This window comes from Tiliqua scincoides, chromosome 4, assembly GCF_035046505.1.
Source record: "Tiliqua scincoides isolate rTilSci1 chromosome 4, rTilSci1.hap2, whole genome shotgun sequence".
In the NCBI taxonomy this organism is placed as follows: domain Eukaryota; kingdom Metazoa; phylum Chordata; class Lepidosauria; order Squamata; family Scincidae; genus Tiliqua; species Tiliqua scincoides.
In genome coordinates, this window is record NC_089824.1 from 212,171,918 (window position 1) to 212,242,591 (window position 70,674).

General features: G+C 43.1%; 4 protein-coding genes across 7 annotated transcripts; 1 reads left to right on the plus strand and 3 right to left on the minus strand.

Moving 5' to 3' along the window:
- The first annotated feature begins 287 nt into the window (after positions 1-287).
- TUBB1 (tubulin beta 1 class VI) lies at positions 288-11,154 on the plus strand. Of its 2 annotated transcripts, XR_010794277.1 has the most exons (5): positions 288-443; positions 4,681-4,789; positions 6,840-6,950; positions 9,019-10,659; positions 10,785-11,154. XR_010794277.1 is itself a non-coding variant. In XM_066622813.1 (4 exons), the coding sequence occupies exons 1-4, from the start codon at positions 387-389 to the stop codon at positions 10,095-10,097; spliced, it is 1,356 nt and encodes a 451-aa protein (XP_066478910.1). In that variant the 5' UTR covers positions 288-386; the 3' UTR covers positions 10,098-11,154. The 2 variants fall into 2 exon arrangements, 1 of the variants encoding a protein (XP_066478910.1); XM_066622813.1 differs by having other exon boundaries at positions 9,019-11,154.
- A 3,511-nt stretch (positions 11,155-14,665) lies between these two features.
- Positions 14,666-20,969, minus strand: ATP5F1E (ATP synthase F1 subunit epsilon). The gene is made up of 3 exons (XM_066622814.1): positions 20,836-20,969; positions 15,524-15,654; positions 14,666-14,790 (listed from the first exon to the last, which is right to left on the minus strand). The coding sequence occupies exons 1-2, from the start codon at positions 20,865-20,867 to the stop codon at positions 15,531-15,533; spliced, it is 156 nt and encodes a 51-aa protein (XP_066478911.1). The 5' UTR covers positions 20,868-20,969; the 3' UTR covers positions 14,666-14,790; positions 15,524-15,530.
- A 6,328-nt stretch (positions 20,970-27,297) lies between these two features.
- PRELID3B (PRELI domain containing 3B) lies at positions 27,298-47,467 on the minus strand. 3 transcript variants are annotated; one of them, XM_066624857.1, is made up of 7 exons: positions 47,033-47,179; positions 43,826-43,994; positions 43,049-43,138; positions 42,391-42,461; positions 37,187-37,289; positions 35,144-35,288; positions 27,298-27,378 (listed from the first exon to the last, which is right to left on the minus strand). In XM_066624857.1, the coding sequence occupies exons 1-6, from the start codon at positions 47,086-47,088 to the stop codon at positions 35,169-35,171; spliced, it is 609 nt and encodes a 202-aa protein (XP_066480954.1). In that variant the 5' UTR covers positions 47,089-47,179; the 3' UTR covers positions 27,298-27,378; positions 35,144-35,168. The 3 variants fall into 3 exon arrangements, with proteins under 3 accessions (XP_066480954.1, XP_066480955.1, XP_066480953.1); XM_066624858.1 differs by lacking the exons at positions 27,298-27,378; positions 47,033-47,179 and adding an exon at positions 47,433-47,467 and having other exon boundaries at positions 33,282-35,288; XM_066624856.1 differs by lacking the exon at positions 27,298-27,378 and having other exon boundaries at positions 33,282-35,288.
- A 2,147-nt stretch (positions 47,468-49,614) lies between these two features.
- LOC136648595 (aurora kinase C-like) lies at positions 49,615-62,779 on the minus strand. Its single transcript, XM_066624715.1, has 8 exons — positions 62,729-62,779; positions 60,634-60,751; positions 59,049-59,106; positions 56,694-56,885; positions 54,719-54,857; positions 51,485-51,633; positions 50,572-50,746; positions 49,615-49,788 (listed from the first exon to the last, which is right to left on the minus strand). The coding sequence occupies exons 1-8, from the start codon at positions 62,777-62,779 to the stop codon at positions 49,615-49,617; spliced, it is 1,056 nt and encodes a 351-aa protein (XP_066480812.1).
- Between the last annotated feature and the right edge of the window lie 7,895 nt (positions 62,780-70,674).

Here is a 70,674-nt window from a genome sequence, read left to right on the forward strand (position 1 = left end):
AACAAGACGACAATGGAATAACATGGAGTAGGAGGGCAGAGTCATTGTGTGAATATGGGGTTCCAATCTGTCTGCTTGAAATAGGGCTTGATGTTCTTAAAAGAAGACTTCAAACTGCATTTTGCCTTAGGGAGACTTTTGACAGTTCTAGAGTGGTTTCCCTGTTTGGGAGTTTCTGCAGCTATGATATCAGTTCTTGCTCGTCAGCAGGATGGGAGGTGGCAGCCACTGGTTTTTTTGAGTGACATTGGCCAGCTATAGAAGACAGAATTTGGAAATGATAAGCATGAGTGACTCTAGCCAGCACTGTAGGAGTGAGCACTGGTTCCAGAAAGTGCACTTGGAAAAACCGGCGTGGACACCCTCACAGCTGAACCCTTTGCAAAATGCGTGAAATTGTCCACATTCAGATTGGCCAGTGTGGAAACCAAATTGGGGCGAAGGTAAGAGTTGCTGCTAATAACTCTTCTCAAAGCTAATTTGGTGCACTTCTGAATAACTGACTTTAACGGAAAATTGGGTTTGTCCAATTTGTCCCATGTTCAGAATAAAATAAAACTAAACATCTAGCATTGTGCAGCAAATTGCACTGGAAAAATGGTAAAAGGAGAGTGAGATGAGGACTAATTAGGAGATGTATGTACTGCTTTTCATCAAAGCCAAGCTTCATAAAGCAGTTTACAGCAAAAAGAGAGAGAGAGAATAAGGACACTTACTTCTCCCTATTTATAACTGGCACTTTAAAGGTGCGTCCTTACCCAGTTAGCAGGGTAAGATCTTAACCAATGAGAACATTCATTGCACAAATAGGAAGACAAAGAATAAAGCATTAGAGCTAACAGCAATCATAACATACATCAAAAATAACTTTTGCATTCTAAATTGAATGTTTGTCACAAAGCAGAGCTATGAATCCTTTCTGCAGATCACTAAATCATGTGCAGGCTTTGAAATAAATCAGCCTTGCAAAATTACCATCAATGACTCTCTGACCTGGCTGACAGGTGACATTCTGACGTTGTTGAAATGCCGTCTCATGGTGTTAATAGGACTGGTCCATGCTCTGGATGAGAAATTTTGTTTTGTAGAAGTAGGCACTACAAGTCTTCATCTAGATGGGGCTGAGTGAGTTCAAATAAGAAACGTGGGCTTTGATGACGGAAACACAAGAGGAATGGTCTGCAAGCTTTATGTGTGTTTCCCACAAATAGTGCTGCCTGGGAACAGGGCACCTTAAGGGCAAAGAGGACAGCAGGACAAGCAGTCCAAGGGTCTGTCTGATGCTGGTATCTTTTCACACAGCCCACCCTTAGGAACTTTATTCTTAATATGGCTGGCAGAACATGGCAAAGTAGAAATGCATATTGGAGCTGCAATCCTGGGCATACTTAAAAGGGGAGTAAATAGAGGTTTATGGGGAGATTTGTCAGTGCCGAGTATTTATAACAGGCCAATGGAGCCTCCATGTCCAAAGACAGTACAGGCGTGCACCGCTTAATGACCGTCTGCTTAACAACAGACTGCATATACTAAGGTGGTCAAAGTACAACAAAGAGGCTCTTAATGAGGCAGTCAGGTCTCCCATAGACTGCAGCAGAGTGTGTGTTAATACAACAAAGGCTCTTATTGCAAAGAAGAGGCAAACTATCTCCAGTAAAAGCCTATGTAGCCAGCTAGCATCTGGTATGGAGTATCTGTTTACACAAGAAGGAACTAAATTGGGCTGAATGGTTGCTTAATGACCTAATCACATAATAATGAGGATCGAAGAAAGTATCCCCCTTGTTAAGAGGCACACACCTGTATACCCCAGAGTACCAGATGTTGGAGACAAGCAGGATAACTCTCACCTGCATGACTGACTTGTAATGGCATGTGGGATGTGAATAACTGCTGCTGGAGACATGATCTGAACTAGTTAGGCAATTTCTCATGGTCTTAGGTTTAGGATTGCATGGGGTAGGTGCAAAAGTAAATAGAAACATTTTATCAATGCAGTTTCCAAATTGGGAACTAAAGAACAACACACTTCTAATATTGAAAACCTGATGACTGTAGGAGGAGGGTGTGGCTTCCCTGACCCAGCAGCCAGCCCAGATAAGGAGGCTGCAGGGCTGGGTAGCATAGTGGGGAGGCAAGATAGATGCCCTGTTCTTTTGAGTTCATAACAAGAATCCAGCCCTGCATTTTGTTTTGCGATCTGTATCGCCATTTATTTTCAGTGAAAAGTCTGCCTAGGTACTGCCATGCCCTTGGCTCAGGGTTTGTGTGCTTATGTGCTGATGTAGGAAAACCTACACCAGATGTGCGTAGTTCTCTTCCTCAAGAAAAATATATAAATTAACACAGAAAAAGATATTGTAGAGATGGAAAAGTTGCAGAAATCCTGCACAATTAGGGGATGGTGGAAGAGGAAAAGCTGTAAGATTTGGGGCCAAAGATTCTGGGACTGGAGACAGACAATTGTTTTAAAGAGAGTTAAATGCAGGGCTTTTTTTGTAATGGAACGCACCGGAACAGTGTTCAGGCACCTTTTTTCCCCCTCCTCTCTGCCCTCACCTTTTCCCCCCCCTGCCTGCACCACCCCGCCCCCTTTTTTCCCCTCCTCCTTGCCCCCACCTTTTTTCCCCTACCTGCACCACCCCGCTCTGCACTGCTGGCTAGGGAGGGATTTGAACCTCCAACCTTGTGCTCTATAGCCCAGCACTCTCTCCATTGGGCTATAGGAAAGCCTATTGTCAAAGTGTTCAGAACTAATATATAAGGTCTTCAGCCCAGCTGGTGGCTCTCAGTGCCTCAAGTATTAGTTCCAAACACTTTGAGCCTAAGAGCTCTGGTGGCTCAGTGGTTAAACTGTAGGTCTGTGGAGGCTGGGGCTCAAATCCCACTGAAGAATAATTTTTTTTTTTTAAGGTGGGAAGGTGCTCCATGGCTGCAAAATATAAAGGTTGGTTGCTAGTTGCCAAAAGGGGGGCCAGTTGAGGCTGCAAAACTCCTCAAAGTTCAGTCCCAGGCAGGCTCTTTTTTGACCTTTTTTTTAGGACTTAACCCACAGTTAAGCTCCTGGAGTGAGCCCCCTGCTGGAGGCTGTGGGTTAAGTCCTACCTGGGACTTAAAAAAAAAAAAAGTTCAAAAAAGAGCCTGCCTGGGACTGAACTTTGAGGAGTTTTGCAGCCTCAACTGGCCCCCCTTTTGGCAACTAGCAACCAACCTTTATATTTTGCAGCCATGGAGCACCTTCCCACCTAAAAAAAAAAAATTTATTCCTCAGTGGGATTTGAACCCCAAGCCTCTGGCTTCATAGATCTACAGTTTAGCCACTGAGCCATCAGAGCTCTTAAGCTCAAAGTGTTTGGAACTAACACTTGAGGCACTGATGGCCACCAGCTGGGCTGAAGACCTTATATATTTGTTCTGAACACTTTAACTACTGTATAGGCTTTCCTATAGCCCAATGGAGAGAGTTTCCTATAGCCCAATGGAGCACCTCCCCACCTAAAAAAAATGGGGTGTTTCACTCCAGTTGTGGCACACACTCCAGGGAGCTCACACGGGATGGATGTGTGTGTGTGTGTGTGTGTGCGCGCGCGTGCGCGCATGTATAAAAATGGTTTAAAAATAAATAAATAAATAAAAAAAAAGTTGTGAGTTCCTGCACCTATTTTTTTACAAAAAAAGCACTGGTTAAATGCGATTTGAAAAAAGCATCGTTTTCCTTGGTGTAGTAGACACGATGTTTTTGGTCCTCCATCATCTCTGGTAATAAAGTTTTTGAAACAAAACAAAAAATGCAATCCTGTTTACCAGAGGTAAAGTGGAATGAGTGTAGACCTCATAAAGCAGCTCTCTCTCTCTCTCAAACTCCTTTCAGCTCTCTGCAAGGAAGGCAAAACCAAAACCCTTTCGTTTCTCTCCAATCTTACTGTAAAGGTTGTGGCTGGAACCTGCCACCCTCAGACCAAAGCTGCTGAAGACTCCAGTAAACAGGCTGCAAGCAGCAAATCACCCATGTGCTGCTCCTCCATATTATTTGTAATGGAATTTCACAGGGACTTGCAAGCAAAGAGCCATTCCATGTTTCTCAAACAAGTGCCTTCTAGAAAAAAACAACACACCAGGGCTACTGCTATTTTGAGGAGGAAAGCTGATAATTTGTGCCAAGCAATAAATTTATAATTTCAGAAATAGGCACATGTTGATCCATTTGTATTCTTTTATCCTTTTCCCCCCTTTTGTATTAATTTCCAGGAGATCTCGATTCAAATCCCTGCTCAGCTGTGAACGTGGTGGGAGGCTTTGGACAAGTAAATTGCTCTAGGACTCAGTGGTCCATCTGTAAAATGGGAATAATAATGACCTACCTCACAGTGTTGCTGAGAGAATGCAAGAGATTAGGAAAGTGCCTTGGCCCTTAAATAAAATGCATTGTTTATAATAGCTGTTGTACTGATTTGTCTGACTGTTCCCAATTAATACTTGCTTAGAAATGGAAAGCAGGGTACCCCTTAACTAAAAGTCTCAGAGCATGGTCTTGAGGCAGATGAAGCAACCAACTTGCTGAAGCTAAACATGTCTAGAGGCTAGAAGTGAGACTGACAGTTCTATGTCACAAATAACCCTCCTTCCCCCACAAAAAAAGATCAGAAGTACATTATATAATGATTTTTTTTTCTCTTGCAGTTCTGGGAAGTCATAAGTGATGAGCATGGAATTGACACCACTGGAAACTATCGTGGTGACTCATCACTGCAGCAGGAAAGAATTAATGTGTATTTCAATGAAGCGTATTGTAAGTACAGAGGGTTAGTGGCTACTGGGAGGGGAAATTAGGTTACATGTACATCAGAGGAAGATTAAAATAAAAAAAACTTGTCATTTTCCCTTCCTGTAACATCTGTACAATTTTTAAAAACTGTTTCAAAGGGCTGTTGGATGGATTTGCAATGTCAGTCTTGGAAATAGATACGGTGCAAAGGAGGTCAGGTAATGCTTCTACTGGACTAAGTTGGCAAGATAGCAAGCTATCAAGCTGAACAGGTCTTTTCAACAAACAGCAGATGCCAATGCAACCTGAAGCCTTGCTATCCCAACACTACAGCTGGTCCTGTGAGAGACAGAACATGAGACATTCAGGATTCCAAATAGCTTTCTCTACCCCAGCAGTTTCCAAAGTGGAGACCGCTGTGCAGTGAGAATGACTTCCCCAGCATGATTGGTGCTTACCGTTCTGGCATACTGTTGGTCTCCATGTCCCCTGATTGGGACAACAGTCATGCCCATGGTGCAATGCCCCAGCGGTCATTGTGCCCAGATTTCTGGACAGATGCAACTGCCCAGAGCATCATGTTGTCCTGATCAGGGAACATGGAGATCCATGATACACTAGAATGGTGAGCTCTGCTCACGGAATGGATGGCTTCTTCCAAACCTCAGAGCTGGCCCCCAGGGCCAGGGTTTGAAGGAGCCTGCTGTACCCTAAGATCAGCATTGTCAAACTGAAAAGTCTTCAGTAAATGTTAATCTAAACCAAGTTTGACATTCTTTCATAGACAACAGCTTAAACCAGCACATTTTAAAATTCAGCAGTGGAGTAAAATTCTGATTGTGTAATGATACATAGAACTACCCTAATGATTGGAAATGTGCAAGCAGTGGAACACAGCAGTCCTAATAACTCATGCGGAAAAGACCAGTACTTAAGACTTAGGATGGTAAAGGAGGCACAGAAACACAGTTTAGCTGTGGTCTGTCACTAGCTCCTGGTCCGGCCTAGGACTATTCAGACTCTGAGAGCATCATATAGGCCCTGACTATTTACACGGACTTCTACTGCAAAACTGAGAATATTTCCGCGCTTCTCTCACATGGCCTTCTCACCCTGAGGCCTTCTGGGCATGTCTTTTAATAAGTATTACACAATAGTAATATCCCATTCAGTCACTGGGCAACTAGATTTTAAACACACTGAACATTATTCAGCGAAGGCTGGAGAGAAACTGCAGGGGAACTAGTGGTTTTCTATGACCCATGATAACAAAACATTTCCTGCACATTTGTGGTACTTCTCTGTCTCATAGCCAAGAATAAATAGTGTGCTTTGCTCTTAGCTGAATTATTTGGAAACATGTTCATTAAACATTTCTATGCCCATGTTATGCTTCTTGAACCTCTAAGGTGGGTTAAAAATAAAATATGTATGAACACCATAATAAGAATCATAGGTTGAAAAATAACACCAGCCTTATGTGCTGCCAGATGCATGGCAGAATTAGTATGCTTTTGCAACTTGATGGAACTCATTAGTAAAGAAACAAGGTGAAACTTCCTCTGGATGATATTCCACAAATGGAACCGGTCCTGTGACCCAGTCCCTTGTGTCCACCTTAGTGGGGGGGGGGGGGAAGACACACAGCAAAGCCCCAGTTGTTTATCTAAGTGCATGGACAGGTTTCTATGAGCAGAGGCAGTCCTTCTTATACCCAGGTCCCAAACCATTCAGGGCTTTTAAAGCCAAAACTAGCATAGAAGAGCATATTCCCACAGTGAATAGGGTTAGCAGCTGAGCTTTTTCTGAATGTCTACTGAAGGCTTGTGGAGCTTGTACCTAAACTGTTGTACCTAAATCCTGATCGTCGGTTATGCGGACCATCTTAAACTGCAGGCTCTCTGTACACACACCAGTTAATCAAGTCACACTTTTTCTACTGTCCTTTAGATGGCTTCTCCATGTAGTAGCATGATAACTGAACTAAGGAAGTGGATTGTTAAGGGGAGGCCTGTGTGTCTGAGACACTTTTTGCTCTAATCATCTGGCTCTCGTCGGCTTCTTTTTGTTGCAGCGCACAAGTATGTTCCTCGTGCTGTCCTGGTGGATCTGGAGCCTGGAACCATGGACAGTGTACGATCCAGCAAAATAGGTCCACTCTTTCGCCCTGACAACTTTATCCATGGTATGTGTAAGATGTGAATAGAATATAATAGGCAAGCATTCTCACAATAAGTGTGTATTAGTTGTGGCACGGATATTCTTATATGCTAGTTTAGCATTTTACAAACAGTGGGTTGTGAGCCTGCTGAGGCCAGAAAGCTGCAGAACAAAAAGGTGCATGTCCCAGAAGTTGCTCCTGGGGTGCAGCTCTGCATTCTCAACATCACTGCCTCCGTTGCATTGTGTTTTCCAAACATCACGACATACAGTTTGGGAAATACAGTGTGACATGGCCAATAACATGGGGGGCATACAGACATAAGAACAGCCCCAACTGGATCAGGCCATAGGCCCATCTAGTCCAGCTTCCTGTATCTCACAGCGGCCCACCAAATGCCCCAGGGAGCACACCAGATAACAAGAGACCTCATCCTGGTGCCCTCCTTTGCATCTGGTCTTCTGACATAGCCCATTTCTAAAATCAGGAGGTTGCGCATGCACATCTTGGCTTGTACCCCATAATGGATTTTTCCTCCAGAAACTTGTCCAATCCCCTTTTAAAGGCGTCCAGGCCAGATGCCGTCACCACATCCTGTGGCAAGGAGTTCCACAGACCAACCACACACTGAGTAAAGAAATATTTTCTCTTGTCTGTTCTAACTCTCCCAACACTCAATTTAAGCGAATGTCCCCTGGTTCTGGTGTTATGTGAGAGTGCAAAGAGTATCTCCCTATTGACTCTGTCCATCCCCTACATAATTTTGTATGTCTCAATCATGTCCCCCCTCAGGCGTCTCTTTTCTAGGCTGAAGAGGCCCAAACGCCGTAGCCCAAACTTCCTCGTAAGGAAGGTGCCCCAGCCCCGTAATCATCTTAGTCGCTCTCTTTTGCACCTTTTCCATTATGCACCATTTCGTACTGCAGCTTCCTGGCCTTGGTGGACCTTGGAACCCCACAGCGGATGATGCAGTGGGTTGTAAAGGTATGAGTTTGGGAACCCTTGTGTTAGTTGCTCCAGGTATTGCTTCACACCAGTGAGAATCAGATCTTTCTGAAGAACAAATCTTTCTAGTACTCATGTTAACTAAGAGGAAGGTTTTGCTAAAACATTTGAAGACAGAAGAGTGAAGGTTTTCTAGTGTCCCAGAGGAAATGTTATCACTCATCACAAGATCCAGTTCCCAACTGTTTTTCCTTTTCTGTCACCAAGTTCCATCCCAATTACTTCCTTCACGCTTTGTGACAGGTTCCTCTAATTTCTAGAAAATAATTTGAAGCCTTGCTCCAGTCAAAGAATGCGAGCTTTCTGAATGTAGATTTTGAAAATTCTAGTGTAGATTCCCAAACCCAAAACTGGTGAGTTACAGATTGCGAGCTTAGAAATAATCTTCCTGAAAATTTCTTATCACACATGCTACACAGGAAAAGGTTTCTAAACTTAGAATATATAGCAGTGGTTTATGCCATTAAAGGTTGTTGAGTTGAGTTGAGTTATAGCAGTGGTTCCCAAATTGTAGGTTGAGACCCACTGATGGGTCGCAACCTAATTTTTGGTGGGTGGTCAAAGGGTGAAGAAAAGATCAGATAACTAATTGCCTCATGCCCTAAGCGTATTCAAAAACCAGATAGTTGCAGCTGCTAATTACCCTGCAAAGAGCTCAGCTCCTGCAGTTTGCAAGCATGTGTAAATGTAGGGAGATAAATGTTTTGAGGGTCTTTTTCTGGTTATTATTATTTATAAATAAAATATTATTTCTTTCTAGATCTCCTTTTTTAAAAAGTCTGGTAAACCCAGGTGGGTCCTGATAGAGTGTCATTTTAAAAAGTGGGTACTGTTGCTAAACTGTTTGGGAACCACTGATATATAGTATTAACCAGAGTTTGTGTTCAAGTACTTAACAGATGCTGACACAAATTGCTCCTAGGTCAATTTAGCTTTTTTTTTTTTTTTAAAGATAATCTATTCTAATTTCTTTTAGCATTAAGTGTAGTTTTGTACGTTTTCACACAAATTATTGTTTTACTTACTTGCTTAGCATTGCAGGAAAACTGTTTCTGACATGTAGCCTTTATCTTGCAAATGTTTACAGGAAATTCAGGTGCTGGTAACAACTGGGCGAAAGGGCATTATACTGAAGGGGCCGAGTTGATTGAAAATGTGATGGATGTAGTGAGGAACGAGTGTGAGGGCTGTGACTGCCTGCAAGGCTTTCAGCTCATCCATTCCCTGGGTGGCGGAACAGGGTCTGGAATGGGCACTCTTCTGATCAATAAGATCAGGGAGGAATACCCAGACAGAATCATGAACACTTTCAGCATAGTACCATCACCAAAAGTCTCAGACACTGTTGTTGAACCATACAATGCCATTTTGTCCATCCATCAGCTGATAGAGAACACAGACGAAACCTTCTGCTTTGATAATGAAGCTTTGTACGACATATGTTTTAGAACCCTGAAGCTCCCCACTCCTACCTATGGGGACCTCAACCATTTGGTGTCCCTCACTATGAGTGGCGTCACCACCTCCCTCCGTTTTCCTGGCCAGCTCAATGCAGACCTGAGGAAACTGGCCGTCAATATGGTGCCTTTCCCCCGGCTTCACTTCTTCATGCCGGGCTTTGCTCCACTCACAGCTCGAGGCAGTCAACAGTACAGAGCCCTCTCAGTTCCAGAGCTTACCCAACAGATGTTTGATGCACGGAACATGATGGCAGCCTGTGATCCACGCCATGGGCGGTATTTGACTGTGGCATGCATCTTCAGAGGCCAAATGTCTACCAGGGAGGTGGATGAACAGCTGTTGTCTATACAGACTAAGAACAGCAGCCACTTTGTGGAATGGATCCCCAACAACGTCAAGGTGGCTGTGTGCGACATCCCACCTCGTGGGCTGAAGATGGCTGCCACCTTCATAGGGAACAACACAGCCATACAACAGCTCTTCAGCAGGGTCTCTGAGCAGTTCTCAGCCATGTTCAAAAGGAAAGCATTTCTTCACTGGTACACTGGTGAAGGGATGGACGTGATGGAGTTTTCTGAAGCAGAAGGTAACACTAATGACTTGGTGTCCGAGTACCAGCAATATCAGGATGCCAAAGCAGATGTAGAAGAATATGAGGAGGTAGAACTGGATGCTAGCCAAGAAGATGAAAAGGAAAGCCCTTAAAAGTAATAGTGCTGTTGGAACATTACCCTTAAAAGCAAACTAATTATACCTCCACTGTGATGGCTGGACACATCTGTGTTTCTGGAATAACATTAAATATAATATTGAATGTAGAAGCAACCATTTTTGACTTAAATGAACAATTCCAAAAATATGCATACCAAAACAAATTCTCCTACTTACTGCTTTGCTTGAATGAACTGCCTCCAATAGATCAAAGCAGTTACTGCCACTTCTGAATTACTAACTGCTAATAAGACAATTTGAACGTGAAAAAGTATAAACAGATCAGTATGCTAGACTGAAAAAAGATACACCCAAAAGCTTCAGGACAAAGTGCTCAAGTTAACTGGTCTGATCACAGGAGACCTTATGAAGACACAGACAGCAGCAAAGCAAATAGATGTCAAGACCTCAGATCAACTCTTGTCTGCATACAACCATTGGTGGAAACCTGCACCTCCATCCACATCAAAAGTCATATCCAACCTGTTCAGCAGGGCCCAGATCAACCTGAGGTGGATGCAGATGACCTGCACATAGATCATCTTGCTGGATAAGGGTAATTATCTAGGAAAGAAAGTTGTCTAAGCATACCCCTAGAAAGATAAGTCAAGAGAGATTTTTGAGCTGCTCCCATCATGCTTCAGGTCAAACTATGCTCTTTTTGGACATTTTCCTTCACAGATTAACTTTTAGTACAGTACCCTTCCTGCGCATTTATTATGACTGGAGTTCTACGACAAGCAATCAAATGCATAGCTCCTATACGGGCCCAGCTCAGAATTAACAGGACTTTTTTCCTCCACTGAAGTCAAGTTCTCCATTACTTCCTTGAAGTCAGGACTGCCCTTGGTAAGCTACAACCCTAAAGCCACGTACTCTATTTAGAGTGCGTCAAAGTGTTTTAATAGTTCTACTGGGACTAGTAGCATGAAGTGGTTTGAAAACTGCAGTAGTCTGCATCTATTTTAATAGCACTTAAATATTTATATGCATCACTGTAATTTTAAGTAATTGTACATTTACTTCATAAATACAGACTGTCTTTTAACAATCAAGAGCCTTATTGCACATTAAAGTTTAACACATTTCTTTGCCAGATGCATAAAATGGAAACTGGGGATTTAAATCCTATGTATCTACTTAGGAATAAGCATCATGGATCAGTATTAATTTGAAATCCAATGCACTTATTTATGAGTAAGCATGGTGAAGAAAAGTTTTAGCAGCAGGTCCAAAACACCATGAAATGCAAGGGATACAGCAGTCAATAAATTGCTTGTTCATGCAAAACCCAAGCCTAGGATATACCTGACATTCTCAAACAGTGCCTAGGCTGACCAATAGCATAGTAAAGCAGACCATATTAATACCTAAAGACTGAAAAATCATCTTTTAAAAGGGGAATAAATGTTGATTCTACAATAAATTAGTCTTTAAGGTGCTCCAGTACTCTTGTGGGGTTTGCTACTCCTTCAGAATAGTTTATAGCAGAGAACCTGCATTTCTTTAGAAAGATCTATGCCAAAACAGCAGCACTAGATGAAGCTTTGCCAGAGCTTACAAGTTATTCTCCCCAACCTCCAACACTCAAAGGGCACCAATTAGGAACACAACCTTCCCCCCCCCCCCCAAGTTGTGGAGAATATACGTTTCTTATAATACAATTTGATTGGCTATGCAAAGTTCTCTTGAATGTTTATATGAAGTATGATATTATCTTTATTTTTAAATTATTTTTGCTCACAGAAAAATCCCTTAAATACAAGCATTACCTCCCTGTGTGAAAAGTAGGATATCAGTAATTCTGTGTGAAAAGCAAGATGTCAGTAATTCTTAGAGTTGCCATTTACTTTGCTCATATAATCATCACTTTATTTAAGCATTCAGGCAACTATTCCACAATTCTCTATTCCTAAGAGCCCAATCCTATGCTGGCCTCTACCAGCAGGCAGCATGGGCACTCACACTGTTGCAAACATGCCATAAGGTATGTTGTGGCAGTGCAGAGGACCCTGGCACTAGTAGAAAGGCCTACATCAGCCTGCTTGTGCCACTCAGAGGCCAGTACCAGCCAGAACAAATAGGTGCTCTGCTGGCCAGTGGGGGTGGGGTGGGGTGGGGGGGCAATAAGGACAGATCAGTCCCGGGGGGGGCACAGCAGAGGCCTCCCTTGTATCCTGTTTCCCCTCCCAAGGCTTCTCCCCCCCCCCCGCCACAACATGGGGTGGCTTGGATTTGCACCAGTGAAATCGCTGGTGGAGATCCACTTAGCCCCCACAGAGGCTGCTCAGGCTTTACCTAGGGCAGGGGTGCTCAATAGGCGGATCGCAATCTACCGGTAGATCGCGAGGCAAAATGAGTAGATCACAGAGTGCCGACCCCCACCCTTCAGGTGCCTCTGGGAGGAAACGCTGGGAGTAAGGCCCATTGTACTCATACATTGTACACATAAATGTTATATGTTATGATGGCGTGAACATTGTAAAAAAAACTCTGGTAGATCTCCGGGCCTTGCTGGGTTTCAAAGTAGCTCTCGAGCCAAAAAAGTGTGAGCACCCCTGACCTAGGGTAAGGGAATGAACATCCCCATACCATGAGGAGACCACTAACTCCTCCCCATGGAGAGACCTCCTCTAGTCCTACACTAGATGTAGTGGTATCTGTATCACCCACATGGGATTGCAGCATGGGACTTAGTATTGGACTGTTACTGTGTTTGGCTTTACAAGGTTTATGAACAGTCACTGATGTGGGCACTTAGAAAAGCTTGTATAAATTGGCAGCTTCTTTTTATACTATCCTCTTTCCAAGAGGAAAGGTCTTTCCAAGACTCTTTCCAAGGGTGGCTGACACCCTCCTCCCCCCACCATTTTACCATCACAGCAAACCTTCAAGGTCAGCTAGTCTCTCAAAGTCAAGCAGCAACCACCAAGGTTGAAGAGTGATTTGAACACTACTTCTATTAGCAGAAGTAGCTAAGGCTGCTTTTGAAAAACAAGTAAAACTTGTAAACAGGTAAAACCTACACTTGTTGCAATAAGCTAGCTCATTTAAAGATACAACAATACTTTGTTCATTGTCCTGTTTTAAATGCCACTTTATTTTAGTCACATTAAAATAATGTTCAGAGGCTGTTCTTTATTTATAAAGGATATGACACAGCCAATGTAGGTCCCCTTGAGGGGTGGAAAGATGGGGTAAAATTCCTTAAATACATAATAAATAAAGGTTAAGCAATTTTAAGTCTCATAGATTTCAGTGACATATGTCAACATATGCTTAACTCTCCCATTTAAGCTCAGTTGATTTCAAGTCCTTAATTTATGCTTGCTGAACATACCTGGTACACTATGTTTTAGTTAAGAAGTTCAGGCTGCCACTACATCCTGGGGCTAGGGGTCGGTAGCAGAGTCTCAGCTGTAGGTGCAGAAGATGCTGGGTTTAGTCCCCGACATACAGGTAGGGCTAGAAGAGACCACTATCCAAGACTCATTTTCAACCACTGTGCCATGGCACACTGGTGTGCTGTGAGTGGTCCACAGGTGTGCCACAGGAATTTGGGATGTCATTTTTAGTAGCACCAATGGGGGATGTGAGCCCCACACTGACAGAATGGCGTACCTTGAAAATTTTAGTGCCTTGTCAGTGTGCTGTGAGATGAAAAAGGCTGAAAATTGCTGCCCTGGAGAGTCAATGCCAATTAGATAGGCAACACTGGACTAGATCAACCAATGGTGGGACATGTAAGGCAGCTTCCCTACATCGTCTTTTATGAGAAAGACTTTTTAACTAGCTTAATAAATGAAGAACATGTTTTATTTCAAGTGCTCCTGATGCAGTAACTGAGAGATGTTCAGACAGATTGAGGGCGCAATCCTAAGCCCTTATGTCAGTGCTTTCTAGCACTGGCACAGCGGTGCCAATGGGATGTGTGCTGCATCCTGCAGTTGGGTGTCACTCATGGAGGCCTCCTCAAAGTAAGGGAATGCTTGTTCCCTTACCTCAGAGCTGCATTGTCCTTAAGTCAGTGCTGGAAAGCACTGACATAAGGGGTTAGGATTGCGCCCTTAGTTACACAGCATATTTTCATATTTATTTTTAGCTGTTATTTTAATCTTGTTTTTTGTTACTGGAAGAACAACTAATTCACATATTCCCTGCAACGCTTAAGATCTCATCATTTGTTATGTAGGTTGTTAAAAACCAAATCCCCTGCTAACTAGGCAAAGAGGCATCTTTTACAGGGATGGTTCTCTTATATTGGATTTATCAGGGAGAGTCCCTATTCATCCCAGCACATTGTCCCCCCTCACCCTCATGACTATTTGTTGATGTCTTCCTTGTTTTGCAGATTATAAGCCTCTTTGGGAAAGGGAATCATTTCTCATTCTTTTGCTATGTAAACTTTGGAACTTTTGATGAATTAATTTACATCTAAAATAGTTCAAGATAAAAGCAGAAATAAAAAAAATATTAAAACCTGATATGAGATGCAAATGCTGTTCAGTGTCCCAAACTGTTGTATTGTTGTTGCTCAATAAAAGAATATTTGCTATTAACACTTTCAAGAAGTTTCATTTATTGTCATGTTGCTTTACACTTTGCAAAGATTCTACAGGGCAGGAAACAGTTACATCATACAGAAGCAATCCCAGGAGGCTTCATATTTCCTGTTATAGCACAGGTTCTGCAAGACAATTAAGAAAGGCAATAAGTGTTATCTTACAACACAGAACTACTAAAATCAACAATCCAAGCATTTATCTCAGTGTTATTCATCATATTTTGGGGGACTACATTTCATTAGATTTATTTATTCCAATGAGTCAGCGGTCCCGTAATGAGAACAGAAGGCACAAGCAGCAGCTTCACACGCTCCCCTTTCTCTTTCCATACCTGAAGTTTAATCTCAGATAGCTCTGCTGATAAGGAGCTCAGGAACCAGGACTGGAAAAGATCAGAGATTTTGGAAAGCTGCTGCCACTCAGAACACTGGGCTAGCCAGCTTAATATGCTGCACTTACTCAGTTTTACCATTTGAACAGGTAAAGTGCCAACTCCTGTCAAAACCACATCTGCAGCCAGAATTCTGCCGATTACACCAAAAAGAACAGTTCCCAATACTGAAGAGGTAAGCCTCTTTTAAAAACTGAACCTAAGAATAAGAATCGCCAAAAACAGCAAATCTCTTGCCTGAGTTTGCAAAGAATCTTAATAGCTTAGCAAAATAATTTTCTACCCTTGAAATAGATTAATCCAAGGAGTTTGCTAAAAGTTTTATCATTAAATTCTCCCAAGTTTTCTTTTTGCAGACTGTAGAAGTAACCTGCAACACTGAACCCCAGAGGTAGCAAGATACGTTGGTGCTATATGAGCAGGTATGGGGCAAGAATATAGATGCCAAGACCTTCCTCACTTACTTGAATGTCAGTCCTTTTTAGGTTTCAGTATTTTTACATTGGCTACTGCCATTTTCTCTGCTTCTGCTTTATATTGTGGTTTTAGTGCTGCTCTTACTGCCTGGGCGCAGATCTGGGAATACCGGATATAGCTGAAAGGAAGAAAAAGAGAAATGCAGGTCACAGGAATAGCAAGTGATCTTTTGGAGTCTACCTCTGTTTCATTCGAACAACATAAGACTTGGGCCCAGACCAGATTTGCAGAAATCAATGTGGGAATGAGCAATTCCTACAAAATAATCCCACAAGTTTTATCTTATCCATTTCCCACAGAATAAGCCAAGTACCCTTTTCACTTTTTGTTCTGGAAGTTCCAAATCTTCTACTGGGGCTTTGAAAATATGGTCAAAAAACTCACAAGGTTCTTCATACCATGAGTTGGAGTCCTCAGAAGAGGTGAGCCAGCACCCTAGAATGGCTGCTGGTGAAGCCCTCCTTTGTCACAGCTCTTCGTTTCAACTTTAGAAGACAGCTCCCTCTATCTCCTTCTTGCAGCAAGTAGGAAAAGGGGGTTTTGCTTGCCATTTTGCTCTGTGGGTAGGGGAGCTCCAACGACCAGCAGAGCCCTCTCACCAGCAGTTAGATCCTCTTCCAACTGGAAGAAGGGTGTTGCTGTTTATCACCATATGCATGCCTACTCAGAAGTAAGTCCCACTGTGTTCAGCAGTCCCAACTGTGTATAACAGTGGTTCTCACACTTTTAGCACCAGGACCCACTTTTTAGAATGAGAATCTGTCAGGACCCACTGGAGATGGTGTCATGACTGGAAGTGACCTCAAGAAGGAAAAATTTTAACAATCCTAGGCTGTAATCCTACCTGCATTTACCCAGGAGTAAGTCCCATTGACCATCATTGTTAAAAGCATATACATAGTAGCCTGATAAAAGTACAAAACTGCAACATTTCCCCAAATGCGGTCACATACCATGGCAGCATCAAGTTGGTTCACGTTCCACCTAGTGGGTCCCGACCCACAATTTGAGAAACACTGGTGTATAGGCTTGCAGCCCAAATTGTGGGAAAGGAGACTCACAATTTTTCTTCACAAACTACAGCTTCTCCATTTGCATCGGCCTCCTTGCTCAAAGGGCTTGCATTAAACATTGAGAGACTTCCTTCCATTAAGCAAGTTTTTTCCTTCCCCCACTTGCTTAATGGAGGGATTGTTTTTCAAAACACAGCTAAAGACAAAGCAGTGATTTGGTTTCAACTAGAGCTTCAGTCTATGTTTGGGGTGGGGGCTTGGTCAAGAGAGACAGGGACAAAGGCAGGGAAAGACAGGGACAGGCCTGCCCCATTGCTTCTTGTCTCAAGGAGCTGCTCAGGATAGATGGGGAAAATAAGTGAATGGAGAGAAAAGCCAGCCCAGGTGGGCATTACCTTTTTTGACCTAGACTGCTGTGGATGAACATTTCCTGGGACTTGCTCCCAGGAAAGTGTATACAAGGTCATAACCCAAGTCATGTCATCAGTGGACTTGCGGTTGGATGTAGTGACAGCAGAGTATGAACAAAAGTGAGGCAATGGAACTAATAAATATGTGCTCCAGCACCTTCTGAAGTAAATCTAAGTTTTTACATTCTAGTTACATTTAAAAAAATTACTTTTGGAACCAAGATCTCCTTGCCTACTTTTCTGAGTATGAGAGTGAAGCAGCTGCTTGGTGAACAACCTAACATAACTGCTTGCTTGGAAGCAAGTCCCAAGGAGCACTGAGGGCTTGCTCCCAGTCACCCCTCCATGCATGCTCACACAGCCTAGAAATACTGCTGCATGGCCTTAACAAGACATGTCACTAGCAGGAAGTATCTGCCCTCAGAAGGGCAAACTCCCACCCCTTCTGGCTGGCAAGTGCTGCTGGGATATATGCAAAGCAGGTCTGCTGAAAGGTGACTGAGGGCACTTGAAGAGGAATTAGCATAGCTTTCACCACAATGAAACCTCTGGATTGTAATGTGTGATTGCCAATACCATGTGGGTCAACACTCAGGGATACTATTCCCCATGTAAGAATTGCACATCTGGTAGGGGCCTCAATTTCCCAATATTCTAAAGTGCACAGCAAACTGAGTATATTTAAGTGTTGTTATTAGTGAACACTTGGCATGTGTTTAATATTCATTTATAATTATAAGGCGCACATAATGATCTGTGAAATAACCACAGCATCATCACTGAACACAGAAAAATAGTAAATGAATCTATCATAAAGGATTTAACACCATCATGAAGTTGCTAGTTGGTGCAATATTATTATTATTATTATTATTAACAGTATTTATATACCACTTTTCAACTAAAAGTTCACAAAGCGGTTTACAGAGAAAAATCAAATAACTAATGGCTCCCCATCCCAAAAGGATGCAGATTGCTCAGAAATATTTTGAAAAAAACAGTTTTTCACAAATCAAACCAAAGAAAAGAAAAATATGGTTTAAGCAGTATACAAACATGGGCACAAACAGAAAAATTAAATACACACAAATGAATAGTCTGTTTAGGAGAGTAGAATTGTCCACAGAATTGCAATTCCCTAGCTTGAGTCTCATTTCTCTCACAGACTGACCAAGTGACCTTAACCAAACCACTCTCACTCAGTCTCAACTTCCCAGTTGCAATATTGGGATACTACTACTTCCCTTACGGGGTCATTCTAAGGATTACATCATAATGTAGTACTTGTAGAGTGTTTTTGAGTGTACAAAGTGCTTCACAAGCACTAAGATTTTTCTACACTAATATAAAACAATGGAAATGTTATCAGTATTAGAGAAAGCATACAATTATGTACCCAAATTTCTAGTACACCAGTTCCTAAAGTTCAAGGGAGATGAGGACAAAAATTTAAGACTACAAGCCCTTTGGAGCCAGAAGTGTCAGCATTTAGATTCACTGCTGTAAATAGCTCAGAGCTCACAGGATAAATCTGAGTAATTAAGAATGAAATAAATGCTCCGCACCCAGATTAAAAGCAAGGCATACATGAAAACCATTTTCAACTTCACTGTTTTTGCACCAGCCATCAAAATCCAACCAAAATGAAAGGCCTTCTAAAAGATAACACAGGATTTGGACTCTCTTGTGCAAAACAGAAAGTCCATATTTAAGAAGCAAGGCACAGAGTAGATTTCTACATCACAACATTACTCAGATGCAGTGCAAAAAGGGTGTAATTACTGGCAAACTCACATCAAGAACTGCAAACTTGGGCCAAGCATGGACAGGGTTGGGGTTGTTTTGTTTATTATTATGCATGAGTACTGAGCAGAGAGAAGCGAGTAGCCACACAGAAGTCCTTCTGAAGCCACCCAGATTAGAGACACCATGAAATGCCCACACCTTCCAGGGATACAAATTGAGCATATGCAAGTTATAGACAACGACTTCTCTTTATATACAGATGCTATCTGTCAATTTGCTTATCTTCGAATTGCCACCTATCTGTTGTTCTCATTATCTACAAATACTGCGGTGGTGGAGCTCTGCACAGCTATAAGCAGGCAGGATGGCTTATAAGCAGGTTAGGAGAAGAGACAGTGGACTCCTCAGAAGCAGAAAGCAGCACTGGCACCATGCCAGGGAAGAGATGCCTAAACAGTATACAGCTGTAAAGGGAGGGGGTTGTGGCAATCGCATCCAGTCAATTTTACTCCTTGATTTTAGAAAGTTGTCTGGATTGGGTTGATTTTCCACAGCAAACAGGTATTGTAGTGGCCTGTGAAGAACTGTCGGACACCTTTGTGTCTGTTTCCAGATTTGCCCCACCATCTTGGACACCATCTCAGAGACTCCAGCTGAACCGTCACATTCTTGGCAATGACCAGTGGCCAATGATGAGAGGTTTCTGGAAGGCTACCCGAGTGTGGCTCTGGGGCTGAGGCAAGCCAAGGGAAGGAGCCAAGAGAGAAGTGGAAGAGGAGAACAGGTGAAGCTACCCACTCCCCAGTGCTGAACTCTGAGGCCTCATTGTTGGGCCAGCAACCTTCAAAGGGATATCCAGCACAGAGGCGATGTTGGCAGGCCTCTGCTATCACCCAGCCCCATAGATGCCAAGATAAGATTCAGGTTCATAAAGTTCACAGAGTGTATGGTGAACAGTCTCTTGGAGCCTATCCCCATTTTTTCCACAGGCTTCATGACTCTGTATCTGCTAATCTGGTATCCACTAGATCAGAAGTTCCCAAACTTATTAGCACCTGCTTCCTAAAATGGCTGATCGCAGCAGTTTTCTACCAGTGCACTGTGGGAATTGGGGGAATATCATTTATTAATAGAGCCATTGAGGGATGCGATCCCCGTACCAGCAACACTGTGTGCCTTGTCAATTGTAAAAGAAACTGATGGTGTGCCTTGACAATTTTCACAGCTTGTCAGTGTGCCGTGAGATGAAAAAGGATGAAAATCGCTGCTCTGTCAGGACCCACCAAGGTTTACGCGACTTTTAAAAAATGATAATTAGAAAGAAATAATAACCAGGAAAAAGACCCTCAAACATTTATCTCATATTCATACATGCTTGCCAACTGCAGGAGCCCAGCCCCTTGCAGGGCAATCAGCAGCTCCAGTATCTGATTTTTGAACAGCATCAGGGCTGGAAGCAATCAGATCTTTCCATCACCCTTTGTCAGCCCACCAAAAATCAGGTCCCAGCCAACAGCTTGGGAACCTCAGCAAAAGGTTTTCCAGGACCACAGCGGATAAAGAGAACTGACTGTGGTTGCAATCCTATCCATGCTTACCTGGGAGTAAGTCCCATTACTCTAATAAGACTGACTTCTGAGTAGACATGTCTAGCATTGGGCTGTGAGGCTGCAATCTTCTCCACACTTACCTGGGAGCAAGCCCCATTTATAATGGGATTTACTTCTGAGCTGACCTGCCTAGCACTGGGCTGTGAGGCTGCAATCCTCTCCACACTTTCCTGGGAGTAAGCCTCATTGGCTATAATGGGACTTACTTCTGAGTAGACATGCACAGCTCAGGCTGTGAGGCTGCCAGTCCCAGCCACACTTCCTTGGGAGGAAGCCCGACTGGCTAGAGTGGGACTTACTTCCGAGTAGACGTGCCCAGGGCTGCGCTCTGCCCGGCTGACACACTCCCTGCCAGGCAGGGCCTCTGGTTCCGCTGCAGCCCTCCTGGGGCGGCCCTGCTCAGAACCCCCAAGGCTGATGAGAGCCTCACGGGGGGGGGGGGGACGACAAGTGCAGGCGGTACTGCGGACTCCCACCCGACTGGTCCTGGAGGCACGAGGCCCCCTTGCGGCCACCGTACCTGAGCCCGGCCTGCCTCCAGTAAGCCACCATGGCTGCGCCTCCCTCTTCCTTCACCGAGGCCGCAAGGTCGAGCGCACCGCCGCACTCAGGCTTCACCCCCGGGTTAATCCAGGAAGCACTGCCCACAACCCGGAAGCGGAAGCCAAGCGGCTGCCCAATTAGCGACACCGGCCGCCTGCAAGCCGCTCCTCCAACCGCGGACGCCCTGCGGCAAGCGGCCAATCGGCGACTTCCCTCCTCGAACTGCGCGTTCGAATTTCCCAAGCGCATTCTCATTGGCTGCGCCACTAGGCGTAGGCTCCCAGTCACGTGGGTCGGGCCTGAGTCTGGCCAGGACTCTGCAGCAGTTTTTGCCTGCCTGAGGCTGCAATCCCAGCCACACTTGCCTGGGAGTAACCCCATTGACTGCAATGGGACTTGCTTCTGAGTAGACCTGCCTAGGAGTGGGCTCTCAGGCTGCCATCACATCCACACCTACTTGGGAGGAAGCCCCGTTGACTGCAGTGCGACTTACTTCTGAGTAGACATGCATAGGACTGGGCAGTGAGGCTGCAAGCCCCATAAGAACACAGGTTACTAAAACCAGTTGTGTAGCTGCAGGGTGGTGGTGCATTCAGAGCTAAGAACAGCCCCACTGGATCAGGCCATAGGCCCACCTAGTCCAGCTTCCTGTGTCTCACAGGGGCCCACCAAACGCCCCAGGGAGCACACAAGATAACCAGAGAACTGCATCCTGGTGCACTCCCCTGCATCTGGCATTCTGACATAGCCCATTTCTAAAATCAGGAGGTTGCACCTACACATCATGGCTTATAACCCATAATGGATTTTTCCTCCAGAAACTTGTCCTATTCCCCTTTTAAAGGCATCCAGGCCAGATGCTGTCACCACATCCTGCGGCAAGGAGTTCCACATGCTGAGTAAAGAAATATTTTCTTTTGTCTGTCCTAGAGCATCTCTCTATCCACTCTGTCCATCCCCTGCATAATTTTGTATGTCTCAATCATGTCCCCCCCTCAAGCGCCTCTTTTCTAGGCTGAAGAGGCCCAAACACCGTAGCCTTTCCTCCAAACACCTAAGGAAGGTGCCCCAGCCCAGTAACCATCTTAGTTGCTCTCTTTTGCACCTTTTCCATTTCCACTGTGTCCTTTTTGAGATGTGATGACCAGAACTGGACACAACACTCCAGGTGTGGCCTTACCATCGATTTGTACAACAGCATTATAATATTAGTCATTTTGTTCTCAATACCTTTTCTAATGATCCCTAGCATAGAATTGGCCTTCTTTACTGCCGTTCTGTTGTGAAGACAGATGCAAAGAACTCATTTAATTTCTCTGCCATCTCTAAGTCTCCTTTTATCTCCCCTTTCCCTCCTTCACCATCCAGAGGGCCAACCACTTCTCTGGCAGGTCTCCTGCTTCTAACATATTTGAAGAAGCTTTTATTACTTCCCTTCATGTTGGTGGCCATGCGTTCCTCATAGTCTCTCTTGGCCTCCCATACCACCTTCTTACATTTCTTTTGCCACAGTTTATGTTCCTTCTTATTCTCCTCATTAGGGCAAGACTTCCATTTACGGAAGGAAGCTTCCTTGCCCTTTACGGCTCCTCTAACTTGGCTCTTTAGCCATGCGGGCACCTCCTGGACTTAGTCAAGCCCTTCTTCCTTTGTGGTATACACTTCCGCTGGGCCTCTGTTACTGTGGTTTTAAGCAGCCTCCAAGCAATCTGGAGAGATTGGACTCTTTCTACGTTCCCCTTCAACAACCTTCTAACCTGCCTCCTCATTTGAGGGAAGTCTGCTCATCGGAAGTTAAGGGTTTTTGTGACAGATTTGCCTGGTATTCTTCCCCCTACGTGCATTTTGAAATGGATCGCAGCATGGTTGCTGTTCCCCAATGGCTCTGTAACATGAAGCATAAAGTAGCGTCAAGTCTAAAATATTAAAAATAAAATACTGAAATGAATTGGGACCCACCTGAAATTGGCTCGTGACTCACCTAGTGGGTCCAGATCCGTGGTTTGAGAAACAGAGGCTTGAGAGGATAAAATCAGTGGTTTTCAAACTCTCAGGACAGTTTGAGCCGCTCTAAGTTCTTGCAGGACGGGAGGGGATGCTGCAAGGGCGGGGGAAAGGAAGCAGCGCGATCCCCAGGATTGCACTGCTCAGGGGGGCTGCAGGGGCTTTGGTGCACGTACCAGAGCCTCCTGCAGCCTGGCGGGGGTGCGGGGAGCCCTGCATGACCTTCTGCAGGGCTCCCCACAGCTTCAGAAGTGAAAGTGAAGTGATCAGCTCCACTTCCGCTTTAGCAGAAGCAAGCTCCATTACACGCAGTGGGGCTTACTTCCCGGGAAGTGTGGCTAGGAGTGCAGCCTTAGTGCTTTGAAGTGGTGCTTCAGCCCCCTCTGGCTACGCTACTGGTCCAGAGGTCCCCCGTCTGGCTACCGCCCTTCCCTTCTAACCTGGAAGGGGGGCAAAAGTGACCCTCGCAGACCCGGGGGCCTTAACCTGCCCGCCCGTGGGGGCGGCGAGGGCCTGCCAGCCTGTCCTCCCACAGACCCTGCGCGGGACCGGGACTCAACACGCTCGGCATGAGCCCTGCCCCTGAGTCTGCGAACCTGAGTCTGCGGATGGAACCGCAATCTCGGCGCGCACACCGCTCGGGGATGGGGCGAACCCAGTAGAGCCACTCCCAGGCTGGCCCAGGGCGCCTCTCGCGTGCGCCTCTCAACCTGGCGCCCCGCCCGGGAGCTCCGCGAGGGAGGGGCAGTGCAAGCGCCTGGCCAAGGGTTGCCTCAGAACTGAGCAGCCCCATTGCGGGGCTACTTTCCTTACCCAGGGAAAGGAGACAAACATCCCCTTCTCCCAAGGAGCCGCCGGCAGCTGCCCAATGTGCTTAGACTACAACAGCCATTTGGCGCTGAGGCAGTCCCAGCACTCCGACCAGCTTAGGATTGGGCTGTTTGTACCCACCAGATGGCTTTCTGTCAAACGTGAGCTTGAAACCCACCATGGTAGATTTTAGGGCCGGGACAAGGTGCTCCTAGATTGTGTGTGGCAGTTCTAGGCCAAGCTGAAGAAATCTTATCTCCTGGAAAGGTTCGCACTGTGCAGTTAATGTCACATAGCAACTGATTTTAAACCCATTTTCAGTTATAAATTTTCTGATTTTATAGCTTCCTGGGTGACCTTGGGTCAGTCACTATCTTTCAGCCTCAACTGCCTCACAAGATTGTTTTGAGGAAAAAAAAGAAGGGAACTACTATGTACACAACCTTGAGCTCCTTGGAGAAAGGGTGATTAAAAAAATGTGAAAAATAAATAAATTACTGTATTGTTCTTTCAGTGAGTTATTGAAAGCAATTTTGGATACTCTTTGAAAGATGGAATGCAGTGTTTAAAATAATAAACAAATGGTGGCTGTGGGCATTGGAACTGCATCCTGCTTCCCCAAACCAGAGAGATTTTAGAGCTACTGCATGTTTTCTGCCCAATACAGATGCCTCCTTGACTGCCCCATCACCACAGAATGCAGCATGCACCCTGTTGGCATGGCTAAGAGCCGAATCCTATCCAACTTTCCAGCACTGGTGCAGCCACAATGCAGACCCCAGGTAAAGGAACAAACCTTTACCTTGAGGAGGCTTCTGTGACTGCCACCCCAACACAGAAAGCAGTGCATACTTCATTGGCAGAGCAGCGCTGGCACTGGAAAATTGAATAGGATTGGGCCTTCAGTCAGCACTGGAAGGATGGTTAGGATCGAACTGTTCTATTATTGCATTAACCATGGAGAAACTGGAATTACAAGGGGCTTTTCTGGAGGATAAGCGTGAACAGTTAAAAGGAGCTGCACATCTCCAACAATGCAGCAGAATACCTCAAGGAGCAGTGGCTGGAATGTATAGTAATTGTAAAGTTTAGGGACATATACCTCCCTTTTCACATTTTGGGTCTAATCCTATCCAACTTTCCAGCAGCAATGCAGCTACAATGCAGCCCCAAGGTAAGGGAAAAAGTGTTCCCTGACCTTGTGGAGGGCTGGATGACTGCCCCCCCCCCACCAGAGGCACATGCCCCATTCCAGCTACATCAGGGCTGGAAAGTTGGATAGGATTGAGCCCTTATTTCTGCAAACATTGGTGCAACACCAAAGCAGCACATACAATGGTCACTTCAACTGTGACTTGATTGAGTGAGCCCTAGGTGGGAATTCAAAGACATTCCGGCAACAAAAGCCTTGCTCTGTGTCAATGTCCAATGAATAGCTATTTTAAATGAAAATAAAGTCTTAGAACTTGAATAGGCCTCTTTTCTGCTGTTATCTCCTTGTCTTGACCTTCAGCTCTATGGATAGACACTACAAGCAGGAGAAGCTGTGGTTCCCATTAAACCTTTATGAATGAGAAGTCAAACTTCCTGCACACTGTCAGGACTTTTTATGAGGCATAAATGGCATGTTAGAGCAACATTTTTCCAGCACATAATGCTGTTTTATACAAATACCTGTATAAGATATTTTTCATGAACACACAAAACTTCAAATTAAGTGACTGAGAAGCAGTAAGTCCTCAGAGGACAACAAATGAAGTATCTTCCACAAAGGTATCTGTCTCAGCAAGGACTGTATGAAGAAATGGGTCGTATTCAGTGCTATCAAATACAGGATGATTCCTGAAAATGTGGTCTACTTCCCCTAGTTCCAGTAATTAAAGTAATACTTGTACTGCATGTCAATAAGTAAAGGTTATACTGTGCTTTTCAAGAAGCACTGATTTCAACAGATAGCATACACTGATGACGACAATAGCATTCAAGTACTGGAAGAGTAAATTCACCCACAGATCTGCTGTCTTGGTAGGAGTGCTTGCTATTTGCCTCTGCTCATACCATTGGGTAGACTGTATTTGTAAATATATAGCAGATATTATGAAGACAGCGTAAGGGCTCTCTTACAAAGGAAACCAGCTCTGGCAATGCTGCTCTGGAATGTCTCAAGCACATAATGCTGTTTCCATTTTTAACACTCTGGTTCTTTGCCTCCTCCACTACTCCTTTAGTCACTCAGTATTTGCCTGGACTATTACTCCCATGACATTATTATAAATTCAAAGCATGCAGCTATTGATATTTTAGCTTTATATTTGTCATCTATTCTTTTTGAGAAGTAAAATGTAACATCTAGAAAATTAACAGTCCACACAAAACAGATTTTTGTAACCACCTTAGGTACCTATAATGAGGCACCTTTCAATTAGCGCAAACCTTTGCTTTATCTTGCTAACCTTTTCCTGTCAGATCTCTTGGGCCTTTAATTCAGATGTTAAAATTCAGTCATATATTGTTTGAGACATAGGAGCCTTGCCAAAAAGAAGCTAGCAATTCTACTATTATTTCTTCTCAGTATCAGTATACATTTGTAACAGAGTAAGTTAAGTGTATTCATAGATGAAACATTGAATAAATGTTCCCCACATTGTTCTGAAACTGTTGACATTCAAAGCAATGAAGTTATATATTAAGCACAGACATATACACAAACCAATTATTGGAGCTCTTCAGAGGCTAGAGAGGGGGAATTGTTGATGATGGTAGAGTTAGATGACTGGACTGAGTGAAAGTTGCCGGAAAGGTGTGATTGGTGAAATCTAGAAAAGTGAGATTGGGTTGGTCCTGACCAGCTAAAGAGGTGAGATTTGAAATATCCTGGGATTCTGAAGAGGAGCAAAAAGGGGCATCTTTAATCAAGAGGCTGGAATGGTCTAAAAAGGTGGGAAAGACAAAATCAGAAATGTCTAGTGAGACCGATGAAGATGAACTAGAGGAGTACTGAGATGTCAACACATTAAAATGAGTGAGGTCTAATGAACCAGAGGAAGATGAAGAAGCAAGATCAGAAAAGTCTGGAGAAGGTGATGAGACCATGTAAGGGACTTCTTGAAAGTCTGAAGAGGTGGGACTGGAGAGATCCAGGGAGGATGGTGATGAGGAACCAGAAAGGTCCAGAGAGACTGAAGAAGCAAAACTGGAGAGGTCTAAGGAGATGGATGAACTGAGACTAGAAAATTGTGGAGAAGCAAGACTAGAAATGTCCAATGAAATTGAAGAGCTGAGACTGGAGCGCTCCCAGGAACCTGAAGATGCTGGACTGGAGAGGTCCAAGGAAACAGAAGAGGAGATGCTGGAGGACTCTAGAGAGGGTGACAGGGGAGGACTGGAGAGCTCTGGAGATGATGAGGCACAACAAGAGAGACACAAGGAGGATGAACCGGTACAGCTGGAGCAGTCCAAAGAGTCTGATGAGCTGAGGCTGGCAAGATCACGGGAATCTGAAAGGACAAATGTGGATGCAAATTCCAAGTTGGCTAAACATGTGAGGCCTGAGTGGTCCAGGGAGGCAGAATAGGTATGGCCAGAGAGATCCAGGGAGACAAGAAGTCCAGCTTATAAAAGATGACTCCACAATGTCTTTTGGCGGTTTTATGGCATCCCATGCAGTTTTTGGATTTTCATCATTGGAGGCCTTTTGTTTTTTAAGCTAGGAAAACACAAAACAATTATTTGAAGACAATTCATAATAATATGCTAACTGTAAGAGTAATAATAGCAGGAGTAATAATAATACTCCTGCTATCTGGTCAAAGAGGCATTAAAGTGATGGTCATGGTCCTCAAATTTAGCAAGGAGAGAACAACGGTCCCTTTTCACCCCAGCACAGCATCATTTCCAGTGTCTGTTTGCTGATTTCTTCTGCCTTTTTTAAAATTGTGAGCATTTTTAGCTAGATAAACCACTTTGTGAACTTTTTTTGTTGCTGTTGTTGAAAATCAGTATATAATACCCCAAATAATATTACCAAATCTATTTCTCCTTTGCTATAATCAGGAACAAAAACGTATAATCCTGGGAACTTGCATGTTTGTTTTGTGGGCTGCCCAAAGAGCTTTGCTATTGAGCGAAAGAGCAATCAAGGGTAGCATCTTGACTAATGCTTCTGAGATCATCAGCACATTCCATCAGCACAGGCTCTTTCAGAGAACAGGAGAGTTTGCTCCTGTGGTGGAGCACGTGGGTGGAAGGGGCCCATTGCACAAGCAGAGCACTCCTTCTGTTCTTGGAGGAGAGCACACTTATGTGCAATGAAGGAAATGCAAGTGTGGTAGGGACTGTAGTGAGACTCTAACACATACCTTTTTCTACTGCCCGTTACATGATGCTTCACACATGAAATATCTAGACCCATTGTTAGAAAGGATGCAGGGCTGGGAGGATTCAATCATGCTCCAGTTTCTCCTTTCCACATCTGAACCTGAGTCCCTGGATAAGGTCGCTTCCTTTTTATCCAGGGTAATAGTCTGGCAGAACTCTGGGACTCTGGGCAGTGTGTGAGGAAAGGACTGATGATTATGTTGTGATGTCATTGTATATTTGTGTCTTGTTTTGTTTTTCCCCTCTGTATTTTATGCCAATAAAGGTCTTACTGAACTGAACTGAAGTGTTACTCCGGATACTAACTATAACATATAATAAAGATCAAAATTGCTGCTTTATTTAATAGATTGCCAATCAACCAATTACTGGGCTTATAATAATTCTGAAAATCTTTCTAACTCTTGTCTCCAGTTTCTAAGAAGGTAACACTGAGATAGTGGCAGGCAGGCTATCTTTCAGGGGCCTTGTCCCCTATTGCTGATTTCGTCAGTGATGAGTCCCTGATAAGCTGCCTAGGACCCACAGGCTGTCTGGAACACACACAGGAAAACTAAGAACATAAGAACATAAGAACAGCCCCACTGGATCAGGCCATAGGCCCATCTAGTCCAGCTTCCTGTATCTCACAGCGGCCCACCAAATGCCCCAGGGAGCACACCAGATAACAAGAGACCTCATCCTGGTGCTCTCCCCTACATCTGGCATTCTGACTTAACCCATTCCTAAAATCAGGAGGTTGCGCATACACATCATGGCTTGTACCCCATAATGGATTTTTCCTCCAGAAACTCGTCCAATCCCCTTTTAAAGGCGTCTAGGCTAGACGCCAGCACCACATCCTGTGGCAAGGAGTTCCACAGACTGACCACGCGCTGAGTAAAGAAATATTTTCTTTTGTCTGTCCTAAACCGCCCAACACTCAATTTTAGTGGATGTCCCCTGGTTCTGGTATTATGTGAGAGTGTAAAGAGCATCTCCCTATCCACTCTGTCCATCCCCTGCATAATTTTGTATGTCTCAATCATGTCCCCCCTCAAGCGTCTCTTTTCTAGGCTGAAGAGGCCCAAACGCCGTAGCCTTTCCTCATAAGGAAGGTGCCCCAGCCCCGTAATCAGCTTAGTCGCTCTCTTTTGCACCTTTTCCATTTCCACTATGTCTTTTTTGAGATGCGGCGACCAGAACTGGACACAATACTCCAGGTGTGGCCTTACCATCGATTTGTACAACGGCATTATAATATTAGCCGTTTTGTTCTCAATACCCTTCCTAATGATCCCAAGCATAGAATTGGCCTTCTTCACTGCCACCGCACATTGGGTCGACACTTTCATCGACCTGTCCACCACCACCCCAAGATCTCTCTCCTGATCTGTCACAGACAGCTCAGAACCCATCAGCCTATATCTAAAGTTTTGATTTTTTGCCCCAATGTGCATGACTTTACACTTACTGACATTGAAGCGCATCTGCCATTTTGCTGCCCATTCTGCCAGTCTGGAGAGATCCTTCTGGAGCTCCTCACAATCACTTCTGGTCTTTACCACTCGGAAAAGTTTGGTGTCGTCTGCAAACTTAGCCACTTCACTGCTCAACCCTGTCTCCAGGTCATTTATGAAGAGGTTGAAAACTAGGCTGTTGGGAGTGTTAGAGCCCAATCCTATGCATGTCAACTCAAAAGTAAGTCCCATTGGAGTCAATGGGTCTTACTTCCAGGTAAGTGTGAATAGGAGTGCAGCCTTAGCTTCATTAGTACCTGAAGTTATAGTTCATTAGTACTATAGTACTAATATGTACTATTAGTACATATAGTTCAATTAGTACCTCATTATAATGAGATACAGGACAAAGTGTATAATTAAAAAATCTTTTAAAGATTCACTTAGCTGTTTGCTTCAGCCAAAAAAAACACCCAGCAGGGCCAGATCTCATACCCCGGAGTGACATTTCATATGCTGGGATATCACCGGTGCACCGCCCTGGCACAGCACACGCCCAGATGTGTGTTGTAATTGCTTTAACATAATCACCATGGACTGAACTCCCACTGAGGTCACCCTTTAGTCTCAACAGGTGACTGCTCTGCTTCATTAGTAACTGGTGGGAGTTGTCTTCTTTTGCTTGACAGAATGAGAACTGAAAGGATTGCACGTCTGTGTGTGTGTGTTTAAAAAACCAGACTGTTCAACAACAAAAGTCAAACAATGTTTGCTTCCAATAATTGGCAATTTCCAAATAAACTTGCCTTTAAAAGGCAGTTTAGTGCATACATAGGTGTCTTATACTATTTGAGACTGTTGTTCCATCTAACCAAGTATCACTTGTGCAGTCCAACTGCCAGCAGCTCATCAAGGTGTTTTTTTTTCTAGGCCGATACCTGACATTCTTTAACTAGAGGTGCTAAGGTCTGATCCTATGGCTGCCTGTATGCAAAACATGTAGTGTATGATTTTGCCATCTACAGAGGAGAAAATAAAACATTACTATGAGAACATGAATTGTATACCCCAGGGTTATGTTTATCATAAACAATGAATGACACTGGATTTCTTATCCTTCCCTTAGGCAGTGCCCAACAAATCTCCACCAAAAGGTCATTTAAGTTCCATCAACTTAAGTGGCAGGGATGTACAACTGGATTGTGCTTCTAATACTTAAGCATAAAAATGGCTAACAACCTTTGCAAATCCCTTTCTCACCTGTGCTGTACAAATCATAAATGCTGGGTTGATAGATGTTCTTTGAAAGGCACTAGAAAAAAGCCAGTTTCTTCAAATGCTTTGTAATTTAGATTGCTAAAATATAAGGTAGCATCACAATCAAAAGCATCTGAACTCCTATTTGTATGTCCTGTGCTAGCATACAAATAATTACAGTAAAGTCTAATCACACAACCCCCGCATGAGCTCTAATGCACAGTGCATCTTCTCTGTCTCTCTTCTCAAAAGAAGCAGGTATCCAGCCATTCAAGGAGAAATGAAACAGTCACTGAGAAACAGCCATTAATGAAAAGGCATAAATAAAGGTTTAAGAATAGCTCATACCTTGGAAAGCTGTGGATTTGCTCTCTTTCCCATCTGATGTGAGCCATATTCGGAGAGGCTGCTAAAGCTCTGCTCTCCTTTCCACTAATGACTCTAATCTTATACCAGCTCCCAGAGTGGAAATCGTGCCATGCTGATTTAAATACAGGTCATCATCTAGTAAATCTCTTACAACTTCAGGGCAGCACTCCACATAAAGCAAGGAGCATCAGACCCTTTGAAATTTACGGCAGTGGGCAGGTAAGGTGGCATTTTCTGTTACAGAGTAAGATTTTAGAGGTGAATACAATGTCAAAGTACTTTACAAAAAGCACATGAATGTTCAGATTCATCTTCTAATCTCATTTTTATGTAAAAAGCCATTTTTGAGATCCTTGCCCTCTAATAAGTACACTTAACAGTTTTTACTCCTTTTAAACACATGGGCAGCCTAATCCTATCCAAGTTCCCCTACACTGACGTAGCAGTGCCAGTGCACCTTGCACTACATCCTGCAGGGGAGTTTTGCATACTGGAGATCTCTGTGAGGTAAGGGGACATTTGTCCCCTTGCCCCACATTAAGCCCCAGCAGCCACAGTGGGGCAACTTGGATTTGCACCTGCTAAATAGCCAGCACAAATCCACATTACCTTGTGTCAATGGATCAGGTCCAGGAAGGATAAGAAATAGTGTGCTGCTGTCCCCGCACTGCCGCTGGACCCAATCTGCCCATTTTGCTGTCCCCACCCAAATCAGACTTTACCTTACTGAGCTCAGACAACTACTGCAGTCATAGCAACTTTCCTGAAAGTGCCAGGAACAATGTCAGAAGTTGTTCATTCAGTTAGTCTGGCACACAAGTAGCACCAATGAATATTGTTGATCAGCCATTTTCAACCACTCTGCCATGGCACACTGGTGTGCCACAAGTGGTCCACAGGAATTTGGGGGAAGGTCACTTAGTAGGGCCAATGGAAGATATGAGCCCCCCACTGACAGCATGGTGTGCCTTGTCAATTGTGAAAAACCTGATGGTGTGCCTTGACAATTTCAGAGCTTTATCAGTGTGCCATGAGATGAAAAAGGTTGAAAATCACTGCTCTAAACGAATGTACATCACATTTTTTTGCCATATTGAGGATATTTTATGTGGATTTGGGGAATTGCACTGGCATTTTAAGATAGCATTTCAAACAGTTTTACAAGCCCTGACTGGCATTTTCAGTTCTGTCTGTAAAACAAAGGAGATCCCAGCACAGGCATTGGGTCACTAATGCAGCCATCCATCCATAGAGGCTACTGTGCTCAGCACTGTAACAGAAATGAATTTAATTGGTGAATTAAAAGATATTTTAGATTAGAGAAATGTGGAGGATGTGGCATTTTGTCCCTTGAAGCAGCACCTCCATCACAAGCACCAGCTTGCAGCCTCTGGGCACCTTTCAAGGGCAGGCAGTGCAAATTCACTCAAAACAAGGATCCTTACTGCAACCTTGTTAAACTGTGGGTAGAAATGTCTGAATGAAAGAATTTAGAATAGCTACAAGGTCGAGTAAGCAGTTCTAATCATGGCAACAGGCACCACAGAAACTTCCTAGACTTTTGTTGCCCACATTACACCACCTTCTGGCAACGTACCTTGGGTCCCTTTGAGGAGAAAGGCAGAATATAAATAAAGTAAATAATAATACCTCCCCAAAGCTTGAAAAATAGCAGCAAAGAAAATCAGGACCTGCCTGTCAGTGGTGTTGGAAGCTTCGCTTTTGATAAAACCAAGATGTTAGGTTATGAGGCCACTTGTCACAGAGGTGAGGCGAACAGCAGCAAGGAACAGGGCCTTCTCAGCTGTGGCACCAACTGTGGAATTTGTGCAGCATACTGCCCTTCAGCTTCCTGATTGCGGTGGGCCCCCATCCCACCATGGACACCGAAGTGAGTTGTAAAGGTAAAAAGTTTGAGAACCACTGTCTTAGAGAGAATGTGTCGAACCTTTCCTTCTTAAGCCACAGGAATCAATTTCAAATGGCAAAGAATGAAAAGGGTGCGGGTAACATATGCTCCCAACTTGCTATTTATATGGACTGGAAAGCTTAGACTTTGAGTAGGCAACAAAAAACCTCCCTTCCATGTCAGCACAATCTGGAAGGTTTAACAAACCATCTTTGCTGCTGTTACCACATCACCAGTGGCAGTGTTGAAAAAACCCGAATTACTTTAATCTGAGCAGTATGAAAATTAAATATTTTACACAGGCTGCTGCAGGATCAGAGTTTGAAGTTCTTCTCTTCAATCCTCCCAAAGGTTAACATAATTAACTAAGCTTAAAAGGTAAAATACACAAGCTTTGAAGCAATGGCTCACTTACAACTTTAGTACTGTGCCTTTTAAGCAAAACAAATGGTTAAAAATTACAAAAAATTAACACAAGTTTGAGTATCAAACACTAACATTTTAATTTTAAGTTAAACATTCTTAGTATATAAAAAACGCCAGATATTATGGTTTTTCATTGTTACAAATGCAGTCAAGACCAAGTAAACTCTAAGTAGAAAAATATTTAAATTTAAAATACATAAGTAAACTTTTGTTATCTCAGGCATATTCACAGGTCTTCTCTCCCCTTGAAGAACAAGAAATATTTCAGTCTAAACAAGTGCTCTCAAACCTAGCTCTAAGTTTAGTTTTACTCACAGACATTAAGTGGCATACAAAATAGCATGCAAGAGAAACTTCTATTCTCAAATACGAAAAACCAGCTTCAGAAGGAGATTTTAAACCCACTGAGAAATCCCTTAGTTTTCTCATCAGTTATTACTCCTTTTAGTACCTTCAGGGAGATGTACTTCCTTTCCTCCAGAAAAACCATCTTACTGGTGGCCCCACATTTTAATGAAATCTCTTCTGCAGCTTTATTTCACTCAGTGAATATAGTTGTATTCCACTGTTATTTTTCTTCCACAAAACATCCAAGTTAAAGCCCCTTGCAGTTTTCACTCTATTCTCAACTTTTGCTATAAATATTCCCCTGCAAAAGGTAGGGGAATGGGCAACAGAGAAGGAGAAATGTTGGGATGTAGCCATTTCTTTAGCTACAGAAATCAATACCTTTAAGTTACATTTTTTCCTTTGAGGTAACAGAAAAGCAAACTATTATTTAAGACATTCCAGTAGTTTGCAATGTCTCAACTGAGCAGGCATATACATCATGATTATGCAACTTTTTTAAAATATTACAGTACATTTGAAATGGAATAAGTTCTGTCTCAGAGCTTAAGTTTAGATATGAATTCCAGTTCCTTGACATTACAGAACTAACAAATGGACCTCTGTTAGCAAACTACATTTTTCAATGTTACAGTATGCTTTTCAAGTAGGAAATTTACAAAATTGACACTGTAGACCAAGATCGTTCAAGCCAAGTTTTCTCCTTGACCTTTGGTCAAATTCAGAATAGTGACCAGAATATTTAGCTGGTAAGCTTTCAAAATTATGAAATATTTCTTATATAGATCAAAGCTTTATGGTAAGTATTTGATAAGTATAACTGACGTACCTTTTTTAAGTTAGCAAACTGTAACATTACTGAACAGCAGCATACAAAAACCATTTTCATGTAAGTGAACAGATTTCAAGTAGTAAGTATTGTTCTTCTAAAACAAGTCTTATTAAAAGCTTTGCAAACAGGAACGCCACAGCAACTGTGCCCAGAAAAAATATCCATTATTTCTGGTCCCAAATTCAGCAGAGTCCAGCTAAATCTGAATTCTATCAATGTAGGACTCCACAGTTTGCTCTACTGGAGAGCTAATGTACACTGGAAGTGCAACAGATCCCTGCAAACTCAGGAAGTCATCTTAAATGTTTGAATTATCTTCAGTCAAAAAGGAATGCTTAGTCCAATGAAACCTTCAGTCATCAACGTAACCTTCAAATGTATGGAACTCCTCTCCAAGTTTTTAATCAAAAAATCTAATCTACAGATATGCTTTCTTTAAATAGGTAGAAGAATAAATATTTCCAACTTGGAAGAAGTTCACAACTGTTTGCTTCAGATATTCAGACCTAATCACCAATATAGACGTTTGGTGTTCTATATTATTTCTCCACAAAGGCTGCTGCAGCCATAGATGAGCGTATGTTTCCTCTTGCTGAAGCAGTGAATTCTTCTATTTCAACATTCAGCTTATTAATCACCCATTCCAATGCCTCACGTCCCTGAAAATATAAATGTTTATTAAGGAAACCAAGAAGCAACTTTTCTAATGTCAACATAATACATTCATGTTACATTGCTACAAATCAAACATTTGTATGGTACAGTCCAACATATTTTCATCTAATAAAAGACTGCAAACATAATTTTATCATCCCAATCTGCTTGAATTATATTACTACGAATAAAACAAACCCTGGACATAGCTTTAATTAGCCTGAGATCCAGGGTAACTTCTACAAGCTTGCTCTGTGTGTCACCAACCCTGGAAGTAGACAAGATGGAACGGCCATGAGGAATAAGACCTTTTCTGTGGTAGCCCTCAGACTTTAGAATGTCCTTCCTGGCTCTATTCAACAGGTAGCAACTTAATTTTTAAAGGTGTTTGTGAACAATATTATTTTTGTGTCTTGTGCACTCATTGCTGGCTTTCACTTTTCCAGATCATACTCTGAGCCACTTTGAAGGCCTGTTACAGACAGAAAAATGGAATAGAAATGAACATAGGCAGTATGGTCCCTGCTCATATGCGGCATTGGGCAGACAAACAAGACAGCTGTGTTCAAACACATAGGAACTGACAAGATCAGCTCCCAACTGATGCAAAAAATTTTTTGTGGCCAAGAACTACGTGCTTAAAGGAACAGTTGGACTTATGTTTCTCAAGCAGCAGTCACCCACACAGCAACCTGCTTTTGATAATTAAGAGGGATCTTATTGTATGTGAAAGAAGGTGGATCTAAAAATATTTCACTAAGACACAGAAAGAACTTTGGGTTGGAACATATGGTTTTCATCCTCATTGAGTAGCTTTCTGTTGTCTACATCAGTGGTCTCCAACATATACAAATAACCCCAGGGGTACCTGAAAAAATTGAGTAGTGGTGGAAAAAGGCAGAATTGTATTAGAATGCCTTGTGGAGCTAGGAAGGCAGCTAGCTGGCTGTGAAAGCCCCAGAAACTGCTGGTTTCTGGTCACTGATTTATGTATTATCAGATATGGATCAGTAGTTGAAAACTTATAAATTTGAAATAACAGCAACTATATTACAAACATTGTGCTAATATGAGTGGCACAATTTATGGAAATGGGCTGCCAAGGAGTACACTAGTAAAAAAACATTGAAAACCACTGGTCTACATCAACTACCACAATTAATCTGAAGGTACAGTTGGTCCACATCGTATACAAGGGTAACATTCCAAGGCTGGCGCATAAAGTCAAAACAGCAAGCAGTCAAAAATTCTCTTTAATCCAACAATTATGTACTGTCTCTTTGAGAGCTAAAAACACAGTACTAGAGACACATGGGAACAGCAGCTTCATTCTCTCATTTCAGGCTCACTTTGAAGCATAAATATAGTACACTGAATGGCGGGCAGAATCACCTACACTATTTAAACTGTTATTCTCTTGTTTTTTGGGGGGATGGTGACCACATATATGTGAATTTGTGCAAGATGTAGACTACTTATAAACGTCAAGTGAATTGTTTCCTTTGGTAGTTTAATCAAGAATCCAACATTTCCCAACTTCATTTGCTAAATGCTGATTAGCACATACACAGCTCATTTCACTTACATAAACTGCTTTGAACACATTCACCTAACTAACATTTCTTTCCCACCTTTCATGCCATGCACGGCCTTGGGGAAAGGTAGGGTGTAAAATGTCTTAAATCAGTAAAATACATGGCTTTCCATTTCCCCCAGTTTATTCTAATATACATCTGAGGAAGTGAGGTTGAGATAGAGGAAGTCATCCTAGGTCACCCTGATGTAGACAGGGAATGCAGTTCACCCATAGCCACTCAGCTACATTAGGTCTTTATTTAATGCAGTACCCAAGAGCTCCTCCCCTCCACGTATTAAGAAAAAGAATTAAAATAGAAATACATACTTTTTTAGCATTAGAAGAGATTGTGCTTTCCATTAGTCCTTCTAGGTAACTGCTGACACTAACCCCCTTCACACAGATTGTTGCTTCTTGAGTCAAAATGGTCCTGACGGAGAGAAGGGAAAACAGTTTTCCTTGTTTACAGATTTATTTCTCAAGCAGCAGCAGAAATTACTGTTCTCTGTGAGCACTGCCTCACTGCAAAATAATGGTGCCATGTACTACAAAGTAGTTCATATTGGAACTGGCAGCAAATGGTACCTTTAAACCATTTGTTCCAAGTACTAAAATTCAGAATGGTCACCCACAAAACATCTCTCTTGTCAAGTAGTATCAAGCATATTCTGTCCCTCAAAGGGACTGTACAGAATTGGAATGCAAGGGACAGCTTTTCTCCATTAAGGTATCATCTATGTATCCTGTTAATTAAAGTATCCAAGAGAAAAAACAGATTGCATTAATCTGCTATCAACACTGGCTATAGTAGAGGAGGGGGCAGGGCCTGAGATGGTTGAGTAGTTGTGTTTTTCTGAGCTCCTGGAAAGCTCTTGGAAAGCACGCTATTTCTTCCCAAAATCGCAGGTCTGATGAGATCCGAGGATCAGTGGTCAGGAGAGGCCTTGATCCTACAGATGGTGTACGGTTTCGGAGAAGAAGGGTCCAGCCAGGGCTGTTTTTTCTCCAAGGGAACCCAGCCATCGATGTTGGTGATGGTGAGGATTCAATGTTGGAATTAAGCCGAAGGCTCCAAGCAGGGAAGGAAGTTGAAAGAAGCAAGTGAGTGTTGTTCCGCTGTGTGTGTCTGGCATTAATTGAATAATTGACTGCCTGTTTAAGCTTTTGCCTGAGAGAAGGAGGGGCAGGCTTTCCCCCTCCTGGGAGAAGAGGACGGAGGGAGAGGCTTTCTCTGCTTATTTGTTTGTTGATGTGAGAAGAAGCTTTGGAGGAGATCTGCCGAGCTTGTTATGGAAATATAACTTTATAAATCTAAAATTTGTTGGATTACAAATTATTGTTGTGGAGTGTTCAGTTTTGTTTTTCGGTGGAGAGCTGGTGGAGTGCCTATGGAGAGCAGGCTGGAGACCTGCTTTTTTTTTTTTTGCGAAAGTGGTTGATTGTTTACATTCCTTTGATTATCTCCTGGAAAGGAATGCGGTTGATATAGAAACAGATATAAATAACAGAAATAAGATATAAACAGAAATAAGAACATTAGGAACATCTAGTGAACTAAAAAGGACACTACAAGGACAAGAACAGGACTTGACAAGTGAAGTAAGAAGAAAGAAGATATAAGGAGGAAGAAAAAGGATGACAGGAAAAGGAGGGAGTTAGGAGCTCTCCTGCCCCAGAGTCCAGCTTGGGAAAACTAACACAAGAGGAACTGAAAGGGAAAGAATGGAAGCAGACAATACAAGACAAAATAGAGAAATTAGTGGTGATGGAACAGCAACAAACAAATCAATATCTGCGGGTTCAAGCTAGTCTGGATGCGTTAACTACACAACTAGATGATCTCAGTGTGCAACTCAAAGATGTTATATCTGAATCACATGAGAAAAAACAAAGCATTAAGGAAAAAGTGCTAGAAATGGGGAAGCAACAAGCAAATCGATATTTACAAATCCAAATTAGCCAGGAAATCTTAATTCAACATACAAAAGAGTCTATTACCCAACAAACAGGAGAGGATCAACAAAAGAGCAAAGAAATGGAAGATAAAACCAAAACACTGGAGACACGACAAAACAAACAATTGGAAGAGACGTTAATGGAGATAGCTCGGAAGATAAAGACTCAAAAGTCACCAGACCAGAAAGGAGAAGAAATACTTCAACTAATTGATGCAGATTGGATTGATCAAGTGAAAAAAGAAGAAATACTTCAACCAATCGACAGAGTGGAATGATCAAGTGAAGGAGATGATTCATCAAGATGTTGATTTATCAAGAAGAGCGAGTACATTAAACTGTGATCTGTTAAGAGGAATTCATGTGAAATTTGTTAGAAAAAAAGATGGAAAGTTAAAGTCTAGAGAAGAGAAGAGATTTGGCAGACCAGTGGATATTTAGGTTGGAAACAAGGGAATAAATAAAAATATAGTAATGTGCTAATTTTGTATGTTAGAAATTATTAGATGTCAATGAGAATTTTGTCAATGAGAAGTTTTATAGGTGATATGTAATATGTATAAAAATTTTTAGTTAGCTTGATATTAATAGATGTTAGAATTTTAGAGGATAATTTTAATGAATTACAATTAATTTTAGGTGATATTATAATAAAATAATAAACTTTATTTATACCCCGCCCTTCTCCCTAAAGGGATCCAGGGCGGCTTGATATTGTTTTGGATGTTTACATATATGTTTATGTATTTATTCATGAAGATATATTAATTTTGGATGTTATAGATAGAGAAATGATATATGTAATAATTAGGATATTAAAAGTTGTTAGAATTTAGTATGTTAGATATTGAATTATGATATTAATTGTTGTTAGGATTTTATATGCTAGATACTGGAAAGACACAAAGATCCCAATGAAAGATGAATTACTAGAGAAAATAATGACTGTGGCGGAAATGGACAGATTTTTAGAGAGCTTGGATCAACAGTGAAACCAATATAGACTGAGTAATGAAAATTATTTTATGCTTGGTTGAAAATAAAGTTGTAGAAGTATAAGATAGGGTATTTAGATGAATGTATTGTATATATGATATATTATAGATAAATGATAAATGATATTTAAGAGGCTAACGTAGAAGAGGAATTGGATTAGGAAATATGTAATGATTTATTAGTTATAGTGAGGTATGATGTCTTGCACCCTCTAATACTGTGTTTATGTGTGCTTGTTATTTTTGTTTTTGGAAAAATTAAAAAAACCACTGGCTATAGTAGCCAACGTCAAACTGAAGTTGTGTACTGTATTTCTTCTTGAGTCAGTGAAAACACAATGGAAGTGAAACAAGGTCAACAGACGCTTGTTCTAGCACTGAACAAAGGAGATTGTGTGCTGGATTTATATTCTACTGTTGTACATACTAATGCTAAAAATATAGATGCAACTGAAGCAATTTTATCTTCAGGATTACTAAATCTGGCATGCAATATTTGGCACTGTGCTTCCTGGTTATGCTTTGCACAACCTTGCCTGCCATTGTCTTTTAGCATTTTTCTTTTGCTCCTTTGAAACCAAGCAACTACTACCAGTGACTCATGCTGAACCTGGGCAGGGTTGGGCAACTACATAGCAAACAGTCAAGACAAAGTAGAAACCCAAGTGGATGTTAAGGTTCACCTAGACATGGATACAGGTCGTGTCTCGTTATCCGCTGGGGTTCTGTTCCAGAACCTCTAGTGGATTAAAAAAAAATCAGTGGATAAAAAAATACTGGCAAAATAGATTTAAAGACCCACTTCCAGGTTTCTTGCCCCTCCATTGCTCCTAATAAGGTCGTGTCTCGACATTCACAGAGGTTTGATTCTGGGACTCCCTGCTGATACCATAAAATGTGTTAAATAAAAGCAATTTTAAAAAAATTAAAAAGTGCATCCCTATACAATTATGGTTTAAAAACAGCTTTTCTTACTGTTGCAGAGAGGCAGTGAGCAATCAGAAATGCAAAGGACCACTTGCCTTTGCCTGGCTCAGTTGACAAATGGAATGATCACTTGCAAGACTGTCTCTCTACAACAGTTAAGAAAAGCAGTTTTTAAAACTATGATTTTAAAGAGATGCATTTCCCCCCCTTCTCCAGGGATCAGCACATTCCTTCTCATTTGCAATGGCCATTCGTGTTGAGTCAAATCCGTGTATAAAAAAAAAGCATATAACAAGGTTGGACCAGTATTTCAGTTTCATCTTGCCATTCATCCAGACTCAGAACAGTATACATGCTTCTCCTTTGCCCCTCCCCCCATTTATCCTTACAACCACATTACAAGGTAGGTTAGCCTGAAAGATGGTGACTGACGAAAGGTCACACAGTAGTCCTCATAGCTGTTCAGGGATTTTAATCTGAATCTTTTCAGCCCTAGCTCAACACGCTAACACGCTAACTAGGGCAGGAGGTCTGGTCTAGAGAGTAGAGCCTCCGTCTGCCTGAAGATAACATCCACAAGGTCGCCAGTTCGAGGCCACTGGCACCGTGCGACCTTGGAGCAGCTGACAAGCTGAAGCCGAGCAATTCCATCTGCTCTGAGCGTGGGAGGATGGAGGCCAGAATGTGAAGCCAGATTGGAATGAAACACCTTGAATGTAGTCGTTCTTGAAAGAAAGAACCTTCTTTGAAATTGTAAAAATCCCTATTTAATAAGGGATTTAATAAAGCCTGCCTATGTAAACCGCCTTGAATAAAGACTAAGAAAGGCGGTATATAAATACCTGTTGTTGTTATTATTATTATTATTATATTGTGCCACACTGACACTTAACACTCTGGTACCCCCATGTATCAATGGAAACAGAAAAGTGAGATTAAATGACATGACACAACCACTTCCTCTCTTGTACAATAGTGCCCTCTCTAGTGCCAGGGCCCCTCTCCCCACATATTCCTAATTAAACTGCATCTCTCTGTGTGTAATTTAAAATTGGAAATTAGAGCTGGGCCTTCTTGGTCTGACACTCCAGACACTATACCATACTGCATAATAATATAATCCATTAATTCAATTAATGACCATCTCTTTGCAGGCATGCCACAAGTCTTCCCTGAGACAGTGCCACCAGAATAATGTGGGCTCTCCAGGAGCTCCTCCCTTCTACTGAGTGAGGAGCAGACAGCAGTGTAGGGGCAGGCAGAAGCCTGACTATGCAAGAGTTGGGTTCATATACTCTTCTGCTTTTTTCTAGGAGAGCCACATGGGACATCCCTGACAAGTAAATGCAAGGTTTCTGTAGTACTTTCAGCTATGATGAGAATACATCAGCGCCCCCTTCAATTCAAGAAGTTTTATGCAAGGGGTCCCATTAGTTCCTTCCTATGTAGGTTCAACACAGGAAAGAGACACTAACGTACCAGCACAGGCAACACGCACCAAAGTCAGTATTCCTGGTGGCTGAGTTTGCTGAACAGAAATGAAAACCTAATGTTTTCATCATTTTAATTATGACCTACTGTGACCTGCTCCTAAATTCTCACTAAATCAGGCTAAATTTAAAAATTCTGAAGTCAACAGTGAAACAGTACTTACTTTTCTGGTTCTTGAGGATGTGGTTTGTAAATTAGCCTCTCATCTACCGACACCAGATTTGTAAATGAAATCTATGAGAGATTTAATTTATTCATTACATCTTCCTACTAAAAAGTGAACTTCAATTTAAAAATTTTCTTAACACTCATATGATCTACAGCTACCATGACTTGGATAAATAGCGTTTCCCTGAAAAAAGATTAAATTATTCTCCTCAAATGCAGACAAAATTTTTCCTAAAGACTGCACCACATGTCCTGGGTCATGAACTGGAAAGAAAACCCTTTTGCCAGGGGCAGAAAATGCTGCCTCTCCCCACATATTCCTAATTAAACTATCTCTCTGTGTGTAATTAAAAAGTAGAAATTTGAGCTGGGCCTTCTTGGTCTGACACTTCAGGCTCTATACCATACTTTGCTTTAGTTTGTCTCACATGCTTCATTTTGGAAGACAGTCACACTACTAGCAAATACTGTCAGATACAGACACACCCCAAACCTGACACTACACAAACCAAGTACAACAATCAGCACAATATGGCACAAGACAAACTTGCAAAGGGAAGTTACTTGCATTTTAAGCTACTGTAAGTGTAAAGGGATGAGACTGAAGCCTATTACCAGTACTAAAACTTAGACAACATTCTAAAAATACTTACATTGGTAGACTTGAGCTCCATTACTTTCTTCACTGGGTCAACTATGGAGTGTTCTTGTATATATGTTTTTGATCTACAAGCACCAATAAGCTAGGAGAGAAACATCCAACATTACTCCTTTTAGGATTAAATATAATAGGGTAATTACAGCACCAGTTTCAGTTATGAAGCAACTCCTTAGAATTATTCCCGTTTTTGCCTATTAAAAAAACAGGCAGAAGGAGACATACTCCAAAAGGTGCAGATATAAAACTGTATTATAATTTATTTTCCCTGTTTGAGCCTGACGTGTTTATGCACAGTTGCCTTCCATGCAGTAGTGGACCCCTGTGAATGAGCACCGTGCGGAGCTTCACCTGCCTACAGAACAATTTGGATGGGCAGAAAGGGTGCCGTGGCAGGTGGTGGCAGCAGCGTGGTGAGCATGCAGCAAGTGTAGTGCCCGGGGCTTTTACCCCCCTGTCTCTGCCCCAGGTCCGCCACTGCTTCCATGGAGGTACAAAAAGATATACTGATATAAAATAGCACAGATTCCCACTAACTGTTGGTGCCCTGGTAGATCTTAGCATGCCAAGGCATAAGTTCTCTAAGGATCATAGACAGTTGCTTTAAGTTTCTGAATGATACCAGAAAAAGTAAGGAGAGTGAAGGAATGCTAACATCAACAAAGCCAACCTGAACACCAACAACCCTTTCAGAGGCAGCCATTATACTGCACGTATAAAGCCTAAGACACATACATGTAACTTCAAAGATTTCTGTCTTCATAGAACTTACCGACTTGACAATTGAGGGCATCCCCCATTCTGTACTGAGCAACCGGTGACTATGTAACTTTCCACTGGAATCTACATGCCGGTCTAGAACATCAACTCCCACCACACTGGGATTCATAGGATTTGGGTATTTCTGCATAGCAGCTGTGGTAACCATCTCCCAGGGATGACTGTCAGATAAGGGTAAACACCAAAATGAGTAAGTAATTCATTACTATACAGAACAGAGTCCACGCATAATCTCACATTAGACAAGTCAGCTCCCTATATCTCAATCACCATGTATTTTCACAAAATTTCAAGTTAGTTATGAGCTCTATGAGAAATGGAAAGCAGCCTGCACAGGAAAAATCACACAAATGCTGCGAAAGCAAAGCTTCCCTAACTAGTTTCCGCAGCTCCCTTGCAAGCCATAGAGCAGTGGTTCCCAAAGTTCTAAAGGCTGCTGCCTGATTTATAAATGCCACAGTTTGTAGCTATAATGGTGATTGGGCAGCAGTGCTCCTAACTTTCGCTGCATGTAACCTAATCTGCTCTGTCAGTTTTGCAACCCAACACAATAGGGTCACAACCCACTGAGGGCCCCAGACCCACCCACAGTTTTGGCATCACTGACATAGAATACTACATGGAGAAACATGTGTGGCCCTCTCAGGAAAAAAAAGACCCCTTGCAACTTGAAAAAGAGGTGACTAAGCGCTCTTCTCTAGCACACATTTTCTTAGGCATAAGGCTCCAAACAGCAGGAACTCGGCACAGGAAGACACATACATTACAGCCCCAAGGGGGAAGCAGATTCATTAGCACAGTAACTGCAGAGGTTGAGGAGAAACAATAAGCTCCAAGGCAGTTCACTTATTTAAAAGATTTCTATGCTGCCTTTCAGTCTCTTTCAAGGGACCAAAAAAAAAAAAAAATAGGTTAAAATTTACAGTGAAACAGACCAATAAAACGTCAGTAATATAAACATAATAATAAAGCACAAGGCAAAAAATGAGGAGCAGACAAAATATATAGCCATAAAAATATTGAGGAAAGTTACACGAATGTTTTCACTGCCTAAAGATGGACCTTATCACAACCAGTCAGGTCTCACAAGGAAGTAAATTCAATCTGGGGGGCTGCCACTGAAAAGGCTCTCCTCTGTGTTCCTCCACCAAATGAACCTGATGCCAATGAGACACAGAGCCTCTGATGACAAATGCAAAGTATAAGCTGGTTCATGTGGGAGGAAGGGGTCTTTCCAGCACCCTGGACTCAAGTCATACAGAACTTTATAGGTTACAACCAGCAACTTGAATTTGGCTTGGAAGCATGCTGGAAGCCAACAGAAATTACAAAGCATAGCTGTAATGTGTTCTGACCATTTTTGGGTACCCATAAGCACACTAGCTGCTGCATTTTGCGAAAGCTGAAGCTTCCAGACCATTTTCAAAGGCAGCTTCTAATACATTTCAATAGTCTGATCAAGACATGGCTGTCAACTTATAAACAGAATCAGCTTTCCTATTGAGTACAAGCACCACTATCTTATTTGAATTAAGTCTCAATGTGTTAGCCCACATCATAACTACCAGTCCAGAACTGGTAACCACAGTATCCCTGACGGAAGTACGCATTGTATGCATACTGATAACACCACATTTCAGACCTCTGAACCACCTCCCATTGGCATAGAAGACAAAATGGAGCCCTCTGGGACCAGAGGACAGTGGTCAAAGGTGCCCAGTCTCTGAGTCTGTTAGTCTAAGACTGACCTAAAAGATAGGAGCAGAACCATGGTAATAGCATAGTCACCAACTCCATCCCAATCAGACAACTCAGAAGGATACATGGCAACAGTATCTACAGACAATAAGAGAGCCAACAGATTTTTGGCACAGGTTGCCAACTGGTGCAGCCAAGGCTATTTCAATCTGAAGTCAGACTGGAATGAATCCAGATAATCAATATCACTCAGGAAAACTGAACAGACACCATCTACTTGATCATCTTGCCCAATAGCAAATTTGAAACAGGCTGATAATTGTCAAGGGTGGCAGAATCCAGAGATGGCTTTTTTCAATAACAATCTTACAATAGCCTCCTTCAAACCCAGTTGCTTAGCCTTAGTCACCAGGGGGAAGAAGTCAGCACCACACTACCCCAGAAGGCTAAAGCTGATGCAATGTTTCTCTTGCGCAGAAATAAGGTCCTGGTGGAATACCCTTGAAATACATTGTGACTAGAAAGGGAAATAAATCAATTAAAAAATAAAACAAGATCTGGAATAGTGAAAAGTCTGCTCTCTCTTACAACACAGTTGCATATTTCATGTTCTTTTACTCAGTGGTTCTCAAACTTTTAGCCCACTTTTAGAATGAGAATCTGTCAGGACCTTCTGGAAGTGACACCATCAAGCAATAAATTTTTAACAATCCTAGGCTGCAATCCTCCCCAAACTTATTCAAGAGTCCCATTGATTAACACTGTTAAAAGCATATACATGGTAGCCTGTTCAAAGTACAGATCTGTAACATTTCCCCAAATGCAGTCATATAGCAAAGTCTATTAAAAATAAACTATTGTAATGAATGAGGACACACCTGAAATTGACCCGCAACCCACCTAGTGGGTCCCAACCCACAGTTTGAGAAACGCTGATGCATAGCATTGTATCCTTAATGGGGAGTTTGAGAAACACTGTTTTATCCTGCACATATGGGCAGGTGGGAGGAGAGGAACCCAAAATCATCCCTTGAAGACCAAGGGATGCCCAAACCCTAAAAGTGGCTTTTCAGCAGAAAGAGTATGAAAAGAGCCCAGTCAAATGTAGGACACCCAAGAAGGTCAGAGCACCTGCACAGCAGGAAGAGACAAGTCAGCAGGGCAGTGGGGGAAAGGTCATGCTCAGCCTGCAGAAAGGCAGACTGAAACCATATGTTCTCGCCTCCAAAGGACAAGGTGATGGAAAAGACCTCCACCAGCGGCCTGGGAGTGGCAACACTGGGCAATGGCAAGAAGGGAATATGTTAGACCCCAGGAATTTTCTGGACCCCTGTCCTTTTGCTCCCCCTTTCTGACCTCAGGCCCAGGTATGGTGCACCCCTGCAACCCCTTCTCTTGAGCCCCTGCCTTGTCTCCTGGGACCCCATTCTGACCTCAGGCAGGACATACCCCTTGCACCTCCTCTCTTGGCCCCACTTGCCTCCTGGAACCCCTTTCTTACCCTGGGCCCAATGCAACCCCTGCGCCCCCTAGTGAGAAGGGGAAGGCAAGACCCATGAACTTCCCGGGCCCGTCTTCGGGCACCTGGCCCCCTTCCTGACCCCAGGCCTGGCACGACACCCCCTGCACCCTTCTTGGCCCCTCCTCTGACCCTGGGCCAGTACAAACCACCCCCACGCAGCCTGCTCAGGAGGTGGCCCCACCGAGCTCAGCGGGGCGGACTCCCAGGACCGCAGCCTCCCCCACCAGAGCCCGCCTACCTGGCGGGAGCCCCGGGGGAGGCCCGGCCTCAGCCAAGGTCACCCACCGGGCGCCGCCGCCTCAGGGCGGCACTGCCGAGCCGGAAGGAGGGAGAGGCCGCGCCGGAGCCGCCCTCCAGCCGGGCCCTGCCCGCCACTCACTCAAAGGTGTGCTCCGAGGTCCAGATCTTCATGGCTGCGGCTGCGGCGCCCCTCGCGCACCCTCCCCTCAGGCGGCCCACAACCGAAAGGAGGGCGGGCGGCAGCGTTCGCAGTTAAAAGTCGGGAGAGGGAGGGGAAAGGGGCAGGGCTTCTCCTCCCCCCACTGCGCCTGCGCCGTCCGCCCTCGCGCTTGCCAGCCCGGAGAGCGGGATGCGGGTTCCGCGCCTGCAGGTCTCTGATAGGGCAGTGCCCCTGGTGACGTCAGAACCGGGACCTGCCGCACTCCTCCCCCGCCCCTTCCAGGAATAGGGCGTGGCCTGGCGACGGCTTCCGTGACGTCAGAACCGAGCCCTGCGACGCTTCCCCGCCCCCCACAGAAACAGGGCGTGGTCTCAGGAGAGGGGCGTGGCTTGCAAAACTTTGGCTGTGTTGTCTGGGTTATGATCCTTGGCCTGAGCCAGAGGTGCCCAAGCCTCACTTTTAGCCCCAGTTCTCAGCAACCCCCAGTCTCCACTAGGAGGTTTGCTGGAGCCCCTGCTGGCCCCACGTGACTGCCCTCAAGGGGTGGGCGACCGTTCGCCCTGGTGTGCGAGTGGTGGGTCTAGGGCCACTCCCTGCTTGCTGCTTCACACCTGTGGTGTGGCAGCAGCATCTAAGGAAAGGCCGGCCGTGCCTCGTGCAAGGCCTTCCACAGGCCTTGAGCTCTTGCGAGTCCTTCATTCATTCCCAGCAGTCCCGCCTCTAACATATTCATTTATGCAAATTTATGCAGATTCAAAATATAAAATGAGAGGCCACCTTTTGACCTTATGACCGTTCGTCATTTATGTTTTTAATGTATACTGTATATATTAACATATATATACTTAAGACCTTTTTATTTAGGGAGGCCTTTTATGCTGCTACCAAGGGGCATGGCGCTTTTTGAACGCATTTTAATTTGGGATCCAGATTTTTAGTGTATTGTTTTTAATGTCTTATATACATACAAATGTTTATATATATGTGTACACACACACACACACACACTGTCACCCCAGCATTGTCTGTTCTAGTGGCTGCCTGCTGGTATTCCTTGGCATCTTTTTAGATTGTGAGCCCTTTCGGGACAGGGAGCCATTTAGTTATTTGATTTTTCTCTGTAAACAGCTTTGTGAACTTTTAGTTGAAAAGCGGTATATAAATACTGTTAATAATAATAATAATAATATAATAATAATAATAATACATAATTTAAAACATTAAAAACAAAATATACATTCATATATGCATATATGTGTGTATATGTATATACATATACGTATATGTATGGAGGCAGGCTGTGCAGCATGGCCTTTCCCAGTTTGAAGAGACACTTGGCCAACAGTCTGGGGTAAAGAGGCAAAGAAGAAAGGCCTATAGCCAGGGAGACAGACCAGGGACAGACTGCACTTGCTCCCGGTGTGGAAGGGATTGTCACTCCCGAATTGGCCTTTTCAGCCACACTAGACGCTGTTCCAGAACCACTACTCAGAGCACGATACCATAGTCTTTCGAGACTGAAGGTTGCCAACAACATACACTCACACCTATATACACACACTTTATATAAATAAACACACACACACACACACACATATATATATATATATATATATGTATGTATGTATGTATATGTGTATATGTATATATATATATATATATATATATATATATGTTGGCAACCTTCAGTCTCGAAAGACTATGGTATCACACTCTGAAAGGTGGTTCTGGAACACACACACACTTTTTAATATGCGCCACCTTGAGTGTCCTTCATTGGATAGAAAGGCAGGATGTAAATTTCTAAAATAAATAAATAAAATAAATATATATTAATATGTTATGAGCTGCCTGGGAGGTTCCCCTCAGCAAAAAAGGCAGGAACTAGAGTAAATGTGTTTATTTAATTAAAGTTTCTAAAGATACACAGTGAATTTTTCCCTTTCTGGTTCCCATATGGCATAGCTTCCCCCTCCCCTTACAAATACAGTAGAGCCTCAAGCTGTATTACAAGTAGTGGTGAGGCTGCTATGAAAAAGTGGTTTGGGGAAAGCAGGAGTCTAGAAGGTGGTGACAGGGCTGCAGTCTGTCACCACCCTCTTAAACTATTACCAGAGAAGTGTGCGAAGTAGTCCACAGCCTTCAGGTGGAGGGCAAGCATTTACTCTTCTACTTCCTTGTAGACAGGTGGCAAGATTCTCCTTGAGTTAGTCTTAACCCAGGGGTGTGCTATTATTTCTTGCAGGGGGAGCCGCAAAGACGGTGTATGGTTGAGTACTTTGGAAATTAAGTCCTTGGCTCCATCTGACACCCAAGGAGGAAATGCAAATTTAACCTTGAAATCAAAATGAGGGGGAAAGATAGTTACATCTTTAGAAAAAAAACTAGCCTAGCCTCAGTGGTGTCACTAGCGTTTGCGTCACCCGGTGCAGGATGCCAGTGTGTCACCCCCCCATGCAGTGGGCTGGGCAACACCCCACATGGTGTTTCCTGCTCTTTCGGATGGACAAAGGCAAGGCCGCCTACTCTCGGGTAAATGTGCGATACAGCTGTTTCACTTTCCATAGGGCTTTATGTATTTTTTATTCTCCATTTTTTTGGCCATAACTTTTGATAGAAAGGAGATATTTCACTCTGGTTTTTTGCATTGTATTCTGCTGGAAATTCCACATCCAATGGTATATAGCATGACAGTATCACTCATAACCACCACGATTTTAGCATATCACCCCTCGTGTGCGTCACCCTGTGCAGTCCGCACCCCCCTAGCGACACCACTGCCTAGCCCTAGCCTCAGTTTACCGCTTACTCCTAAACCCATCCAACTTTTTTTTTAATCAACACAGAGGGAGGCATGCCTGCTCCAACTTGGTATGTTTAAGCGTATGGTTTCAAATGTATCTGTTACATTTTATGAGTGTTGCAAGCCATTTTAGGACTCCCAGCATGTGTGCCATCCTGAGACACAGAATACATTTTAAAACAAGCCACAAACTACTACTCTGCCTATTCTGCACATCTAGCCACTAACAAATGTTTAATTAAAGCCCAGAATAGGTTTTTGGTTTTATGAAGTTATTCCTGTGCACCTTGTTGCTTTTAGAAACCCAGAGCATACCTCTCTTATTCTTTGGAACGTCTCTATACGGGTTGGGGCTTCAAATGGAGCATAGCCTGCCAGACACTCATAACAAAGGACTCCAACACACCAGACATCAACATTTTCATCATGAGGACCCTCTTCTATCATTTCTGGAGCCAGGTAATCTGTGGTGCCACACAAGGTCGTCCTCCTATTTTGTTGTTTAACAAAATGCATAAGCTAACTGCATTTGCATTATCACACATTGTTGGCTTAAAATGTACCAGCAAATGAATTAAATTAGGTGCTTTGGAAGACTTAGAGTTTACTGGCCCTGCTCCTATGCCTTTTGCAGCAGCCAGAAAAAGGAAAAGAATAGTGTGCACTCTCGGAATGGTGAGAAGTCTCAGGAGTAGTGCTACTTGAGCTTTGGTTTCCTTTGCAAGTAGAAGTACTGAAGCCTGATGGCACTGTTATCTTCTTTGCTTTACTTACACAGTTGGAGGCAAACTATTCACACTCCTACCAGGTAATACCTCCAGCTCATGTTGGCTCCTTAGAGAGAGAAGAGACCCTTGGACCTCAGGGTGCCTTCCATTCTCAGCTCCCACTTGCCTCTTGGCTCCAAATGGCAAAATATTTTTTTCTGATCTTCACATGCACACCTTACACCAGCAACTCCCTTAGCTGGGAGGGGTTGCCTCCTCTAAGCTCCTAGTGGCTCCTCAAAGCTCCATCTTGAACCTGGGACCTTCTGCATGCAAAACATGTGGTCTACTGCTGAGCTATAGCTCCTTCCCAAGGCCCAAGTATCTAGGAGTTTGGAATATTGCCTAGTCTTAGGTCCAGAAGAATTCTGTAGGGCCACCTTGCACTTTGGAGAAACACCATCCAACTCAATAGAAAATGCCTTTTGAAACAGAGCATAAACATCAGAAGAGAGGCTTACCTTAAGGATGGTGCATGCACGGACCAGCCAAAGTCTGCCAACTTCAGCTCCCCTCTTAATCCTAAGAGGAGGTTTTCTGGCTTAATATCTCTATGGATCACTTTTTGAGCATGACAGTACATCAGAGCATCAGATATTTCTTCCATATACTGCAGAATATTTCATGTATAGGAAATGGCAATAGTTAGGTAGCTGGTAGCTTAGATAGTACTCTGCGCCAATATGTTGGCCAGAACATCATTTGAAAAGCAGCTAGGGAGTCCATAACTTAGATTCTGTATGGAGTCCAACATGTAGAACATGCTTTGCAAGTACATTATTTTTTAAAGTTTTATATAGCAGCTGGATCAGCCCACCATGGACCAAAACAGCAGGGAAGAGCTTTACATCTCTGCCATATTCCCAATCTGAAAAAGGCCTCCCCATTGTGGTTTGCCAAGGAAAGCAAAATCTCTCACTGTCACCAATAACAGCCTTCTCCCTCCCCTGACCAATAACCTTTATTGGATTAAACAAAAAAAAAAAACAACCCTCCTCTCCTGCTATGGTACTGATCCAGCTGCTATTTAGCATTTAAAAACCACACACACACACACAAGCTTGCACATGTTAACAAGTTTGGCACTTTGTCTATGCAGTCATAATTGTTTCACACAAAGATCATCAACTCCTTTATTTCACTTTATCAACTGAAACAGAGCCTATCTTGCATGCATTCATCACTTTCTCCCTTGTCCATACTCTATTCTCTACAGTGCTAGCAGCAGTTGCTAGTGGTCTTCCGGCATGGCTCTGAACAGGACCCTTACGGCACCCTTGCTCTCCCTGTGATGGTGCATTGTGTGCTGTTACCGACAGTGAGGGTTCAGGGATCAATCTGGCCAGTGGACCATCTGATGCATGGGGGCCTATGACAGTACCTGACTTGGCCAGCCCCAGATACCACACCTGGTCTCAAGTTAGATGGCAAGTGGCAGACTCCACAGGGCAGCAAACTGCCTTTTCTTTATGTTATTTTAAAATGTCATGTATGTGAATGGACTACATAACATGGGTTTTCCATTCTAATTTGTTCCATTCACCAATCATGATATTTTATTATGAAATCCAAGCAGGAGAACTACACTAGGCCCAGTCAGAGACTGTGAAATGGCTCTGATACTATCTAGACCTATTGCCAGGTTGACCATAAGCAAATCACTGGTTTAATAAACTGGTTCTTTATGCCTGAAGAACCAGATCTCCATCTCTACAGCTAATGGTTTTGTTCCTTCTGCTGGTTTTAACCTCTCATGCGGCTCCATGTTGGTGTGAAGCCTACTCTAGAAATGGCTAAGGAGTCTGTGGCAAGTAGAGGAAATGCAAGTAGAGAGACAAGCAAGCAGAAATGGGGATGCTTGTACATGAGTTTACTCTCTCCCTAGGATTACTTCAGTTCAAGATGGGGCGCAGTGACCCTTGACCCTAGACTGTAAAGTCACTGGATAGCCCAGTATAAGTATAAGCAAAGAAAGAATCATTTTAGAAGTCTGACTAAAGCATGGAAAAACACAGAATAGAAGAAGCTGTTTGACTTCATTTAAAGGCAAAAATGTATTCTCACAGAGCTGCTTAGGCGTAAACACCTTGGAATGCAAATAGATAAGATTGCTAGGTAACGAGCAGATAGGCCCCAACTTGGCAGAAGTAGGACAGTCTGCCTGTGTTCATTTATAGTTTTAAATTGTTATTCTTCCATGCTTTCAAAGGAAAAAACACATATAGGTAAAATAGTCTTTGCCCTAAAGTGTAACCAACATATATGGGGACATAGTAGTCATTAGAAGCAAGTCTTAAGCAACCTTTGCTTCTTGATTTTAGAAAAGTCTTAGTAACAGACAAAAGCTTTAACATTGCAGGAAGGCTTCACAGGTGTTTCTATGTTAGCATAGGAGAAGGCAAGAAGAAGACAGAAAAGCATGAACTTATGGGAAAGCTTCTCTGCTCATTAACTGCTCTGCTATCAGTTGGCAATGTTTCTTGGCAAACTAACAAAGGGTCTAGCTAGCTAACCACAGACACCTGCAAGAGATGAACTTTAGAAGACATCACACATTTAATTAGATAAGCAAGCATCCTTGAACAAGTCAAAGTGAGACAAGGCTACTCCCTCTTTGAAAGTAATGAGAGGGCAAGAAGATGAAAGGGACAGAATGGAAAGTATCAGGAAACTTCTGCTTTTGGAGACTTTTTGTTTGAATTGCAACTGAAATAGAGGCAGGCCATAGGGGACTAAAAGTTACTTGAAAAGTTTAAGAAAGCAAAGAAGCTAGCTGAAGCCTTAGTTCAGAGAGATTACACTTTAGCAGGTGCTAGGCAACCACTGAAGAGGAATGAGGTCACTTCTTAGCAAGGATATACACCACTATGCCTGCCAATATCTTTCATGCTTTTTAGGGCAAAAGACATATCCCTTAATACCAATGTACTCAAGGTAGCTGGTCACAATAATTATATAGAATTAAGACATAGAAGTCAAAATGTTTGATTTTAGTGAGACTGTTAAAGGAAGTTTAAAGGTCTTTGCTTCGCAGAGGGCCCCACAGTGTTTTACTAAACCAGGAGAAGAAATGCAGCAGAGATAAGATAGGTGGCTCAAGCAAGGCCATCCTAATTAGGATGAGTCTGAAGGGGATGTATGCCAAGAAATGGGTCTGAAGTTCAGCCAAATGTGAGGTCTTCACACCTGTCTTTGAGCATTGTGTCATCTCTTTAATTAGGGTAGTCTAAACCTTGTCAAAACAATTTTTAATTGAATTGATGGATGTGGAAAAGGGTCAACGCTGGATAGATAATGTTATAGCACACTCTACTGGTTTTTGAAAACTTTGTAATTCAATACATTTAATTGTTTAATTGTAACTTTTATGGGAACTGTAACCTGAAACAAGCCTATCAGGTGTCTCTAAAGTTATCTATAGCCTATTAAGAGTTAGCCCCATCTATGATGTCAAACTTCATCCAATGGGAAGTTCAGATTTTCAAACAAAGGACCCAGAATGCTATAAAGGGTCCAGTTAACATTGGGAAATTGCTCTCATGCTTTGAGACATTAGTCCCATGAGATACCCGTTGCTTGCAACGAAATAAAGCCTGCAAATGATCACCCTTGAGTACTGAGTCTTGCTCTCTTGAACCTTGCAACAAATAAACTCCACAGCTAACAAGATGCCAATATTTGATTTTTGTACTCACTGTTGCGGTTCTGCTATCATCAAAGTATTTCTTCTTCTGTAGTTCCTTGTATAGCTCCCCCCTTGGAGCATATTCAAGCATCAGAAAAACTCGTGTTTGATCATGGAAGTAGTTATACATGCTTAGGATATTTGGATGCCTGGAGAGAAACAAGGAGAGAAGGAGAAGAATGGTGGCTTAATTTGGTAAGAATGAGCCACTTTGATAGGTACCCAGGGATTGCATAATATTCTGTCCATACATGAATGCACTGGGTAGATTTTGAAAAAATGTTTCATTTGGAAGAGGACACCATTGCAATCTGAGTGACAAAGGTTGCTTCCTTGCATGTCCTATTCTCTGAATAGGCATCCTTGTTCACTCATTTACAGAGAATTCACCATGAGATGGTTTTATTGCCAACTTGTTGGATTTCAGTGTCTGTGTTGCTTATCTGTGTTTGTTCAGACCTAACTTGTGGCAATTCCTTTGCAATCAGAGCAAAGTGGGGACAGGCAGAGTGTTGAGGCTTTTAAGAGTCAATGTGTCTTTAATTACAGTAAGTTTCTCATTATTATTATTATTATTATTATTAACAGTATTTATATACCGCTTTTCAACTAAAAGTTCCCAAAGCGGTTTACAGAGAAAAATCAAATAACTAAATGGCTCCCTGTCCCAAAAGGGCTCACAATCTAAAAGATACAAAATGAATATCAGCAGACAGCCACTAGAACAGACAGTGCTTGGGTGAGGTGGGCCATTAGTAAGTTTCCTTTTATTGCTTCCTTTTCAGCATGTCTAGGAGATTGATGAACACCCCCCCCCCTTCTTGGTTAGCTTTGGGATGGTGGGGTTGAACAGATGAGTGTTTGGCAAAATCCTCCCTCTCTGGAGCTGCCTCTCTCCTTGCAGGGGCACAATGTAAGCATAATATGGCCACCTGGGGAAGATTTAAGCATTTAGTTCTCTCTCATTCTTCCTCCCTTTCAGATTGCAACCTTGTGTGGCTGCTTTTCCATTTCAAAAAGTCAGGAAGTAGCAACATATATCTAATGCATACCTTGTCCCTTCTAGTGCATGATCATCCACAAACTGCAACATGTGGAAACACTTAGAAGACCAGATACACATCAACCACATGTTGCCCGTGAGGACTGAAGACTTTTCTTTTTAGACAAGCCTTCTGAGTTCCTGGCCTTTTTAACATCATTTTTAAACACCCTTTACACCTTTTAACACCTGGTTACAGGCCCTGGGTCTTTTTATAAATTGTTGCTGGTTGCTCTTTTAAAATTTTTATCTGATAATGTTTTTATCTTGTTTTAAATTACGTTTTTAATATGTGTTTTTAATTATTGTTGTAAGCCGCCTTGGTCCCTTCGAGGAGAAAGGCAGGGTATAAATTGTTGTTGTTGTTGTTGTTGTTGTTAATAATAATAATAGTGCTATGCATTATTTATTTTATTTAAAATATTTATATCCCATCTTTCCCAGGCCCAAGCAAATGCCCAAGGTGGCTTTACACATCTAGAGTTTTATTACTGATCATCCTGAGTTCTGCAGTTAACATATCCTGTCCCTGAAGATTAAGGTACATGTGCGAATTCAGAGTTCAAGCACACACAAAGTTGATATCAAGGGCAAATACTCTTGCTCAGATCTAGCTCGTGGCCCTTAAGCATATCCACATATTAAAAGCAGATGCTTCTCACTCCTCAGTCACCCGAAGATTCATAGTCACTTTCTTCTAATTTCCAGGATTTCAGCAGAAATTTTCCAAAGATTTGAAGATGATACTCTTAAGTGTTTGCCTCATGAATTAACAAAGAGGAGGAAACAGCAAAAGGCATTCAAGGGTTCACCCCAGCACCTGCAAAAAGATGTTCCTGAAAAAGTGTTACCATTTGTGTTAACGGTATGGCCTGGTTCCCAAGTTTGATTGAGAGGAATCAGCCTCTCTGTCCCAAATGCTCATGCCATTCAGATGCTTTACCTGAGGTGACTTAGGATTTCTATTTCTCTTCGAAGCTGGTGTTCCAGCTGAGCTTTCTCCAAGGCAGACTTGAATATCACTTTTAAGGCCAAGATAAAATGAGTCTTCTTCTCCCGAGCTAAATACACTGCACCAAACCTCCCTTTGCCAAGTGGCTTGCCAAATTCAAAATCCGCAGTGCACCACATTTTCCTGTAATCAGAGGGGTCGTTTGGGTAACTATTGGCTTTACCAGCATCATAACATTTGGCTGAAGAGGCCTGGCACTGGAGTCCTACAGAGATTTATACCTAATTGGTCTGTTCCAGTGGTTCTCAAACTGGGGCATCGCAGCACCCCAGCCTGAGGACCTTGGGCATTGCCCCCTTAAAGGGGTGGGGAGGGGGGAGGGCAGAGACGCAACCCCCTGGATCACGCCTCTGATCAGGGTACAGGGACGCGTTTCCACTCACCCCTTCCTGCAGCAGCCTCCCGGTGGTCAGATAAGCCCGGTCCCAACCTCAGCAAGGCTCTCCGTGCAGCACAAACTCCTACAGAACGCAATCACGACCACTTCCAGTTTTGTGATTGAGGAACAGGAAGTGGTTGCGATCATGTTCTAGGAGGGTCTGCACTGCATGGAGAGCCTTGCTGAGGCTGGGGCCAGGCTCCTCTGACCCCCAGGAAGCTGCTGCAGGCAGGGGTGAGTGGAAGTGTACCCCTGCGCCCCTCCACAACAGCGTGATGCTGGACATCACGTCGCTGCCTTCCCCCCACCCCTGCTGCCTTCCTCCCACCCATGCAAGCACTTATAGGCTCTCAAACTCTCCCAGATGTTTGGAGAGTCCCAGAGAGTTTGAGAACTGCTGGTCTATTCCAACGTTTCTCAAACTTATTACACCGGGACCCAATTTTTTAGAATGACAATCTGTTGGGACCCATCTAAAGTTATGTCATTAACCTGGAAGTAACACCATCAAGCAGGAAAATTTTTAACATCCCCATACACCAAAATCAAATCAATTAAGTAAGTAAATTAAACCCTTACAATAAGTATAGATTTAAAGATTTATTTAAAATAAATAATCCTACTAAGCCTCCCAAGCAGTTGCTGATCTGTTTAAAAAAATTTCTCAAACATCCAAAAGACTGAAGTCCTATTCATGCTTACCCAGGAGTAAGCCCCATTGACTATCACTGTTAAAAGCCTGTACATTGTAGCCTGTTAAAACATTTCCCCAAATGCAGTAACATGCCATGATAGCATCAAGTCTAATATATTAAAAACAAAATACACATTGAAATGAATGGGGACCCACCTGAAATTGGCTTATGTCCCACCTAGTGGGTCCCAACCCACAGTTTGAGAAACTCTGGACTCTATTCTATTGTACTTAACTTGGCTTTTATGAGAGGTCACACACATCATCCCACTTAAATTTGCCATGTTTTAGATACTTGTTTGTTTCATCGTCTGTACTTTAGAGGTGGCCCACAAATGTTCAGAGGCAACACATTGCTTGCATGTTACCACTGATCCGATGTTGTATTGCCCATTTCCATCTGCTCTCTCTTGTCACACCTTTCCACACATACCATTTAACAATTCTTATTTTATTTTACAAGGTACATATACAATTGAATGTTCTTTAAAGAAGCTTAATGGGGGCTGACAAACAGCAAGCATGCTAACTAGACTGGGAAGGCTTAAGCCATATGACAAGATTATCTTATATTACAAGATGATCATATGTTCTTATGACTGGAGCAGTGGCGTGGGAAGTAAAGGGGTTTAACCTTTTGCCCCATGCCAATTTCCACCATGAATGGCTCTTGTAATCTGCCATTTGCCCTGTTAGGAACAGGCTGTCAACAGCATCTGTAGGAGAGGGGCCTTCAAGGCAGGGAACCAGTATGTAGTTGTAAATAGGTAAACTCCCTCCCACATACGCTTTCTGAAAAGGACACGCTTGGAGAGTGGGCAATGTGTAGTTTTAGCTTTCAGGATAAGGCAAGATCTCTTCCCTAGTCTTTAGAGAGTCATTGCTAGATAGAGTACACAGGGCTAGACAAACCAGTAGACTCTGCATAAGGCACCTCTGTATGTTCATATAGTTCCCCAAGGGTATTATAACTCATTATTAATTATTAATAGATACCAAGTGTGGCATTGCACAAAGAAGAACGGGTTGTGAAAAAGACTCCAGAAGAAAGGAACTGTTTGGCAAAGGGCATTCCATAATGAAGAATGAGTACAAGGATTTACACTATCAGCGTGTAAAGTATTTACACCATTAACCTTTCCCCACACATCCATTTTCTCAACAGCCTGCAAAGTAGTTCTTAACTGCATTACATCCAGTTTCAGATAGTTACCTGGGAATCTGAGAACCAGAGCCAAGTTTGGCAATTGCTTTAAGGCCACCTTCCTCCCCTAAAAAACAAATTGCATCACCTTAGAAATGGTGCCATTTTCTATTCTTTGCCTGTGGAAATAAAGTGACCCAACTGGATTTTATTTATCCCCTAAAGACTCAGCACAGCTTTTGGAAATCTGAGCAGATGTTGGTTTGGTTTGACTTGCACTTGCTCCCTCATCTCCAGCATTCTTTTCCAATGTGTATTCACACTTTTTGCTTGAGCTAATTTGTAATATGAATGTAAACTGTGAGATGAGGTAATGGTAACTTCTGAAGTGCAGGAATTTATCATGGCACCACCACCCCAATAGTCATGTCCTACTCAGACTATACAACCAAACTTTAAATGTCTTTATTAGAATGTTTTCTACACTGGCCTACTTAGTCCTACTCTGAAACTTACTGTACATCTTTTAAAGATCTACCATAGATTCTTGAGTATAAGGCACTTCTTAGGGACCCCTTACACACTTTTATGCTGCTGACATTTTAACCTGCTCCATTATTGTTACCTTTTAAACTGTTTAAATGGTTTTTATGATTTCATTTTAATTGATTTTAATGTTTTAAATTTATGTGTTTTTCTGTTGTACACCACTTTGGGTTTTTAGAAAAGCAGTATAGAAACCCAATAAATAAAATAAGTCAATCTCACAGATAAGTCAAGGGCAGGTTTTGAGCGCAAAATCACTGAATTTTCTATGACCCTTGGATAAGTCCCCGTCTCAAAAAAACCATAGCCCAAGAGAAAAAGTGATGGAATGGATGAGGTCAGTGTACTGACACACAAAATCTCAAAACATCAAAACTTGGAGATGAGGAATCAATAAGTACCAAGGTTAGTTATAAAAATGATGAGAGGTTAGAAATGGCTAATCTATAGAATTTAACTAGAACACAATTCTGATATTGGAGGTAGTGGTGGGGGTGGAGGCAGTGTTAGAGCTAGAGTTTGTGCCCCCATGATGGACCTCCTTCCATGCAGTGGGTGTGGCAAAGCCCTGGGCAGTGGGCATGGTGACACACCATTGCCCCGCCCCACTGACTTTTTTGGCTATAACTTTTGATAGAATAGTGAGATTTCAACACAGTTTGTTTCATTCCATTTTGCATGAACGATAAATAACATGATGGTATTGTTCCCGCACCCTCTTAGCAATACCACTGGGTGGAGGGAAGGAGGAAGAAATTCACAGGTATGAAGCAGCAAATAGATGGAGAAAAGGCAAGAAATGCAGAAGCTGACCAGAAGTCTTCTTTGCTCAAGCCAGGTGTAACGGACTGATATTTCTCAAGCAAAAGTGAAGTCATGCATGCCCAACTAGATATGTTGGGATGAGGGATTGTTGTTGCTTCATAAGATGGAGAAAATTCAACAGGATGTTTGAATCTAGTTAGTCTGCATGAAATGCAGACTAAGAGAGGATGGCTGCAATCCTAACCTCACTTTCCTGGGAGTAAGTTCCATTGAACATAATAGGACTTCCTTCTGAGTAGACCTGGTTAGGATTGTGCCCGATATGAAATAACTCCAGACATACCCCTTGGTTCCAATCTTCCTCTGTCTCTGTTTAGGAGCTTCTTTTGTTTTGGAGATGATCCCCCTTGAGATGCATAGGCTGAAACAGAGGTGCTGCTGAGCTGCTTCCTTAGAGGTGTCTGCAGTACAAGAGAGATCCATGCATCTTTTGCAAACAGTCATAATCCAAGAAGTCAGAGACATGCTAATACTTAAAATCAACAGTGCAAATGCAATACAAGGAACTGCAGAAGAAGCACAAGTTCCTCCAGAATGGCTTGCGGACCTGCAGCCTCACAGCCAGAGTGCCAGAACTGCTGCTACACACCAAGCCCATGCACCCCCTCACCACAACATGAAACCAACACTTACTCAACAGGACCCAGAAACCATTAACACTTGTCCCTCAAAACGGCCATGGTGCCAGAGGATTGGAGGATAGCAAATGTCATACCAATCTTTAAAAAGGGAAAGAGGGGGATCTATACCGGGTAAGATGGTGGAATGCCTCATCAAAGATAGAAGCATTCCAAAACACATAGATGAACAGGCCTTGCTGAGGGAGAATCAGTATGGCTTCTGTAAGGGTAAGTCTTGCCTCATGAACCTTTTAGAATTCTTTGAAAAGGTCAACAGGCATGTGGATGTGAGAGAACCCGTGGACATTATATATCTGGACTTTCAGAAGGCGTTTGACATGGTCCCTCACCAAAGGCTACTGAAAAAACTCCACAGTCAGGGAATTAGAGGGCAGGTCCTCTCCTGAATTGAGACCTGGTTGAAGACCAGGAAACAGAGTGGGTGTCAATGGGCAATTTTCACAATGGAGAGAGGTGAAAAGCGGTGTGCCCCAAGGATCTGTCCTGGGACCGGTGCTTTTCAACCTCTTCATAAATGACCTGGAGACAGGGTTGAGCAGTGAGGTGGCAAAGTTTGCAGATGACACCAGACTTTTATGAGTGGTGAAGACCAGAAGTGATTGTGAGGAGCTCCAGAAGGATCTCTCCAGACTGGCAGAATGGGCAGCAAAATGGCAGATGCGTTTCAATGTAAGTAAGCGTAAAGTCATGCATACTGGGGCAAAAAATCAAAACTTCACATATAGGCTAATGGGTTCTGAGCTGTCTGTGACAGATCAGGAGAGAGATCTTGGGGCGGTGGACAGATTGATGAAAGTGTCGACCCAATGTGCGGCAGCAGTGAAGAAGGCCAATTCTATGCTTGGGATAATTAGGAAAGGTATTGAGAACCAAAAGGCTAATATTATAATGCCATTATACAAATCGATAATAAGGCTCCACCTGGAGTATTGTGTCAGTTCTGGTTGCCACATCTCAAAAAGGACATAGTGGAAATGGAAAAGGTGCAAAAGAGAGCAACTAAGATGATTACGGGGCTGGGGCACCTTCCTTATGAGGAAAGGCTACAGTGTTTGGGCTTCTTCAGCCTAGAAAAGAGATGCCTGAGGGGGGACATGATTGAGACATACAAAATTATGCATGGGAAGGATAAAGTGGATAGAGAGATGCTCTTTACACTCTCACATAACACCAAAACCAGGGGACATCCACTAAAATTGAGTGTTGGGAGGGTTAGGACAGAGAAAAGAAAATATTTCTTTACTCAGCATGTGGTCGGTCTGTGGAACTCCTTGCCGCAGGATGTGGTGACGGCATCTGGCCTGGATGCCTTTAAAAGGGGATAGGACAAGTTTCTGGAGGAAAAATCCATTATGGGTTACAAGCCATGATGAGTAGGTGCAACCTCCTGATTTTAGAAATGGGCTATGTCAGAATGCCAGCTGCAAGGGAGGGCACCAGGATGCAAGTCTCTTGTTATCTGGTGTGCTCCCTGGGGCATTTGGTGGGCCGCTGTGAGATACAGGAAGCTGGACTAGATGGGCCTATGGCCTGATCCAGTGGGGCTGTTCTTATGTAGTACATTCCACATCAAAGTGTCTTTCATGCACTCACTTTCTAACCCACTTTGACAGCATTCACATAAATAGCAAGAGGCTCAAATGGCAGTTTCACATATACATGCCAATTTGTCATGTACAAAACTCAATTTATAACTGCTAAGTGGCACCTCCCACTAGAAATGGCTCTGGTGCTTACCTTTTTGCTAGCATTGCTTTGGTACACATTTAGAAACTCCTGGTTGTCCATCCGTTTTCAAAGAAAGGATACTTAAGGAGAGGAACAAAAAAAAAAATCACAGGCAGTGTATCAGAACTCCACCTTCCTGAAATCCAGGGTTGCCAGATTTTGAACTAAGAGATTCTGATGAAACCTGGACAGGGCTAGAAGATGCATGGAACCTGAAACAGATTGGCTTTGGGGCTACAGAGCTTAAATGGGTCAGGATACAGGCTGTATAGTTTTAGAGTTGTATATTTATTTTAAAGCTTATGCAACCCACACTAATCTTCATGCCAGGATAGCCTACAAAACAATGAATTTTTACAAAGGTAAGGCTACAATATTTCATGCAAGGCACTATGTACACCTTGACCAATGATACATAATTAACATCGGTTAGCATCTAAATCCTGCCCCAATCCAACAACCAGCTGAGGTTGCTGAAAGTATTTTCTCAGTATTCTCTCCTGCCCCAATTAACTATGGACAACAGTATTGGCTAGGACCCAAAGAACCACATAACTAGATCTGTGAGCCCAAGAGTGTTCGTTCAAAGGAACTAAATAACCAATTTTCCCCATCCCATTCATTCTGAAACCAAATTCTAACAACCAAGAATGAGCAACGTTTTGCTACTCCTTTCTCTTTGCCCCTCCATTTCCTTACAGTGCTTCTCAAACTACGGGTCAGGACCGACCAGGTGGGCCATAAGCCAATTTCAGGTGGGTCCCCATTCATTTCAATGTTTAATTTTAATATATTAGACTTGATGCTACCATGGTATGTGACTGCATTTGGGGAAATGTTACAGACCTGTACTTTTAACAGGCTACTATGTATATGCGTTTAACAATGTTAATCAATGGGACTCCTGAATAAGTTTGGGGAGGATTGCAGCCTAGGATTGTTAAAAATTTTCTTACTTAATGATGTCACTTCCAGTCATAACAACACTTCCGGCAGGTCCTGACAAATTCTCTTTCTAAAAAGTGGGTCCTGGTGCTAAAAGTTTGAGAACCTATGTAGCCTGTTAAAAGTACAGGTCTGTTAACATTTCCCCAAAAGCACTCACATACCATAGTAGCCTCGAGTCTAATATATAAAAAATAAAACACACATTGAAATGAATGGGCACCCACCTGAAATTGGTTCACAACCCACCTAGTGGATCCCAACCCATAGTTTGAGAAACAATGATCTAGAGTTAGTCTAGACTCCACAGCAATCATCTTCCAAAGTGACGCTCGTGTTAGCATTTATTTATTTTGCATATTTATTACACCACCCTTCCTCCAAAGAGCTCAGGGTGGTACACATGGTTCCTTCCCTCCTTTTGTTCTCAGAACTCTGTAAGGTGGGTGAGACTGGGAGACAGTGGCTGGTCCAAGGTCACTCAGGAAACTTCATCACTGAGCAGGTATTTGAACCCAGTTCTTCCAGGTCTGACTCCAGAACCACTACACTGTCCTGGCATTTAGCATTATTATCATCACATGTTCTCTTAATAGCTCTGGCAATTGTGTTAGCAAACACACCAGCCCCATTTCTAGAACTCCACAAGAAAACCAGATGTTCTCAGCAGCTCTAGATTTTTTTTGGGTTCCCACTGAGGCCTTTCTCATTCTCTATGCTGCAAATAGACGCTGAAGCAAAAGCAGTTCTGTAGCTAGGATTATATAGTTATACTTAAAATGACACAATTCCTAGGAACAAATGCAAAGGAAGCCAAACCTTTGGTGCCTTCAAGAGTAATGTAGAAGGAAAAATCTGGCAGGTGTAGCTGGTTATGTAGGGGTGGGGGAAAACTGCACCTGCCTAACTACGTCCTTCTACATAAGCCTTAAAGGTAGTGGAGCCGTCTTCCTTTGCACCTGATCACCCTTCCTGCAGCATCATGTGGCTTGTTCTATAAATAAAACTCTTTTTTTTTTTCCAGAAAGATCTATCTGCAAGAGTGATGAACAGGAAAACCTGCTTATCCAATCATAGCAAGGGACAATTTATATAGCCCCACATCTGTGGGTGTGGTGAAAAGGAGTGTGTTCATATGATCACAGATGTGGCAGGGACATATCACAAGCACCAACCCTCTTTTGAACCAGATGAGGTGAAGGACCAAAGGACACGCTACATCAAACATGCAATTTGGCCTTTGAGTGCTTGGGTTTGTTTGAATGCATTAGATACCAGCTGTATGGTGGGAATGACCTGAATTAGGGCTAGGATACAAATGGGATTTCACTTCACTAAAGAACCAACCTTGATTGTGCCTGTCACAGCTACTGCTTCCCCAGGAGGAAAGCTATCATGATCTTAATTATTTAATGCAATGTCTAGCAGAAGGTCCTCTGTGCTGTTTTGCTATTTGCCTTTATTGCAATAATTTGCTTATTTGTTCCCAGCTTCAATTCATTTGTGCCAGTCTTCGAAAGTGGCCCCCATTGAGTGTCAGCCACTAGAGGGCACGGCAGTGCTGTGAATTGTATGGGAGTATGAGAATTTCTAGCTGGAGAAGGTTGCTGTTGGGGTGATGACTCCTCTCTCTCAGCATTATTCATACCACTCTCTTCCCAGAATGACTCTTTTGTGTTAGCCAACTTGTTTTGTAACCTTGCTGGTTGGGACTGGTTTTATAACAGTTATAAAACAGTTAGTGGCTCTCATTCCTTTCTCTGGCAGTATCTTATGGTTATTGGAACAGAATACCTATTGCAGATTGCAATGCTGTCTATTCTTGTCCCAGGGGATCCTAAAAATAAAATAAACCAGAGAATTGCGGAGTGTGGCAAGACCACACACACCCCTACCCCGAAATGTACAAACTACTTTCAAAGTAATGTGAACTTTAAAAAGCAACAACCCAGAACCACTTATCAACTTAAAATCCAAAAAGTAAGATATGTGAAACATTTGTCCATTTTAAAACAGCTGATTTGGAACCACTATAGCATCCTATATAAGTCTGGATTCTTGTATGTTTTTTTCTAGGATATATGTGTGTAAATAACAGCTTGAGAGGTGGATTTAGATAAGGGAAACAGCACAGGGGAAGGGGAATAATCTCCCCTGTCATAACGCTGATCTGATCCCCCTTCAAAGGCTGCATTTAACTTTTGTTTTAAAAAAGAGTGGGAGATCCTTTCCTGCTTTGTCTAAATAACGTGGCCTGGAATTATTCAAAGACATGGAACTGAAACCTTGATGTTTGTAATTTATTTTTAACATTTACTTCCCTACTGTTCAATTCAAAGAATTCTCAGACTAGATTACAGCAAGATGGCCCGGGACAGTAAATCAATAGCAACTAATTAAGAACAGCAAGGAGCAGAGTTCAAAGGACAGAACTAAAGAGCATGGGAAAATAGAGTTTCACCTGCTACCCAGAAGATACTGGACTTAGCACCAGGTAAATTTCCCTGGCTAGCCCTCTGGAACCTTGAGTACAGGTGGCAGTGGTAGTACCAAATGTACGTACTACCAGGGAATGAGTGCAGGCTATGAGGTTATGGGTATGGCTAACCAGCCAAGTTAGAGAGGCTGTGAAGGGCAAGGAAGCTTCCTTCCGTAAATGGAAGTCTTGCCCTAATGAGGAGAATAAAAAGGAACATAAACTGTGGCAAAAGAAATGTAAGAAGGTGATACGGGAGGCCAAGCGAGACTATGAGGAACGCATGGCCAGCAACATTAAGGGGAATAATAAAAGCTTCTTCAAATATGTTAGAAGCAGGAAACCCGCCAGAGAAGCGGTTGGCCCTCTGGATGGTGAGGGAGGGAAAGGGGAGATAAAAGGAGACTTAGAGATGGCAGAGAAATTAAATGAGTTCTTTGCATCTGTCTTCACGGCAGAAGACCTCGGGCAGATACCGCTGCCCGAACGGCCCCTCCTGACCGAGGAGTTAAGTCAGATAGAGGTTAAAAGAGAAGATGTTTCAGACCTCATTGATAAATTAAAGATCAATAAGTCACCGGGCCCTGATGGCATCCACCCTAGAGTTATTAAGGAATTGAAGAATGAAGTTGCAGACCTCTTGACTAAGGTATGCAACTTGTCCCTCAAAACGGCCACGGTGCCAGAAGATTGGAGGATAGCAAATGTCACGCCTATTTTTAAAAAGGGAAAGAGGGGGGACCCGGGAAACTATAGGCCGGTCAGCCTAACATCCATACCGGGTAAGATGGTGGAATGCCTCATCAAAGATAGGATCTCAAAACACATAGATGAACAGGCCTTGCTGAGGGAGAGTCAGCATGGCTTCTGTAAGGGTAAGTCTTGCCTCACGAACCTTACAGAATTCTTTGAAAAGGTCAACAGGCATGTGGATGCGGGAGAACCCGTGGACATTATATATCTGGACTTTCAGAAGGCGTTTGACATGGTCCCTCACCAAAGGCTACTAAAAAACTCCACAGTCAGGGAATTAGAGGACAGGTCCTCTCGTGGATTGAGAACTAGTTGGAGGCCAGGAAGCAGAGAGTGGGTGTCAATGGGCAATTTTCACAATGGAGAGAGGTGAAAAGCGGTGTGCCCCAAGGATCTGTCCTGGGACCGGTGCTTTTCAACCTCTTCATAAATGACCTGGAGACAGGGTTGAGCAGTGAAGTGGCTAAGTTTGCAGACGACACCAAACTGTTCCGAGTGGTGAAGACCAGAAGTGATTGTGAAGAGCTCCAGAAGGATCTCTCCAGACTGGCAGAATGGGCAGCAAAATGGCAGATGCGCTTCAATGTCAGTAAGTGTAAAGTCATGCACATTGGGGCAAAAAATCAAAACTTTAGATATAGGCTGATGGGTTCTGAGCTGTCTGTGACAGATCAGGAGAGAGATCTTGGGGTGGTGGTGGACAGGTCGATGAAAGTGTCGACCCAATGTGCGGCGGCAGTGAAGAAGGCCAATTCTATGCTTGGGATCATTAGGAAGGGTACTGAGAACAAAACGGCTAGTATTATAATGCTGTTGTACAAATCTATGGTAAGGCCACACCTGGAGTATTGTGTCCAGTTCTGGTCGCCGCATCTCAAAAAAGACATAGTGGAAATGGAAAAGGTGCAAAAGAGAGCGACTAAGATGATTACGGGGCTGGGGCACCTTCCTTATGAGGAAAGGCTACGGTGTTTGGGCTTCTTCAGCCTAGAAAAGAGACGCCTGAGGGGGGACATGATTGAGACATACAAAATTATACAGGGGATAGACAGAGTGGATAGGGAGATGCTCTTTACACTCTCACATAATACCAGAACCAGGGGACATCCACTAAAATTGAGTGTTGGGCGGGTTAGGACAGACAAAAGAAAATATTTCTTTACTCAGCGTGTGGTTGGTCTGTGGAACTCCTTGCCACAGGATGTGGTGACGGCATCTGGCCTAGACGCCTTTAAAAGGGGATTGGACACGTTTCTGGAGGAAAAATCCATTATGGGGTACAAGCCATGAGGTGTATGCGCAACCTCCTGATTTTAGGAATGGGTTAAGTCAGAATGCCAGATGTAGGGGAGGGCACCAGGATGAGGTCTCTTGTTATCTGGTGTGCTCCCTGGGGCATTTGGTGGGCCGCTGTGAGATACAGGAAGCTGGACTAGATGGGCCTATGGCCTGATCCAGTGGGGCTGTTCTTATGTGGGAGCACAGGGTTTTGTCCCAGGAGCATTGCTACTGCACACCCCAAAGATGTTCCCATCTCTGGTCACTACCAACCATGGCACCAGGCAGGTGGACCTAGAGAAGAGTTTCCAAGGCAGTTCTTAACACACAAGCATAATTGTGTGGAAGAAGGTGGTACTTGGACTACCTGCATCCTAAGTTGTTTAGGACCACAAAAGTTAAAACCAGCAATTTTCAACAGGTGTCCCATGGCACATTGGTGTGCTGCGAAAGATCCACAGGTGTGTTGCAGGAGCTGGAGCACAGCAGTTGAAAGTAGCTGAAAAACTTTTCTGGGTTCTGAAGCTGTTTCTAGGGCATCTGTCAGCAGTAACAAATTGTCTGTCCCTCCTCCTCCACCAGCAGAGCCACAGAACCTGGAAGAGTCTCCTGGAAGCCAGAAGTGACATCACAAGAGGAGAAGACCCTAGTGATCAGTGTGCAATCCTATGCATATCTACTTGGATGTAGCCCCCATTAAGTTTAATGGGACTTACTCTCAGGTAAATGCCATAGGGCAGATACACCCTTACCTGGGAGTGAGCCCAATTGAACATTAGGACTTAATTTCTGCATAAATGTGTGTACTATACATGTTTCTCAAACTGTGGGTTGGGACCCACAGTTTCAGGTGGGTCCCCATTCATTTCAATATTTTATTTTTAATATATTAGACGATGCTACCATGGGTCGTGACTGAATTTGGGGAAATGTTACAGACCTGTATTTTTAACAAGATAGTATATACTGTATATTCTTTTAACAATGATAGTAAATGTGACTTACTCCTGGGAAGTGTGGGTAGGATTGCAGCCTAGGATTGTTAAAATTTTTCCTGCTTGATGATGTAACTTCTGGTGGGTCCTGACAGATTCTTATTCTAAAAAGTGTGTCCTGGTGTTAAATAAGAACATAAGAACATAAGAACAGCCCCACTGGATCAGGCCATAGGCCCATCTAGTCCAGCTTCCTGTATCTCACAGCGGCCCACCAAATGCCCCAGGGAGCACACCAGATAACAAGAGACCTCATCCTGGTGCTCTCCCCTACATCTGGCATTCTGACTTAACCCATTCCTAAAATCAGGAGGTTGCGCATACACATCATGGCTTGTACCCCATAATGGATTTTTCCTCCAGAAACTTGTCCAATCCCCTTTTAAAGGCGTCTAGGCTAGACGCCAGCACCACATCCTATGGCAAGGAGTTCCACAGACCGACCACGCGCTGAGTAAAGAAATATTTTCTTTTGTCTGTCCTAACCCGCCCAACACTCAATTTTAGTGGATGTCCCCTGGTTCTGGTATTATGTGAGAGTGTAAAGAGCATCTCCCTATCCACTCTGTCCATCCCCTGCATAATTTTGTATGTCTCAATCATGTCCCCCCTCAAGCGTCTCTTCTCTAGGCTGAAGAGGCCCAAACGCCATAGCCTTTCCTCATAAGGAAGGTGCCCCAGCCCCGTAATCATCTTAGTCGCTCTCTTTTGCACCTTTTCCATTTCCACTATGTCTTTTTTGAGATGCGGCGACCAGAACTGGACACAATACTCCAGGTGTGGCCTTACCATAGATTTGTACAACGGCATTATAATACTAACCGTTTTGTTCTCAATACCCTTCCTAATGATCCCAAGCATAGAATTGGCCTTCTTCACTGCTGCCGCACATTGGGTCGACACTTTCATCGACCTGTCCACCACCACCCCAAGATCTCTCTCCTGATCTGTCACAGACAGCTCAGAACCCATCAGCCTATATCTAAAGTTTTGATTTTTTGCCCCAATGTGCATGACTTTACACTTACTGACATTGAAGCGCATCTGCCATTTTGCTGCCCATTCTGCCAGTCTGGAGAGATCCTTCTGGAGCTCTTCACAATCACTTCTGGTCTTTACCACTCGGAAAAGTTTGGTGTCGTCTGCAAACTTAGCCACTTCACTGCTCAACCCTGTCTCCAGGTCATTTATGAAGAGGTTGAAAAGCACTGGTCCCAGGACAGATCCTTGGGGCACACCGCTTTTCACCTCTCTCCATTGTGAAAATTGCCCATTGACACCCACTCTCTGCTTCCTGGCCTCCAACCAGTTCTCAATCCACGAGAGGACCTGTCCTCTAATTCCCTGACTATGGAGTTTTTTCAGTAGCCTTTGGTGAGGGACCGTGTCAAACGCCTTCTGAAAGTCCAGATATATAATGTCCACGGGTTCTCCCGCATCCACATGCCTGTTGACCTTTTCAAAGAATTCTATAAGGTTTGTGAGGCAAGACTTACCCTTACAGAAGC

What these genes read in the sequence shown, in the direction of transcription:
- ATP5F1E (XM_066622814.1), bottom strand. Translation starts at nt 20,867, where the DNA reads ATGGTGGCTTACTGGAGGCAGGCCGGGCTCAG. An exon ending in TGGAGGCAGGCCGGGCTCAG is followed by an intron (nt 15,655 to 20,835) that starts GTACGGTGGCCG and finishes TCTTCCTTTCAG; the next exon opens with CTATATCCGGTATTCCCAGA.
- TUBB1 (XM_066622813.1), top strand. Translation starts at nt 387, where the DNA reads ATGCGTGAAATTGTCCACATTCAGATTGGCCAGTGTGGAAACCAAATT. An exon ending in GTATTTCAATGAAGCGTATT is followed by an intron (nt 4,790 to 6,839) that starts GTAAGTACAGAG and finishes TTTTTGTTGCAG; the next exon opens with CGCACAAGTATGTTCCTCGT. An exon ending in CCCTGACAACTTTATCCATG is followed by an intron (nt 6,951 to 9,018) that starts GTATGTGTAAGA and finishes AAATGTTTACAG; the next exon opens with GAAATTCAGGTGCTGGTAAC.
- LOC136648595 (XM_066624715.1), bottom strand. Translation starts at nt 62,779, where the DNA reads ATGGACAACCAGGAGTTTCTAAATGTGTACCAAAGCAATGCTAGCAAA. An exon ending in AAAGCAATGCTAGCAAAAAG is followed by an intron (nt 60,752 to 62,728) that starts GTAAGCACCAGA and finishes CTTGTACTGCAG; the next exon opens with ACACCTCTAAGGAAGCAGCT. An exon ending in AGGAAGATTGGAACCAAGGG is followed by an intron (nt 59,107 to 60,633) that starts GTATGTCTGGAG and finishes TTTGTTTTTTAG; the next exon opens with GGGAGGAAGGTGGCCTTAAA.
- PRELID3B (XM_066624857.1), bottom strand. Translation starts at nt 47,088, where the DNA reads ATGGGTCTTGCCTTCCCCTTCTCACTAGGGGGCGCAGGGGTTGCATTG. An exon ending in TGCCCTCAATTGTCAAGTCG is followed by an intron (nt 43,139 to 43,825) that starts GTAAGTTCTATG and finishes TTTCTCTCCTAG; the next exon opens with CTTATTGGTGCTTGTAGATC. An exon ending in TCTCTTCTAATGCTAAAAAA is followed by an intron (nt 35,289 to 37,186) that starts GTATGTATTTCT and finishes TTATATTTTCAG; the next exon opens with GGACGTGAGGCATTGGAATG.